We start from the raw sequence: 52065 nt of genomic DNA on the forward strand, positions 1-52065 counted from the left end.
GCAAAGTAGGGGATCTATCCCCCATATTCTTCCCCCCCCCCATAAATACGTCACTGCTGGATATTATATATTACTTCCTCAGATATTCTTATTGTTCTTTTTTGCAACAAATTGTAAAAAAAAATTCGTGATTTTTACGTATTTTGTCAATATTTAAACTTTAAATGTTAATTCATAAAAAATTTGACTGTTTTTAATTTTTTTTTAACTATTATTGTAATAATATATTATGAGCCTTGTATTAAATTTTGAAGCTTTTTACCGAATGAATAAAATTTTACTGTCATTTATAAAAAAAAAAACTAAAAATTTCAAATATTTTTAAATTACTTTCTCTGATTTTAAATATCTTTAAATTTTTTTCAAATATAGAAAATGTTGCATATTCAGCATTTATATTATATTATATTATACGTATACTGTTTATACTAACAATAATCATAAGTATCATATTACGATCGGTGGGGACTGTCCATCGGTTATTAACGAGTAGAACTATAATGTATGTCATTACGATTTATACTGTTAACAATAAATGTCTATATAATACGTTTATGTTATTATTTATATTAATAATACGTAACAGAAAAGGCATCATAAACATTCTGTGTAAATCTCATATTCTCATGTGTCTTCGGTAATTTGTTATAGTGTCAACAATATTAGAATTCGATTTTCTCAAAAATTGATTTTGCGTAAAAATTCCCGTTTTCCTTAATTTTTTTTTTTTTTTAATTTTTTCCGTTGATTTTTGAAAACTACTGGGAAATTCAAAATTTTACCAACTAGATTTACTTTTTAACCAGAAAATATAAATATTTTTTTTTCATTCAGTTGCAACAGTAATTTAAAAAAATGGATTTCTTTTAATAAATATGATGTACTGTTGTGGAATCCATGGTTTTGGGACCATATAATCAATTTTTTTCAGAAATCACTTTGACTGATTAATCAATGATTTACCTCCGTTGAATATATTATATTCAATTATTTACATTGAATGGTTAAGTTGGTTCATATTACTTCTTATTGTTTTATTAAAATAATAAAATGTGTATATTTCTAAAAAAAAAGCGGGTAAGTCGTGGATGTCGCTCTGCTGTACAGTACTACAATAGGTTACTGTAATGGATGGGATTAAATTTGAATGCAATGATAGGTATCATTGTATACGAAAAACGATTCTGAACGTAGATGATTTGTCAGTCTAGGATATATTATATTTAAATATTGTCATATATTCTATTTTGAAACAAATAAATTACTTTTCAATTAGGACGCATTTTGAATAAGGCATGGTTAATCAATTTTTCCAAAAACATTGCATGTAGTTATCATAATTCATAATACTTTATATTATCATAAATATACATATACCTGGTTTGAGGATAAATCGTTATCATTACGCGATTTCATAAAAATTTAAAACTCAAACGCTCAAAACATTTTTCCTATAATGACGCATCAAATTTTCTCTATAGCTATTTGAAGCAAAACTAATGGAAAACTTAGTGTTAAATTTTATAACCTTAGATTTAAATAAAAACAATATTATGAGTTTTGAACTACAAAATAATTTGCAAATATTCATGGTTTTGACGAATTTTTGTCAATATTTGAAATTCAAATGCTAATAAAAATTTAATTTGAATTTCCGGTGAACATTTTTTTTTGTGATAAAGATTGAAAAAATTTTTAAGGAATCTTGTATTAAATTTTCAAATCTTAGATTTAAAAAGAAAATTTTTTATGAATTTCTAGCTTAAACAATTTGCGAATTTTTGTGATTATTACCTACGTATTATGTCAAAATTCAAAATTTGAATGCTTATAAAAAAAATTGTGACTATGAATTTCTTTTAATTTTCAACTGCTATTGTAACAATGTATATTAAGAGCCTTGTATTAAATCCTCAATATTTTCTACCCAAAAAATAAATTTTTATCGATATTAATTTTAAAAAAAACTAATAATTATCGAAAATTGCATATAACTATGAATAGTACAACATAAGTCAAAAATGTTTGAAAATTTCATGGCGGATAGAATAGAATATAAGAAACTTTGTATTAAAATTTCAAGTATTTTGATTGATCCAAAAAAATATTATCGACACTTAAACTAAAAAATGTTCAGAAAAATTGAAAATTTCAGTTGTCTATAAATATCTCAAAAAAAGTCAAAATATTTTTAAAATTAAATCATATAAAGAAAATGCCAATCTAAATAACTGATAAAATTTTCAAGTATCTACGAGCTACGACTTATACTTTTTGAATAATTACAAATATTTAAAATCGTTTGAGGATAAATCGCTATCGTTGCACTATTTTGTAAAAATTTAAAATTCAAACACTCCTAAAATTTTTCGTATAATGATTCTTCGAGTTTTCTCTATAGCTACTTGAAGGAATACTTATGGAATACATAGTGTTGTATTTTTAATCCTTAGTTATACACACAAAAATTTTTATGATTTTTCAACTTCAAAATTACTTGCAAATTTTCGCGTTTTTGACAGATTTCGTAAAATTTTGAACTATAAACGCTTATTAAAAAAAATCGTGACCTACGATTTTTAATTTTTTTTAGCTACAATAAGAACAACTCATAAGGAACCTTGTATTAAATTTTCAAGTTTTTTTGGTCGTCCAACATTTTTTTACCGACACTTCAAAAAAAAATTCTCAAAAAAGTCGAACATTTCAGTGGTCTATAAATAACTCAAAAAAAGTCGAACATTTTTGAAAATTAAACTGTATTTAGATAGCACTACCATAAACATTTGGTGAAAATTTCAAGTATTTACAGTGATTAGTTTTTGAATTACAACCATATAAAAATATCGATTTGGTCGAAAACTGGTTTTGCGTAAAAATTCCCGTTTTTCTGTCATTTTTTTTTTGTTTTTCTCGATTTTTTTTAAAACTGTTGGAAAATGTTTACTTTTGACCTCAATAATGCACCAAGGAAATTCACTTTTACATCGGAAACCACCCTCAAAGTTTGAAATTGAAGCATTATTTCGACTACTTATGCTGTACACAGACACAAAAAAAAACATAAAAAAAAAAAAAAAAAACACATCATTGTAAAATCAATATATTCATCACTTCGTTCAGAATCTAAAAATAGTAAAAATGTAATTTATCATTTAAAGTTGATTAAATATTAAATTCGAATTTTTTATAATAGTACATAGTACATCATATAATTTATTTAATGAAATCCATGTTTGTAAATTACTGTTGCAACTGAATGAAAAAAATATTTATATTTTTAAATAACCATCAATTCCCTTTATAATATTTATATATAGTGAACTGTTGGTAAAACTGCGTAAATTTAAGTATTATTTATTAGTCCAAAATTCAAAAACCATTATAAAACACTCAATAATTCAACACAATAATATAGCAAATGCGATACAAAAATTTAAAAAACAATCTTTTATACCACTGTGACACCTGCGCAATTCGAATTGTTTGTTTGCAATGCGAAAGCAGTTCCCGGCGTTCCCGCGGCGTCATCGGTTCAAACAGAAAAAAAAAGAAGTTTTGATAGGCGCGTGACGTCATGCGCAGTTTTGAACCAAATTCGGATTTTCATCGGCCGTACCATTTTGTATAAAATTTTATGTGTTCATCGGTCGTATAGTTAAGGATACTATCTTGCGTGATAACAACAATTTCCGCTTCCACAATTCAAAATGTTGAATCTGTTGAGAGGCACCTTATTTTCTTATTTACCTACCTCCTATCTAATTTCAAATTAACAATAGTACACTATACACTTTTGTTTTATGCCTTATGGTAGTATTCACTATTCAGTACTCACTTGAACGGAACGTGCTGAGTGCTGACGACGAAGATAAACTTTGAACGCTCGTTTTAATGTCGTTTAATATAAATTCTTTTGATTTTGTAATTAATATCAATCACTAACTGGGTATTCTCTTTTTATTTGAAAATGTCTTTATTAAGAAGTACTTTCGTAGTTATTCAAATAATTACGATTGCCTCGTCACAAAAAATCAGTTCCAGAAATAAACAAGTAAGTGATCCAATTTTTTAGTGTGATTATTTTTATTTCATTATTATATTATATTGTAATAATTATATACCTATTAATATAATAAGCAGATTTGTTTTAATCGTATTTTAATAATAATGATATTGATATGCCATTATATTTTAATAAAACATTTGAATAATCTACTTTCTCTTATTCTCTTTATCTAACATGTAGTTATATACTGACTATTTTGATATGTTTGAGCATCAAGAATTATATGTAGGCAATCCTATTTAAACTATTTAAATAACAAATAAAAATATTGTTTCTCTTAATTTAACATAGAGTACTTATAGACTATTATAATATGTTTGAACATTGACAATTACCTATAATAATTTGTAGACAGTACTAAATATTTAGTTTTAATTATTTAAATTATTATTTAATTATTTTATAATTTATATATAGGTACTTAAAGGATTTTATTAGTAACTAATATTGGGAATATAAAAAATATTTGTATTTACAACTAAACAGTATGATTTTCAGAAAACTTTTTACTGTTTTAAATAAAATTAATCGTGATTTTTATTAAATTTATTAATCTACGCATGGTTATGAGATAAGTTTAATTATTGATTTGAATTCAATAAAATAATGAGAAAATATTTTATAGCATACCTATCACTCCATCATTCCGCTGTCCATTTTAACCAATATTAACTAAATAATATCCATATATAATGAGTACCTACATACATATTTTAAAAATATACATTTTATTTATGATTAAATTAACCAATAAAATAAATGGCAAGTAGATAGTTAAGGTATTTATTATTTAAAACACAACCGATAATTAAAATAAAAATACTGAAAAATACTCCTCAGTATGTGAATAAAACTACCTTTTTAAAATTTATTTAATAGATTGAACTTCCAAATCTTATCTGACAATTGATATAAATATATAAAATAAAAATAAATACACATTATACTATGAATAGACGCACCTATAAAATAGCATTAATTTTAGTTGGCATAGATTAATTTCAAAACAACAAATACTGATAAAGAATGGACATTTTGATTGAACATTTGGTTCTAACATTTAACTGATCAGTGATCAGATTTCCTAATAAATAGGTTACAATTCGAGAAAGCTCTTGTACCTATTATATTTAATAAAGATTTGAAATAGTTACTATATTTTTTTTTAATATATCAATATTGTAACAAAATTAATACACTTAATTAACACTATTAACATTAATTTAGTCTAGTGCCTTTTATTTCATCTCCGATTGTATGTTGTCTGGAAAATAATTATTTTCCATTTGATAACAGATTATCAACAATTAATATCCAAATGTTATAATAAATTACCTAAAATTTGATCTTTTAATTTTAAGAATGTTGTTCAAACCTGAAAAAATACCACATAATTATTATAATCAAACAATTAAATTAACCCATAAGTTATCTAAATACTGTTATATTATAAATTAAAAGAATATGATAGTTAATTTATTATGGTTTATTTTTACAAGTGCCTAAAATAATTAAAATTATCAAATATTATTTATAAAACATGATTTGTTGGTTACATAATGCCTTTCTAAAAACAACTTTTTTTGTAAAATAGTTTTATGTTCACATTATGGTATTTCGGTATTTATATAATTTATTGCATGATTATTATTTATAAAATTTTTATTATGTTATTACAATAGATTATATTATATACACTAATGTTGTTCGATGTTGATATATAATGTAATATTATGTGCTGAAATGTTGTTTTTTTATGATTGGGCAACTGCAGCAAAATGAGGTTAATACTTCATAATAAAAGCAAAGTGAAAATAAACCATTAATATTTCTACTTATATTTTAATTATTTTGTGCTATTTAAATCAAATAATTTTAGTGTAAAATACTGTACCAATTTGGTTTGGAATTAAATTGGAACATTTTATACTATTTGAAAATATTAATTATTGTTCTTAGTATACCTTTTATTAATACCTTAGTAGTCAGTTTGCAGTGTTGTGTTAGTTACTCTTGTAAAAAAATTATATTATTTAACTCAAAACTTAGGGATAAAAGGAACAAAGTTACTTTACTCGTTACTTAGGGATAAAAGTACTATTAGTGGTTTCTCAAATGAAACTGTAATGAAATTACCTTACTTTTCAACATACCTACTTACAACTGTAATAAGAAAAAAATAAACTTTTCAGTATGACAATATTTTTGTGGACAGTCTATAGTAAACTATATTACTATATTACTCTTATGAATTTATGATTTTTTTCCACAAGATTTTTAAACATCACAAAGATTTGAAAAACTGTCCCAATGGTTTATACCTAATAACTAGTTTTCTTTGAAGTATTTCATAATCTAATCATATAATCAATACATTTTATAAGCAGTTTTTTTCGTAAAAATATTACAAGTTCCAATTTAGTTAAAATTAGATATTTGAACAGAGAATAAATATTTAAGTTATTTTTTTTTTATAATTTAAAAATATAATTTGTTAGTACTTGAAACTTTTAAAGTATATTAAATGAAATGTTTTCAGCAAAAATTAATTGTACCTATTATACCTATTTTACTTGTATTAATATAAATAAATGCTTACTTTAATAGCATTAATATTATAAAATATACTTTTAGTATTTAAAGTTGGTTGTAATCTTAATCTTTTTTTGTATGCAATGATTGATTATTGAATTTAAATTAAAAATATACATTATAGTTACCCACTTATCACCTAAAATGTATAACAAAGCCGTACTTATTTCTATCCTTTTTTATTTTTACCAAAATATATTCATCAATATTTATTAATATTTTAGCTCATTCATTGCAGCATATGGCGTGAAAATAGGTAAGTTTTTTGTAGTTACTTGCCGGACGCCAAAATAGTCATTTCCTAAAAAAATATACAACTATGACCATAGATCTATATACTACAGGTGTTACATTCATATCTATTATGTAATACCAAATTATTTAATTGTAACCTTGCTATCTAAACTATATTGGTTATATTATATATTATATTATTGATAGATATACCGTATACATAATACGATACTGGTTTAGTTGACGCCCGCCACTTATATTTCTTGTATTTTCCATAAAATTAGGAACAAAGTATTTAAATAACTATAACACAATAAATACAAAAGTATGAAAAATTATATTAAATATTTTATCTATGAATCTATTTGAGGAAATACTGAAATATATCCGAATTTTGGCCACCTGCATAAGTTAATGTATTTTTAATTTTAACGATTATTTTATAATATTATCCATAGATAGAATATTTAATAAAATTTTTCATACTTTTGTGTTATAATTATAATTATTTCTAAATACCTACCTATAACTCCTAATTAAAGTAAATAATATAAAATACGAGAAATATTAGTGGCGTGCATCAAATAAACCAATACCCCTAATACATATCGATCAGTCTATTATTAAATTAAGATTTTGATCTTTCTGCTTTTATTATACCAAACACTAAAAATCTATTATGCTTTTTATTACTGTAAATTTTAATAAATTATAATCTAATAGCACTCAAATTTCTATAAAGCAAAATGTACATTAAAATTACGTTGTATATACTACCTATTTTTTTAAATATTATTAGATATGTACAATAATAACTATTATTCATTGACCAATGTTAACATTTCACAAATTTAAAACAAAATTCATCTAGGTACTACAAACTCCTTATATTATCACAATATCAATATATAAACGATCCATAAAAATTCATTTAAATTTAAACCTTATTTCCTATATGATTTTATGAATCTTATTTTAAAAAATAATTATAATCAATTTATCTAGAATCTAGATTGTTGTATGATTTCAAATTGGTTTCATATAGAATAGATTACTTTTTTCTATTTAAATATTTTATAGTGAAATATATTGTCATTTGACATTTGTAATCTAAGTTTTATTAGATAAATTTAATCATGTGTGTTCTTAAACAATTTAGAGCACTGCTGTTTCTCAAGATACTATTTATAAATTATGTCACATGGGGATTGAACAACATTTTAAGCCAATATTAGATGAAATGTTAATTCCAAGAGTAGTTGGAACGGATAATCACGAATTTATAAAAACGGTAAATTTTAAACAAATAAAAAATTAAAATTAATTATATTGTATTTATGTATTTAGTTTATATAAATAACCAGTTTTTTGATTCTACTAAATTATAGTATATTGCGGAGGAAATGAAAAATAATGGTTGGGTAGTGGAATTAGATGAGTTCAAAGCTTTCACACCAAAGGGCTTGTACAATATGACTAACGTTGTGGCTACTCTAAACCCCATGGCTGATCGGTATATAGTTATTGCTTGCCATTATGATTCAAAATTAATGGATTTTTATTTTGTCGGCGCTACTGATTCAGCAGTACCTTGTGCTATGATGTTATACATGGCAGAATCATTAAACCAACGACTTGAAGCCTTCAAAAATACTGTAAGTTAATATACAAAATAAAACTATTATAATTATTTCTAACTGACATTTTAACTTTTAAATCAATACCTAGGTTGCATGACCAATCACTAAATGTAATGAATCAAGGTGAGCTAATGATCCCTCAAACATGATTTGGTGGACCACGATTGGTTCATTAAATTTTTGTTGAATCATTCAATAAACACATTTTCATACAACCCTGCATAAGTTTAATAATTTAATAATAAAAAATTGTTACACATCTAATGATATAACTATTTCACTGTGGTTAATCTACAAAAATTTTATAAATTATAAAAACATTAAATCTAACTTTGGAAAACATACAAGAATCAATAAAAATAAGGAAATAGCGTTACTTCAAAAATTAATTTTATATTCTGCTGCTGTGATCAAATATTAAAAGAAACGAAAAAGTTGTGGCATAGATTTTTACCGAAAAAAAACAAACAATAATATTAATTATTATACTAGATTATATTCTTTTATAAGTAAAATTATATCTTTCTTTTAAGTAGTTTTGACTTTTAAATTTGGTTTTGTTTTTTTTAAAGGTTTAATTCATATTGTTTTGCGGGTCAAGTTTAATAGAAAAAAATTAGCTAACTAAGCACGCTGCTGGTTTGAAACAATTAAATTTAGCTGAAAGAATTAAATCAAACCAAACCAAAACTTGAAAAATTATGTTTATTGATTTTTCTGATTTGGTTGGCAATAAATTATTTAATTGATCACACAAAAAGAAATCCTTGTAAAAATGATAGGACTACACAACCTAACTAGCAAAAGCATTGTAACAGAAATATCCAACTTCTTTGGTATTTTCTATTTAGCATAAAATAAAGACTAAATTCAATTTATGTAGGATTCACCTATATTTTAAATACTTATGTTTATTTCAACATTTTCAACTCAATCCTTATAACATACTATAATTATATAATAATATATAATAATATTATAATAATACATAGTATTTAGAAGAGTTGAAGGGTAATTCCTTTCTATTTAAACTCAAAGCTTGTGGGAAGAATAAGGTTAATGAAAAAAAAAAGAAAAGAAGAACAATGGTTATTTTATTTATTTCAAAAAAAGAAACAAATAGATTCAAAGGTATATAATGTAAATTACAACATATTATTTATTGGAATTACTTAGATTGGTGTTTCATTCTCTATGAAGGTTTTCATAAACTTGTTCGAAAGTATCAAGTGTAGCCTCTTTTCTGAAAGGTAATGTTCTTGAGTTGGTACTTTAGAGAAGTCATTTTTTGATTTTTGAAATGGTACTCGAAATAAAAGCGGTTAAAGGAGAAAAATTTCAATTTCACAATTTTATAATATTAAATTAAACGATTATCACCATAGAAACGAATAAAATTAAATAAAAAAAGATTCCCTCGTCCGCTCAGAATCGTTTTTATCAAATGCAATCATTGCATTCAAATCGAATAAAGGAAAATTACACTATCCTATCTGAGGACCGAAGGGACAATAGATAAACATCCACCACCAAAATGCTGACTTACTTTATTTTTTAATTTGATAAATAAAAATATGCAAATGCATACAATTCCAGGTTTTATAATTAGTCACTAATATACAATACAATATATAAATTAAATTGACTATGAAGCTATTAAACACCTATGTTCATTACTATTTTTAAATTGTACTATTTTAAATATTAGCCAAAATTTGTATAATAATTGGTATATCCAGGGGCGGACTGGCCAGGTGTGCTAGTGTGCCGTAGCTCATGAACATCAATTGATAATATTAGTATATTAATAATAAATGTATTTTTAAATTTTAAATACCAAACAGTTTAAGACTACCTACTGCTTTCGGTTGCCGGCTTTTAAAACAATACAGTAATAACTAATAAGTTAATATTTCGTAGTCGAACCACAGAATATATTTAATCTATTCTGTGGTCGAACTATGTAGTTTATAATAATATAATGTACATTGTATCCAGGCTCTGATTTACGTATGTGCAGGCGGTGCACTAGCACAGAACTCCCAAATTTAAAGGGCCCCTTCCCATTCCATACTTTGCTACCATAAATAAAAGATATTTTTAATAAGTAATAACTAATAAAATGTCTATTAAAATTAAATAAATGGATTGTACTTTTTATTGTTAAATATGTGCCTATTATTTTTTTTATTTTTTTATTTATTTTTTTGTTTAAAAAGGACCCCAAAGTTTATAGTGAACCAATCCACCAAATATGCATTTAAATGCCAAATTAAAATGGTCTACGGATTCAATAAAGTCTGAATCGCCGACATTTCAAACCGTTTTATAAGTGCATGTACTTAGTATCACCATGCAAATGCATAAAATTCGTCTCTATTTATGACTCTAGCCCAGAGGTATTCAAACTTTTTCAGCGCGCAGCTCCTTTGGGTTTTCACAATATTTTTACGGCTACCAAATTATTATGAAAAAATTGAAACAACACACGGATACAATATGGGAAATATGTTATACAGGTGATAAGAAATAAGACTTCAAATGGTCGAATCGTAAGGTGTGTCGTTTTCATTTCCATTATGATTTCAAATAATATATTTTATAATAATTATACAAGACCTAGGTATGATGTTGGTTTTCGGTGCTTTGACATGGCTCCCTTTGCAAACTCTCGCGACGCCCTTGGGAGCCACGACGCACAGTTTGAATACCTCTGCTCTAGCCTATAATTAGGTACTAAACATGGATTTAGAAATTAGTGAAGCTTTCGAATCATAAATTAATTTCGTAGTGTGCATACAAGTTATCTTTTTGGTGTTTATGCACAATCCAGTACGGCAGTACCGCCTAATATATTTGATAAATAAATACCCGAAAAAGTATGTAGGTATTATAAGTATCTTATTCATAGAGGATGGTATAAACGGGTAGTGCCGGCCCCGACAGTAGAATACTGGGCTGTTCGACTCCCAGTCCGCCTCTGGGTATATCAATAAAAATGCCAACACACAAACACAAATTCTGTTCTTAGTTTTATATTTTATAACAGTTTGGTCAATTCAAAGTAATAATAAGTCTAGTTCAAAATTGTGGTTTTGTTGAACATGTACATTGTTTAGAGATAATGCTATTATTGGAAATCCCACTAAATTTTATTCTAGAAATAAATAAGGTATAATAATAAGTTGATATTTTAGTGTTTGTTATAACATACTGTTTTAAATAATTTAGCCTTTAAGCTTGATGATGGTGTTTTTCGATGGGGAAGAAGCTTTTGAGGAATGGTCAGATACAGATTCTCTGTATGGTTCCCGACATTTAGCTTCAAAGATGGAAAATACCAAATTTCTACACAATGGCCGACAGTTAAATCAACTATACAGAATTGTAAGTTATGAGTTCTTTTCATAACTTGATTAACAAACATGTAATCAAATATTTTATTACTCTTTTATTGTTTTTTTTTCTTAGGAATTTTTAATGCTACTTGATTTGTTAGGCACAAAGAACCCAAAATTCTATAACTATTTTTTAGAAACTTCTGATCTATATCGATCTTTAATAAGATCTGAAACATTCTTAAACAAGACTGGTTGTCTGAATGAACATACTGATACCTATTTTCGTCCAATGTCTGCATTTGTTAAAATTGATGATGACCATATTCCATTTTATCAAAGAGGTAAATACTAAAATTCAAATACATCTCTAAATTTGTATGTTATAATAAAAGTTTTGTTTTGCAGGAATTGAAGTAGTTCATTTGATTCCAAATCCATTTCCAAAAGTTTGGCATAAGGAAAGTGATAATAAAGATGCATTACACATGCCAACAATAATAAACTTAATAAAAATTGTTCAAGTATTTATAGTTAGTTATTTAGAAACACAGTGAGCAATGTTTTTTTCTTCCTATTATTTCATTTATAAATTTAAAAAAAAAAATTAGCTTAGCTAAGATTAAGATTTTTTTTTGATTTTTTTACTGTTGATTTTGTTTTTATTGATTTTTTTAAAATTTTACTTTTACAATACATGTATTTAATATATTTTACTTATCTGTATGATTGTTGGAAGTTTATATTTTATATTATAATATGTTATTTTAAAACTTTCTTTTAATTAAATATTTTATAAGCAACATTGAACCATTTATTTTGATCAAGCAACAGAAACGATGACCAATAGCTTTTTAAATTACAAATACTTGAATATATTAGATTTATTTTTCGGTGCTTCTGACAGAATATTGTGAATTCCTGCCTCTGGTCTCTCATTTTCTTTAATGTGGAATGAGGATTTCAGTTTTACCATAAGGGGTACTGCAACTAGTACAATAAGAGGTTATCTCTATTTATTAGGTGTTAGTAGGTTGGTTTATGGCTGTTTCTCGTTCAGTTGATGAAGGTTTCTTTTTCCACACGGTATCTGATAGGAGTGGATATATGCGAGTATGTGGTTTTTAATTTGGTGTAGTTTAGATGTTCCTTGGATACATTGCTGTTTCCACATATTATTATTACCCTGATGATTGTTTTAGCGCCAAACAAAGTAAACTCGGTTAAAATAATAGCCTTTGAGAATGCAATTGCATCATATGCTTTTTTGTTGCCTAAGATTTTACTATGGTTAGGTATCCATATCAACAAAATTGAGTATTCCAAGTCATGTAGTTGTTCTTGAATTTTCTTAGCCATCTGATATAGGAAAAAATTGTTGTCAATGTATGTAAGTATATTATTTAGTGAGTTTCTGAGGAAAACCACTATCCATGAGTCTTTTTTATAATGTTCAGAACATAAAAAATACTGGTTCTTCAGCTGTGCAAATAGTTCTAAAATTTGGTAGGCTCAAACTCTTAGTGTGGTTTTTTGTTACTAGAGTACTCCAGTACTGTTATTTATTTTTTATGCTTTAGTATATATTTTAGTGAAATTTGGGAGTTCAGATATGGTTAACGAAGATGTTAAATATATATATTATTGGTAGTTGTTTTTTATGGGGAATTTACTCCCTAAATGTTGTTGAAGTAGATAATGAACATCCACAAGGGCAAGAGTGGTTTTGTTTTAAATAATATTTAGATAAAAATATGGAATATTTCCTAAGCTTCACTATTTTGAGATTATTTTGAGTTGGTCTTGTGTTGAGAACATGATACATTAAGTTCTTCTGACATTAAGGGTGTGCCTAACTTACAATATTAAGGGCCTGTTGTACCGTCCCCAATTAAAGTTAACCGGAGTTTAATCGGCCAAATTTGCACGATTAAATATCTGTTATCAGACGAGTAAGCATAATCAAAGTTTAACCGTAGACGGTCAACTAGCCCTAAGAATACTGAAGAGATTGGGCTTTTTTTTTTTTGTAATTTCTGATTATTTTGAAAAGTATTGAAGATTTTTTATTCTTCACTTCTCAAAGTACAAACTAAATACAATTTGCTAACCTCCTTCAAAGTAGAAAATATATGCATTTTTTGAACAATAAAAATTGTGATAAAAATAAACAAAAACACATCAATTCTTTACTCAAAATCTAAAATGCATAACAAAAAATTATATCAAATTGACAGATTTATTGTGATAGTTGACATAATAGAGCAACACCTCTCATTATCCAGTGTTCTGGTTGCTTAATTGTCGGTATCCATAAAGCAATAACAAAGTTAGTTGAATGCCCCGTTGTAGATAATGTGCCTTTTCTTTCAGCCGTTTTGTACATTGGACATAAATAAACAGTGTCAAATTTCAAATCTTCTCTTTTTATGGGTATCATGTGGATTATTGGCATTTTGGAGAATAGTTGTTTTAACTTGCACTCTTTGAGACTTGATTTTTTATTACTCCACCTAGCTCCATCCAAAAATAGTCCATAAACATAAACACCATTTTCAGGGGCTGAATCTACTATCATTTTTCTGTCCATTATCTAAAAACATAATTGTATACATTAACATTGAATAGTAAAACCAATATTACCAGTACTTAAAAAATTAAAAAGGAGGAAGCATAATTCTTCACTCTATTGTTCCACAGTATATTTATTTGTTTTTATATAATATATACACATGACAAACCCAAACGTAGCTACAGGTTGTATGATTAAATCAACATTAAGAGGACGTCTCACCCGCATGTGCTGTCTCCGTCTTACAAGTACGTAACATTGCAAAAACTGTTTCGCGCGGGAAAGAACCGAGAAAGCTACAGTTATAACTAAGAAACGAAATGTTCACCACATAAAAAGGATAATTTTGTCTGTGCAATATCGTTTTTATTTTTTCGATTTAGAAAGCCCCGAACCCTGGTTATAACTGTATCTTTCTTGGTTCTTTCCCGCGCGAAACAGTTTTTGCAATGTTACGCACTTGTAAGACGGAGACAACAAATGTAACGTCCTCTTAAGGTTAAGAATAAGACTAATATGTATTAAACCTAATGACTAGAACCTAATTGGCTATTGAGATAGAAGTATAGAACTAGGTCACATATAAATTGCTAAATGATGAAATGGGAGTTCTGCATTTTTTTTTTTGTATTTTTTTATTATTGTCATAACAGGTAGAACTATGGATTGATGTTTAAAAGAGACTGAATAGTTTCAATGAAATTTACATCAGTTTAAAATACACTTACCAACTTCAGATTCTATACTTGTTAGGGAGTTATTGGTGTTAGATCTATGTATTTCATTTGTACTTTGTTATTGAGTTTTTTCCTAAAATATGTTTGTTAGTTTAAAAGTGTGCTGTTTACCTTATAATCAAATGTCAACAAATCTATAGGTATTTGAAACTTTCTTGAAAAGTTTTGTTGGGATCCGGTTAAAAATGCTTGTGTAAAATAAAAACCAGAAATCCAAAATGAATTTGGAGTACCATGAACGTACCATTTCTAAATATATATATATATATATTACATTTAAAGTAATAAATGATCATTGAATAAATATTTAATTTACTTACCTGTAAAAATGCCATTCGATGCAAGAAATCTTTAATATAACTTCCCAATGGTTTAAGTGATGGATATGAGCTGTTAGCCCAAACCACTGGAATTTTACTTACTAAGATACTGTGATAAACTTCTTCTAGTTCGTTAGACATTAAAATTAATCCTAGACGTTAAATGATAATCAAGTTTTATTATTAATCAAAATAAGAATTTGCTTTATAAAATAATAAAGCTAGTTATAATATTGATTTTTGATGTTATATTACTTAAAATAGTAAAAGAAAATACAATATTGTAATTGATAGGTACTCAATTTAATATTTTTGTATGTATTCTATAATCTACTGGATCATGTATAAAATGTATTATTTGTTGATAAAAATAACGGAGAAATATAAATAATGTATATAGGAGGTATCGTTAAATCGTTAGATGTATACATATATAAATTATTACAACATTTTCTAAAAAATATAAGTAAATAAAATTAAATAGTAACCTACCTAATGATACTTATCATCAGTACTTATTGTAATAATAACATGTTTTCAATACCTTTAACACTTCTCTGTAGGTTAGTCAGACTAAATTTAATGACGTCCAATAGTTTGTTAAACCGACCCATTTCTTGTACCAGAACTGTATTCATAGACTGATTATAAGTGGTAGGATATTTTTCAAGAGCGAGTGTAATGTCGAAATTGTCTGGCAATTTTTTAAGTATGTCTGTGGAAAATGTTAAAATCAGATCCTCGGACGATACTCCTGTGCCACCAGTAGTGTCCGAATCCTAAAATTCACAAAATTTGACTATGAACTTAAATAGGCATATAAGTTGTATGGATATTATTTCTATTGACTATTTGGGACTATCTCTATAAAGAGATACCTACGTTTTAAAAAATAGCAGTATATTCAAATTTAAAATTGAGCAACGGGTGCATGTAAACTCCACTAACATTTTGTGAATTCCTCTAAAAATTTTGTTATCGTATTCCACTAACGTAAATTCCCATAAAAACATTTTGTAACAATATTACACTTATTTTAATTCCCAAAAGTGAGCCAGCTAATGAAAATAATTAAGTTAAGTTAAGAATATCGGTAAATTAGGAATTAGCATTTACCAGTTAACAAAATATTTCCACAAACAATTTCCGAAATCAAAATAAAACAACTTTATTGAACTTTTATCGTAAATCGAAATGTACGGTGTATATACCTACTTATTTTACTTTACATGTTTATTAAATATTTAAACTGCATACAACTAATAATTTAACAGATATTAGTTTTTTATATCAAATAGTAATATAAGTTCATATTATAATATTATATTAATTATATCAAATCTAATCCTATTATTTAATTTAATCGTTATGCGCTTTTAGAACCTACTATGTACCACCACTTGTTGTTGTATACTAGACCATACCACTGAAGGTATAATAACAAATAATCAGTACTAAATTATTAAATATGATAAATATGAATATTCTAAACATAAACTCAATTATTTTGGAGGATAACTAATAGCACCGCCTTCACGTATAGTGTCCTCTAAGTTACGCTAAATGGTTCTAATTTTTTTTGTAAAATCTTTTTAGTGGAATTTACGTAAGTGTAATACGGTTGCAAAAAAAATATTTTAAGAGAATTTACTATGTCATTTTTTAGAAGAGTTTACATTTTCCCAGCATTACACATTATTCGCGAATTTATTATAGTTTATAATAAGAGGACGCTTCAGCTGCATGTGTTGTCTCCGTCTTACAAATGTACATTATTATAGCAAAAATAAGTTTGCGCGGGATAGAACTACACAGATTGTAATTTGTATTGTTAGCTAAGATGCTAAGACTCCAAATTTATATACAATACACATAGTTCAGAACATTATTTATGAATTAATGTCGTTTTAATTTTTTTGATATCGTTTATATAAAAAAAAAAATTTATTGTTTCAAAATCCATGATTTTTTTATTTTGAAACTTGAGCAAACTTGGATTTCTTCAGAATTCTAGATACATTTGTAGATCGTTTGATTTAAATCGAGATTACAGTGTTATAATTATTATTTTAGTACAATATTTATAGCCATATATTATTTTTATCGTATTATAACATTCATAACTAGAAAAATATTAATAAATAACCCCAAAAAATATATAATTCCTTAAAAAGTTTGTTGATAGCTAAGAGTGTATTTTAAACATTAAACATAAATGCATCTTAGGAAATCATTGAGTTTCTTTCTCTAATCTTTAAGAAATTATGTTGTTGATACTCACCTTATTAAATTGGCATTTTTCCCATAAATCCTATGGTATAATAGCAGCATAATAAAATAAAATTTACTAAGGTTACGAAAATATATATAGTGTAGATATAGTTAAATAGTTAATAATAATTATAACAGATGGTGAAAAATATTATCATCTATATTAGCTACTCTTAAAATGTCGTTAATTTAATTAATCTTGATATATAATATTCGTTATGAATACATAAATAATCTTACAGTTTGATAATTAATAATAATTATTTTACTTACAACACGGTCCTATAAGTGGCAATTAAAATCATTTTTAAATACAAAAATTATAAATAATTTCATATAAATGTAGATATGAACTATAATAATTAATTTATACTTGTGTCATAAGAACGGAATTAAGAATTATTTCTGTTTCTTGACGTTCTCTAATGAGATCAGCATTTTCATGCAAACCAAAAATCTCAGGTTTTGTGACCAATGGAAATCCTTGAATGTGTTCTAAGATTTGATCGTATTCTTTTAAATCAGGACAGCAATAAATTCCTAAAATAACACAAGTACACAGGTACCCACACGCATGACAATAGATATTTTTGTCTCATTCAAATGTGAATTTATTGACTTACCAGCCTTATCGAATTTGAAACTGTTCGTTTTAATAACCGATTTAGTGTAAAATTTGTGTAGGCATGTGGTCAAACAACGACGATCCCAATCGTCTGTTACACGTCCACCGTAGTTGCATTCACCGATAAGATAACGCAAGGCATCGAACTGGACATTTGGATATTCGTTCAGAAAATTCTGCAATTGTACTACACTGATTCTAAGGTCAGTTTCGTTGAACTCGTACAGTCTGTTCCATCCGATTGCACCGTAATTGCGACGTTCTTGAACCAATGCATGAAAGAAGCACAAACTGAAAATCAGTTTCTTAAAACGTACTCCCTGAACTTTACAACCCTCGAAAAATTCTTCATTTGAAATCGGATCACTAGTAAATGATCTGAAAATGCACGTTAAATAATAATTATATTATAACACAAATATTTAAAACATATAGGTACTTATCTAAATATATCTATAGTATTATACCTATGTATATTAGCCCGAAGTCCTTTTGGTGGTTCGTTGGTCATCTTAACGCTATTTTGAAGTACAGTTACGGAAAAATATTCCACGGGATAAGATGTTAACCAGAGTCTAAACTCAGGATTAGTATGTTCAACCGAAAAACTTTCACAAATCTAAATAAGTACTCAGGTATAAATATAAAATTAATAACTTTGGTTAAAATTATATGAACGATAACAGACCGACCGTTATACTATAATTATTATAATTAGAGCTGGGACATATTTTATTTAGGGCATTAAAATCACAGTACTACATTTACAATATTATGTATATCATAAAAATAATCATAATTCATAAGATATTTCAATATAACTTAAAATTGAAATAATACATTAATGATGAATTACATTTTTCGTTTAACAATTGACTAACCTTTTCAAGTTCAGGCATCCAACTTTTAGCTAAATGGCAATTTTGTAACAATACCCAATTGCCTGTTCTTGTTGCTTCTTCAATTAATCTAGTTGCTATGGGACCTTGACCCTGACCTAATGACAATGATGTTAAACGATAACCAAAGCCCTGAAAATAACAACCATTTAAATTCAATAATGACGTGCATACAATTAGAAATATTGTATTAATCAATTTAATATGAATTACTCATAATTATAGTTATGACAGTAAGTAGTTATGAGTTTTGATAATATTTTACTTATGAAAGCTACAATACTAGCAAAAAATATTTCAACTAAAATTCAGAACCAAATTTTTTTCAGTATAATTTTAGATTTTGAGGTATGCGTAGTTGGACCTATCAAACCTACAACGATGATTATTTCCTTTTAGTAGGTGCTTATTGTGTGATCAATGTGGCGTAGGTACTATATTCAATATTGTCCCTATTTTCTTACTTTTGAAAATAGTAAATGATTCAACCTTCAATTTATTTAATTTTTTTTTGTTAGGAATCTGAATGTAGTTAGGATTTTGAGAATCAAAAATAATAAAGTTCAAAAGAATTATGAAGGACAAAAAACGTGAATTTTTAAGCAAAATCAGTTTTCGAAAAAATAAATGTTGTTATTTTATTGTAATTTATAAACGGTAACGTCGGAAACCAAAATTTTTACTTGAAATTTTCGGCGAATTATATAATTGAATTTTCTATAGATGGCATATAATTTGAAAAATTATCAACAGAACCATTTTCTCCTGCACATCCATCATTATATCAAGGCCTAATCAAATGGGACGAATTTTCTGAAATTATGCAAACACAACTTACCTTAATATATATCTTAAAAATAAGAGATCTAGAAAGCGCTGCTCAAGATCTTGTAACGTCAATAGAATCTGTTATATTTAAATCCTCACATCCTAAAATCCAATCATGTAGACTCAACGCAAACAATCACTCTCTACTTGCAAATATTAATAATCTGATTTCTAAAAAACGGCGTGTGCCCTCATCTAGGTGACAAAAATATCATATTCATATTAAAAGATAATTTCGAATTTTTTGAAAATAAATACCAATCACTAAACCAAACAGATGGTTCTCTTTGGAAAATAACTAATAATTAACTTAGAATAAAAGAACAACTCCCACCCATAACTGACTTAGACAGCTCCTCGGCCATCTCCGATATTGAAAAATCCTATTTGTTTGATAAACACTTATCGAACATTTTTACACCACATGCCAATATAATACCAAACTGAACACTCTGAAACTGTTAAACAATTTAACAACAGCCCTCTTCCTATGTCATTACATGCCAAACATACCTAGCCAAATGAAATATTATTTTTAATTAAAAAATTAAACGACGTAAAATCTTTTGGTTATGACCAAATACCAATAAAGTCTTGAAAAATCTTCTTCGCAAACCTATTTTACTAATTACTTTTATCTTCAACGCTATGCTAAGACTTCTGACTTTTATATGGTTACTTCCAACTCTAGCTAAACTATTTGAAAAAATAATACTCAAAAGAAACAAACCTATAATGAGTAGGTATAATGCAAACTCAAAAAATTATCCCAAACTCTTAATTTGGTTTTAGAGCAAAACATTCCACCGTATACCAAATTCACAGGTTGACAGACAAACATCATCTTCCTTCGAAATGAAACAATGTTGTATTTGTGTTTTCCTGGACATAGCATAAGTATTTTACTGAGTGTGGCATAAAGGCCTACTATACAAACTCAAAATGTTTTGCCTGCGCCATACTTATATCTAATTATTCGCTTATATATCGAAAACCACTACTACATAATTCGATATGGAAGCTCATACTCGTCACAGTTCTGCATTCAAACTGGCGTACTCCAAGTTAGTGACCTCTCTCCTAATCTATTTAATATTTATAAATCCGACATACCAGTTACAACAAATACTATTATGGTAACTTACGCAGACGACACTGTGTTACTCTGTACTAGTAATACCCTGACGAAACATCCAATTGTCTACAAATACACTTAGATTCCATTGAACTCTGGGCAATCAACTATCAAGTGACGAATAAAAATAAATCCAGACAAATCTGTTTATGTACCATTCATTTTAAAAATAATTAAATTTCTACCCGTTTACTTTCAAAGTTTTCAAATTCAATCTTCTCCAAATATTAAATATCTCGGCATTACGCTTGATAAAATACTTGGGGCCCGCACCTTAAACTAAAAAGAAAACCCTTCAACACCTACTTCATCCGATTTCAAAATTATAACTCTCAACACGCACCAAGCTTATTATGTATAAATCTCTCTTGCGACCAATATAGGCATATGCAATCCAAATCTGGAGCTGTGCAAAACCATTCCAAATTCGTATACCATACAAGCATTCCAGTCCATTAATCTTCGTATGATAACGTCAGCACACTGGTTTGTATCCAACTCTACACTACACTCTGACCTAAAAATTGAGCCGATCGTTCAATTAGCCACAAAACACTACAGATCTTTTTATTCCAAACTATTTTTTCATACTAACCCATACATTCCATAGACTCAATAGAAAATATTGCAGAGATTTGTTAATCAAAAATAATTTCACGCTGGGTTCCAGTACTGGTTGTGGTCTCTCCCTCATATTATTCAAGTTAAATATTGTACATAAATTATCAAATTTACTTATTGCCAGGGGTGGACTAGCCCGAAGGGCGAGGGGGCGAACGCCCCCTGGACTGGTATGATTGCGGGCCGTCACAGGTATATTGGGACCATGTGTACAACTGTGTATATTCGTGGAATTTTTGGGCCTCTACCCATGATCGCCCGGGCTGATTTCTTACCCCAATTCGCCGCTACTTATTGTGCTGTCTAACACAGATTGTAAATATATTCTTCAAAAAATAAAATACATATATATTTTTTTGCTATTTTTTGAGTTATCCCCTTATAGGCAAAAAAAAGTTATATAATCTTTTAGTTTTTTTTTCTTTTGAAAATGATTTAATGTAACACAAAATACAAAATTCCTTATATCTACGATATTAAATTGAAATTTAAAAGAAAAAGATTTTATTATAATTTAATGTTAAAATCTCATTAATACAAAAAAAGAAAAAGTTGGGCAAAAATTTACAATATATTCAAGCGTTGACGAACTTGGATATTCATGCATAAAAATATACTTAATATTGACAGATCGTGTCTCCACTCAAAATTATTTTCGTATGCAATGATTTATCATTGAATCAAAACTTATCGATATCACATACATTATAAAACTATAGAAAGTAACTTAACCAATGACGACGAACCTTCTATATCTTTGTCATATATAACTGTATGACAGACTGAAGAGCGGTTACCTACCTTCCCGCTTTTGTGTTACTTTTATGCCGTCTAAGTGTAAGGAATAATGTTTGTTATAAAAATGTATAATCAGTTAAATTTACCATTTTATCAGCATATTTAATTAGCATTGATGTCGGATCAGCACCAGGAGTTAGTATGAATATTAAAGGAGTCACACAGTTAGAACTTTCAAAAGATGCAGCCATATCAAACGGCGGCGGTTCAACATATTTACTTTCCAAAATTGATTCATCTAAAAATAAGTGTAAAACACGTTTATATATTTTTTATAAATAAAATAAAGTTTCCATATAGGTTAGGTACTTGATATAAAGTATTGGATTGCAGGTAATATCTTGTCATATCTAATGATCCGTAATACGATACATTTTTGAAAATAATTTAAATCCTTGTTCCAAGGTTCCGGAAAATCCATCAAATGAGGTTCAGGTGAATCATAAATCTGTTTCCATTTATCTTCATTGCTCTCAAAGTCAACTCTTATATTCTTTAAATTCGTAAATTAAAATTGACTAAAATATTTAGAAAAGCCAAAATCTCTACAGTTAAAACTTAATACAAAACGCAATATGCATTTAATAAAAATGTTAGTCACTTATATGATTTTCTCTAAATCAATACTCCTCATTATTGGCCCAGTGTTTGAATTAGCCAAAGTATTTAATTAAAATTTATATAAACAAAAGTTAACATTTAATAATTAAATAACACTATTGAAATGTTGAGCGTTGAGCAAAGTTGAACCAATTTTATAATTTTTTTTTCAGTCAATAGAGAAATTATACTTACATTTTTTTAAAAATATTTTTATGAGCATTTTTAAATACCATATGCACCTAGTTAAATTTATATTTTTTGAAATTAAAATATTTCTAACATAAACTAGATCGTAATTTACTTAATACGAGAAAATTGATATTTAATTTTTTTTTTTTAAATCAGCTATTTGACTTTTTTACCATATTAAATTTTCTAAAAAATAAGTTTAACAAATTGGCTATATGGAATGTTTCGGAAATTTTTAAGTTTTTTATGTTCAGTATTATAAAATAAAAATTGATAAAAAAAATATTTGAAATATTTTTTTTAAATATAGATTAGAACAAAAATTATTTCATTTATCAGAATGTTAAATCTCCGTGGAATACTCTTTTAAAAAACAATTTTTAGACGAATCAAAATAATAATGAGGGAACATATATTATAAGAGAATGCCACACCGGGGGTTGTTTCCGTCTTACAAGGGCGTAATAATATATCAAATTTTACGCTCAGCAATTCCAATTGAGCTCCGTTAGCTTAAAATTTGGAATGAATTGAGCTCTTATAAAAATTGAAGGTGACATTATAATCTAGACAATCACTTGGGCTTTTTATTATATTTTAATTTTAAAGCGAGTTAATAGTTTTTAAGATATACAAATAATTTAAAATTTTAAAAATACTCATACCTGACTTTAAAATTAAAATGTAATAAAAACTAAAAAGGCATGTGATTGCCTAGAAAATAATGTAACCTTTAATTTTTATAAGATATTTATATTTATATTCACTCTAAATTTTAAGCTAACAGAGGTAAACGGGGAACTACTGTGCGTAAAATTTGATATGTTACGCACTTGCAAGATGGAGACAACACATGGGGGCGTGGCGTCCTCTTAAGATAATAAGATTTAAGTTATTATTTATCATTTTGACATTTTATCAGAATATTACTGTAATACTTTTGTATATCGCATTTACGGTGGACTTTCTATCATAGTAGTAGGTATAGTACATTAGTACCTATGTACGATTTATAGCCATATAAATAACAGGTAGACACTGACTGGTATATCATCTTAGAGTGATTTACTTAAATACGTACCGAATAGATTCAAACAATTGTTATCATTAGCTAGTAAGTTCCTAACTATTTAATTTATATACATTTTTTTATATTTGTAACGGTTTGTCTGTTTTGTTCTTAGTGTTAATTTGTTTGTATTCTTATTTCAGTATTTCACAGTGTCGAGTTATAAGTTTATGACTTTCCTACTATTCAGCACTAAAAAATAGAGTCTACACAGAGTTTAAAAGAATACACTTAAGACCAATAATGGCACACCATATACATATTTAAGTTTCTACCCTAATCATGTATTGATAAAGATAATTTTTAATTTATATTTTATATAATGAACTTTTAAATTAATTGACTTGAAAATATTACGATTATTGATTAAATAATAATATTGAAAAGTTAAGCATACATTAAATTTTGGTAAGTTGTCAAGCCTGCAAAGTTCATCCCATTTTATGTCTTGAAGCCAACTAATTTTATTTGTAATTTGATTATCCAAGTTTACACCTCCGGTCAAAAAAAAAAGCCATTCCTCTGGATTTATTTCTGACGATAGTCTAACAGCCATAATTAACGAAAATAGAAGTTTATCCTATAAAATAGAATAAATAAACAATTTTAAATAGTTTTATATATTTAAAATAATATTGAATAATTACTTTTTCGAATAAACTTCTACATATATTTACATACAAAGAATAAGTGAAATAATTTATCAGTGCTTTTGTACGTTCTTCAATTTTTTCATACTTAGGACTATTTTCTATACCCATCACAAATAAATTTATAAACCATGTTAATGAATATTGATACATTGGATCAATGTTAGTCAATGAGTCAATGATAAAAAACAGTGTTGTAGAATATGTAGCAACAGGTTTGTATTGATGTCTAGTTTTATCGATACTTCGTTCAGTAATTTTGGCTTTAGATTGTTTAACTTCGATTTCATTAGCTAGAGTCTTCGACGAACTTAATATATTTACAGCTTCTTCATCTTCTAAAATATTACCCTCAGAAGCACTTAAAACTTGCAAAATTTTATCTTCAATATCTTTTAATGATCTACAAATAATACAGACACAATGTTTATTTATTTATAACCATCAAAAATGAACAATATTAAAATTATTGTTTTAACTTGGCATTTTCAGCTCCTTGTATAATAAGTTGATTTTTTTCTGCTTCTAAATCAGGTCTATCTTTAGCAACGACAACACCTAATAACTGATCTTCAAATCCAATTGGAGTTATCACAAAGTTTAAAAGAACTACTTTAACTGATACATCTGGCAAGTAGTGAGGATTTCTAAGCTTTGTTGTAATGTAAAGCCTAAATGTAATAATTATAAAAAAAAATTATTTGTTACTAATATTATATTCTGTTCGGAGAGAGTACACGTCGATTTCGCGCATCCCCTCGTATCATACAGTTATTTAAACCGATTTTCCTATAACAGGGAATCTTGTGGGAATACGTATAAAACTCAATTTTTATCGGGCCGTTGCATGTACTTTTGCTGAACAAAGTATAATATTAATACTAATACTTATGTATTAAAATATACTTTTTTATACATAACATTGTAATTGGCAATGAAAAGTAAAAATTATAGGTTGGTACGTAGTATTACCTGAAACGATCATTGAACTCAACAATTGTTTCTCCTAATTTTAAACAGTATGTGCCTCCACATATAAATACTTGGGATAATAATACAGGGTCCAAAACGGGATCTAATTCTTCGTAAATGTTTTCCAACAATATCTGTAAATTTTTTATGGTATTATGATTGGCAAGTAATTATTTTAATTATTTTATTTTAATTTGTTTTTAATAATATCATTACAGGTGTTCCATTGGCTATAGCATGTTCTAATATTTTTGTATAATTCGGAGTAGTGAACCGTATAATATTTAATGAATTATCTGCCTCCATATTTTTTATCCATTTATTTGCTTGAGATTGAGGATCAATCATAAGTGGTGATCGTCTAGAATTTCTATTGAAAAATAATTCAGTTAATAATTTATTCTTATTTATCAATTATTAGTAAAAAATTAACCTACAAGACAATGATTCCATTTTCTGTTGAGAATGAGTCTGTAGGAAGTCCAGCTATGTTCCATGCTCTGATATCTACTGGGTTTCCCAGGACAGTACTTAGTTGATAATTTGTAGCACACACTAAATCATTATTAACTATATCTTGAAGCCATTGTTTTATTTGTTTATTTCGGAAATCCATTGTGAATGGACCCAAATATGCAATGATACCCGAACTTAATAATATATCTCCTAAAAAAATTTAATTTGAACTTTTCATCTTTAAAAAAAATTATATTTAAAAAATGATGTTAACCTGTAAGATTTAGGTATGACTTTCCAAGATCTATCGCCATTTGTGCCCATCGCTGTTTTTCACCACCTAAACCACCAATTAACTCTTCAGCTCGCTGAAGTTTTGTTTGACAATTATTAGCTTCATCCTGAAATGCTTTCATTTTACGTTCATTTTCTTCAAGATCATCTTGAACAGCTTTCATTTTTTTTTCCACTTCGGTAAGTTGTTCACGTTTACTATTTAGTGCGCTCATTGCGTTATTATATACTGCCTCAGCTTCTGCAAGAGCTATTTTTTTTGGTGCAACTTCTTTTGCTACGACATCATAAGTTGACATGGCTATTATCCATTTACACAATCCTTCTGCAGCTACCGAAGCATATTTTATTTTATTAGGATCAAATTCAGGATTATTTATATATCTTTCATTTATAACTTTCATTATTTTTGGCGGGATATTATCTTTATCAAAATTGATTAAATGCTCTAAAAATTTCATATCATTTAGCAGTTTTTTCGATGCTACCCAATAATCTTCTGATGTTTTTCCAGTAGTTGGATCTAGAATTTTGTCAGGTTTCACGTCTTTAATAATACAAACCGCTTCCATAGCTAATTTTACCGGCCTTGGTGGATTTTTCATAGATTTTACAAAAGTTATGTCATTAGGTGTCAAGGTATTTAGTGCTGCTAATGCATTATTTAATGCAGGTCTTGCAGCTTCCATGTGAAGATCACACTCGTCTTTGATCTTTTGTGCTCCCTCTGCTGTTTCCTGAGCTTCTTCTTCATCTTTTTTAATTATTTGTTTCACTTTGGAAATTTCTTGGTTTTCTTTTTCAACTTTTTGCATTATAACTTTAACCTCTTCAGCCGCAACCATAATTTTTGGCTGCAAGTCTTTTAATTCTTCTTGCATTATTGATATATCATCGGCAGCAGTTTGCAATTTTTCTAAACCTACTTCATATCGACGTTTTGCCATTAAAATTTCCCTAGTAAAAAATCATTTTTCAATAAAATAAACAATGTTCTGCTTAAAATGATGAGCTTACTGTCTTTTTTTCCCCAATAGATCTTTAAAAGTAGACATGAGTTCTAAATATAATGTAGGTGTAACATACGTTTTACGTTGTGATCTAACTTCAAATTCTATGGATAAATTTTGAGATGATAAATGAAACTTTTGACACATTGTAACGCAAACATTTCGTTCATGTTCGGTTAAATCAATTGCATCTAAGAAATTTGTTGCTACTGCCAACAAAGCATCTGATGGCCAGTTCTGTAAATAAACGTAATTTAGTAATTTAATCTTTCATTAGAGTAAAGTTTAATATGTGAAATAAAATAAAACAAATAATACAAATACAAATACACATACACATTTAAAAACAATTCACATGTATATTATGTACATAAGTCATACATATAATATACAAAAATATTAAAAGATCCTGACAAATATTAAATAATAATAGAGTAATAATACCTATTATTTTAAAATATTATCGTGATAAAACTTTTACCTGAAACCAATTAATTGTACAGCATTGAACTAATGATGGAAACTTTCTTATTCTTGTACGAAAATCGTTTCCAATTGGACTGAAAGCTAATACTACATGCAGTTGTTCTTTCACAATTTGTATAAAATAGTTAAATACAGCTGACATACTACCATCAGTCTAATAAAAACAATAATTCTCAGTATTTAAAATAAAATAAAAAAATATGAACATTATTAATTCAAACAGTAGGAGCTGCTATCCTGGTTTAAGTGTTTTCTACGGACATACTACATTGATTTATAAAGTTTCAGTTTTCAATAGTTAGTTCTGAATATTTTAGAATTATTTATGCTTAGCAGTTCTAAGGATGATGACTATATGGGTCTCTAGATATATTCTCATCAACACGTATTATTTTTAGAATAGCAGCGACTGAATTCTAAGATATATTAAAATATAGTTAATAGGTATAATACGAGTATAATACCTGTATAGATTTGTCACGCTGCTTGTCTATAACAAGAATTTTGTCGCACAGTTCTGTCTTTTCATCTGTTGTATATAAATTTGGAACTTCTCCTGAATTCAATAAGTTATTTATATCTTCTACCATACTTTCCATTTTGATCTGAACAAATTATAACCGAATTTTTAGAAAACCATAATTTTAAATACAAAATTAATTCTTGAACATGTGATTATTAATTTGTAGGTGTTAAATACTCATTATTTTATCGTTTGCCTGTTTATTTCTAAAACTACCTCCTTACTAATCACAAATATTCTCATAGCTATTGGCAAGGTCATTTAGTAAGTACTCTCAAGACTATTCTACTTTACACGATCACAGGGATAGCCACGGTAGAAAAGGCCTCACTATTCATTTTGTAACACAATACTTACTGAAAACAGTTTATCGGAAGACCATTTGATATTTTGTGAATAATATATCGTCACACCGGGACGGTAACGTATTAAAAAACGGAGAGCTAGGCCTTTGCCGCCGGACCGTATGTCCAGTCAGCTCAGTACTTATTCTCCCAACGCACCACAACCCATAGGACATAACCAAGTAATATGAGACCGTGAGAAAGTCAACTGAGTTGAGTTGTTCTTTCTCCTGTGATAGCGGTGGTTGAAAAAAGTGAGCATCGACAGTATACAGCAATGCTTATTGTACTTACTTGCAATTGCTATGAGCCGCGTCAAAATTCTAAAAATGTAAAACCCCTCTATTCTTCTCCTCCGATGAAGCTGATCTAAACTTCACTAGGTTCTTGTTAATAGATCAATTAATATTTTAAAATCTTTGTTGGAGGGTTTTAGTTCCCTATTACCTCACTATTCTCATTTGTAAGTTGTAACCCACCCTACAGAGGATGGGCAGAATTACCTATTGCTCGCTCATTAGCCTTAAATTCCTCATAATTATATATTGCTGTTCTTTAACCATTATTCCAATTACTTAATATTGTTATCATGTGTTTTATAAATTGTTTGCCTTCATATATACTTTACAGATAAATAAAATATTTAAATACAATTTACTTCGGAGTCGTTGAATAAAAATACAACATGCTGGTCTAAACTAGATACTGCTCGCCCAAGTATACTTTTCAAATCTTCTTGCCATTCATTAGTTCCATACGAACGTGTCATTTGTACCTAAATTTGGCCACATGTATTATTAAATTAAAAATATAATTGCAATTTTTAAACCTGAAACAAATCATATTCTGATATGTGAGCAGCAAGCCTTGTTAGTGACTGGCGGCCTGATCCCCCTAAACCAACTAGTAAAGCGTGTCCTCGAGGTTGCTTAAGAATTCGACAAATCCTTGAAAGATGTTCAATAGCAAATCTAAATAAAACTAGATGCATGGGTTTCTTGCTCATATTATTAAATTCATTTAAGTATCCTTCAACAATTAATCGAAGATTATTTAAATTATGTACTTCCATATAATTTCTAGTGTCAGCTTTGGGATTGGAAAAATCACAATAAATTAACTGTCGTAATTCATTTTGACCGACCTATAATTTGATAATATATTGTAGTTATATATTTTAATTCATTCATTAATTTGATATTCAATTTACAGTTTCATTTGGCCCATTAATTAAATTACTGAATATATCATTTATATTTTCATTTAAAATCTCTTTACAGACTGAACTTAAGTTTTCAAAAAACCATGAACAGTCAGAGTCGTCTACCAATCGATCATAATATACTCTTAAAATTTCGTGAACCCAAAGTCGTTTCATAGCAATGGCATCTTCAATAGTTTCAGGAACAGAAAACATAACTCCCTTAAAATAATATTCATGTTATTCATAACTATACTATTAATAACTATAACTATATTATTTATTTTATTTATTTATAGTTAAGTTTTGAACCTGTATGACTTTTGAAAAATCTCTCAAATTGAATAGATAATGTGATTTAGAAGGCGTTGGAAGTAGATGAACAATGCTTTTCTTATGAAGATCTAATGTTGAATTAACTAATTGATGCATGCACAAATCAAACTCTCTGCTAAAACCTCTAAATATAAACAAATTATCGTATGAAACATTTATATTTTATAGATTCTTCAAATTTCCAAACCTTGTATCTAAATGCCATAATAATATTTTACTAAATATCGATACCATGGTTAAATCATCAAACTCATTAATAGCAATAATATTAAAATGTCGACTAAACCTTGGAGAGACTGAATTTCCTGTCGATGGTGGACCCATAGCACAAATTAATAATATATCTTGAAGAGCCATAGGTACAAGCTCTTTACGATCATACCACGGAAATTTATCTAAGAACTGCCTTAAAAGTTCAATGGGTGGCTGAGCACCATAATATTCTTTTTGAGGCATGCTAATGTCATCAATAAATATAATACACTTTGTACCGACTGGAGGACCAAATATCCCTCGTCTTCTCTTAATCAGCTTATTCATAATTATATCTTGTGTTAAATTAGCAGATGTATGCGCTGAGAAATTAATAAATGATGATTGATATAAAGCTTTGTCAATTTTTTTGAATAAGTAATTCTGAAATAATAAAACAAATAAACATGATATTGATATAATATATAATATCTAAAACTATAATATATCTGTTAAAATATACATATTTTTTTTTAATACATTTATTACCATGGTGTATGTTGATTTTCCAGTTCCAGTTTTTCCTACCGTCATCATTGGTAAATGATGTGTAATCAACATTGACATAATCACTTGATGTCTAATTACATCAACTGTTGGCACTAAAATATCATTGAAAGGTATTCCTTGAGGTATAGATGGTGCTTCTGCTACATAATCTGACCACAACTTCCACTCTCCTTTACCTTGACCTTCTAGAATATATCTATAATCGAAGACTGAATATTCTTTAGGAGGAAAATTTGTGTAAGCTTTTTTCGGAGAAGAACATAATTCAATTGGTAATTTAAAAGATCGGGAGACTTTATTAGGAAATTTGTTTTCCAACAATGCCCGAAACAAAATATTAAATTTGGCTCGACTTTGTGCATCAAGAGTTGCTCCCATTGACCAAATACACGAAAAGAAAAATATACCCTAAAAAGTTTAATTTAATTTATATTTAACTAAACAATTATTCTTCATGTAATTTTAAATTACTTCAAGCTGAGCTCTAAGATCAGATTGTGAAACTGTCTTCATGTGTTCTTCATTACCATATAAATCCATAAATGTTTCACAAATATTTGTTAATGATCTAATAAGATTTGAATCGTTGGACGGAAAAACTTCCTAAATAAAAAAACATAATAAAAAGTACAAATAATAATTATTTTTTTAAATACCTATTAGTTATTACCGTAATGTTGCATCGTCTTAAGAAATATAAAATCGGATAGCTAAATCTCAAAATAAGTGATTGCAACATTTGTTTGTAATGAGAAGTTATGTTTGGTGATAACTGTTTAATCCACGATTGCAATAGACATTCCCAACCTAATGCAGTTGGTTCCATTAAAATCATTCCACATCTAGATACCTATTAGAAAAATTATTTCAACACTATTTTTAGAAAACAGTTGAAACTGGTCACAAATTTTGGTTTGTTACAAAAAAAATGTTTACCGTTGCAGGGGATGCTACATCTAAATCCATTGGTTCAAATATCAAATTGGTTGTGTTAGCCAGTTGAATGATTTCACCAGATATTAAGCAAAGTTTTTTGTTGTCATCCAGTACGGTATTCATACTTTCAATCCATATTGCATCAACTGGACCATCAAACAATAACCATTTTCTATTCAAGTTTTCAGATGAAGCAAATTGTCGGAATCCAACAGCTATGATACCATCAAACCACTCGTGTGATACCATATCAAATTGACCATATAACTGACCCAAAGTTATTGACTTTGGATTAATAACCATAATTTCAACTTTATGTTCATCCATTAATTTCTAATAAAACGAACTAAATCATTAATCTAATACATGCAGTGCATTATTAAAAGATATTCAGTATATAAGCAATGATATTTATCAAAGAAGTTTTTATCTATATGTAAACCAATATTTCTATAATAAGTATAAGTTATACTAAAATAGTAAAATATAATATTATTGTGGCTTAAAAGATTTAAAAAACATAGAACTTATGTATTTTATTTAAATTCTACATAATTGATGTATAATATATACCTTTTCTTCAATAATAGCTAATGCACCAGCGAGCACTCTATATGCAGATGTTTTACCACTAAATGGCAATCCTACTATCATAAAACCATGTCTAACAATCATCATTTCATAAATTTGTTGTACTTTCTCTAAGAAGTAGGGTGTACACTGAAGATTTAATTTTCCACATGATTCTTCTATACACATATTCAATATTTCATAATCTGGTTTTGGTAGTACAATACCAGGAAATAAATCAGATACTAATCCCTGAAAACAATACAGGTAATTCAGAATGATTATTTTTATCACATTAAACTTTACTTTTATTTAAGCTTTTAACATCATATTATACTAATCTATATAATTTAATATACCTAAGTAAAACAACTATTTAGGTATATTTTAAATATTCAGGGAAACTAATAATAAGTGTACACATTCTGTTCATTAATGTAAAGCATCAATTAATTCAAAAACTATTAACAGATTTGAACTTAGAAGACAATTGATTTGTATAAATTTAAGTCATTATTCAATAAAATGTTAAAAGTAAAAAAAGTTCAGTTTTTACATTTTTGAATCACGATAATATACAAATTTTTATTTTTATTTTCGAAGCAATCTAATATATGGAGTTTTTGTATGAATAAAAATCGAAATTCGGAAGAGTAGTAAATTATTTAGAGGGGTGGAGTGACATTTGTCTGTAATCAATTCCCCTCATCTATATGGTACAATAACTCTTAAACTTCTCAGCATCAATGTACTCCGAAATATGTTTTTATTAGAAATATAAAATTAAAACTATATGTTGTAGATGTATTTTATTTATATAAATATTTATAAATTGTGTAAAAAGATATTTTCAACAATATTTATAATTTAGGAAATAATAAGTGGTGTTCAATAAAAAGAATCACTTAATAAATTAAACTAAATAGTCAATGATAAAATAATCAACCTGTACACCCAATAAAATATTTTTTACTTTAAAAAGAGGAATATCATGTCCAAGAAATTTTGGTAAGTTGACATCATTGATAGAACGCAGGATAAGTATATTTTCGTCTTCATCTGGATACTTTAATTTTAAATTACCAGCTGCTGTTAAAACTGTTTTTACAGCTCTCATTCCTAGAATTATATTTATTTTTAAATAATTATGGTTCGTAATCCATCGTTTTTACTAACCATAGTCATAATGATTCTGTGATGAGAGTTGTTCGGAACACAGTTTATAGGTCACCACTATTTTTACAGATAACGACCGCGCTGAATTAAATCCTTGAGAGTACAAAACTATTTCAGATATGAGTGCATAATCTGGTACCATCATTGCGACTGGACGAAATAATGCCTATGTAAAATAATTGCATGTAAGCAAAAATAAGGTATCTAGAGAATAAGACTAAAACATTATGCAATTCATATAAATAGGCACCTACTTTTAAATTATCAGGCAATTCTGATCGTCCGGCATACCCAGGGTTCATGGTAATAAATACAGCACACGTTTTATCTAATATTAATGAAGAACCTTCAAAATGTATTCTAGTTAGATCAGCCTGTATACCGCGTTGAATAGTTAATATTTGTTGAGCAACAACCGATAATACTTCTAACTCAATACGATTGAATTCGTCAAAACACGCCCAGGCACCGCAAGACAATAAACCCTTAACGAAATATAAATCATAAAATTTGTTGATAAACCATCTCCTTCGTCTTACTTTAAAAAACTTTCCTAAGCCAATGTAATCCATGCTATCTGAACAATTAAATACGACACACTGTTTGGATACTGCTTTTGCTAAATCTTTAGTAGTCTCTGTTTTTCCAGTACCAGCCGGTCCTTCTGGCGCACCACCCAAATTTAGTTGTAAAGCACAAAATAAAGTACGATAGCAACGATCGGTTAGTGGTGTAATTACTAATCTTGGAGAATTACCAAGATATTCATAACCATATCTTAAAGAAGCATTAATCATAAATGCGTCCAAATTGTCCCCCTAATATATTTATTATTATTTATTTATATATTGTTTATTAAAATAATATACTCTTACTATCCAATAATATCGCAGTTGACAAAGCCAATTAAAATCATTTGTCTTATGAACATTTTTTCTAGTCATATCTTCCACAACATCTTTTGCGTGAACATCCATTACAACTAAAGCTCCTGTAATTAAAATAGAATAAATATCTAATTTATTCACTTATTGACTTTTTTATTTAATTTAAAATCTAACCTAAAGTTAAACGAGTTTGTTGTGATAAGACGCCTCGAACTAATTTGACTATTTTGTCTATTTGATCATTGCACTTCATTAAATATCGAGGTAAACCTCGAGGATAACGTAAGATGGCTTGTGCAACTTCGGATGTCCAATATGTACAAGAAACAGCTAGGACAGCTTGTCCAGGCCACTGCATGACCCATTCTTGTCTTGGAGTATTCTTATATGCGACTAACGATTTTTCAATCACTTCACGTACAGTCAATTTCATGGATATTTCTAAATCAACGAGCCATTTTTCAACTTGACCTCTAGCTCTTGCAGTGTCCACAACCATTGATAAGTGTACAATTTCTTCTTCGCTAGATATAATACTGATTACATCTTGTTCAATGGTAAACTTTAACTTGGCAATTCCTTCAAAACACTTTTTTAAATGTGGTTGCACTCTCGTTGGATCTTTAGTTTCAGATAGAATTTCAAGAAGTTCATCATTGGATAAGAAAAAAAATCTTGGAAAGTACAAACGTTTCTTTTCTAAATAATCATTAAGACCTTTTTGAATCAACTCCAATAAGCTATTGCTTTTCTTTAATTTGTCTAAAAGCTTATCAATATTTATACACAATATAACTTTTTTTATTTTTTGTGCTTCTTTAATCATATCTCTCCAAACCTAAAAACAGAATATTTTTTAATTCATCAAATATTTTTGATGTCTACAAAAGTAAATACTTTATCGACGACATTAAATCTTCTGGATTCTTCAGGCATTTGAGTTTGTATGTCTGGGGAAGAAAATATTGGCTCTAAATACATCCAAGTGATTTGGACTTTAATCCAGTAATCTAATATATCATTTAAGAGATGCAATTTTGCTTCCCAATTTCTAATTAAAATGTAAATATTTTTGTTAAATTATTATTTCATTAATATTTATAAAAATTATTTACTTGATATTCTCTTCAAACGGTTTTATGAATGGTGAATTTTTCATGGTTGTAGTTTTTAGTATATGATCATCAAGCAACAGTTGCACATCTTCTACACCAGATAATATATAAGTACCCGAATCTCTAGAAAATGTAGTATCTTAGTAATATTTGTTGAATGAAACTAAAATATATATCAAATGAATTAACCTATGTGGTAATAGAGTAAAGTTTAAATCTTTCCATTCATCTTCCATTGCTTGTAATTTTTTTTCTAAAGCTGTTTCTTTGGATGCGCCATCACTGACTACTTCAAATTTTGGTACAAATTCATCCAAGTTATAATCCATAATTTTTGACAATGAAAGATTTTGATTAGGATGCAAGGGAAACCCAATTATTTCAGATATTTTTTCCCAATGGCGATCTTTTAAACCTAGATTTCCCAACGTTAGAATTACAGCCATATGTTCTTTGAATGCTTCAATAGATTGTTTAACCTAGTATTAATTTAATTTTAACTGTATAAACTTAGTGGAAATTGTACTTAAAAAATACAGAAAATACTATTAATAATTACCGCTATAGCAATCGCTAAAGGTGCAGGACAATCTATAAAAGTACGTTCTAATTTTACAATGTTACGGTAATACACGGTTACGTCTTGTTCAATTTGTTCTGGGTCGTAAGTACATATTTTAGCATTCATCCATTTATCATAATTCTCTAAAAATTCTGAGCAATTATCATATAGTTTTTTATATGGAGCTAAGGCCTCTGCCACCTTAATTAACAAATTCCATTAAGTAACTACAAACAAACAAACATTTAAGTAACTTAACTGTTTTTCTTAAAGGATATGAACTTTCTTTCCATCCAAAATGTTTTTCTTCTTCGTTAAATCCATCTATAGTACTTAAAGCACTATTTAATTTATCATCTAGACTATTTGCCTTCTCCAAGTACACAGATAACAACTCTACGTTTCCAAATTGTTTAAACTCAGCAACTTGATTCTGATAATTTTCCAGTTCAATTTTAAATTTATAAATACGATTTAATAAGAAGTCTTGTAATTGTTTTGTTTTCTGTTCAATCATTTTTGTATTTTCCGCAAAAACAAAATTTATTAGTTCTACCCACTGAAAAGTCTTTCCATTTTGTTTTAATTCAACACCCGTCAATAGAGTGTAATCTGATAAAAATAATTCATAAGATAACACCACTTTAGCTCGTTCTTCCATCTCGGGAATTATATTATTTTTTACATCAGTTATATATTTTTTTAAATTCACAAGCTCTCTAGTATTTCTGGGCGGAGTAAGGGCAACAGTTTGTAAAGTTGCATATTCTTCATTTAATCTAAAACAATGAAAACATTTATAACTCGATAATTATAAAAGCTATTTTATATTAATTTTAAAATAATGATAAACCTTTACATAATATAATCATTAATTGTTTAAGGATAAATCATCATCGTACTCAAAAACGATTCCAAGTTAAAAGGAAACTACCGTGACAGTAAAAAAATTCCAAATTTATAAAACTAAGTATTCTCAATTTTAAAGCTTCATTGCAAAATGAAATACCTACATTATTTTATGTGCTTAGGATTGAAATGAAATATACCTCCGTAGACATCACGAAACTCACTTTTTTCCTATTGATAAATAAGTGCTTGTCATTCGACTGACTATCATAGTTTTTAATTTTTCCGCTTGCTTACATAACGCCTTTATCGTATCATGACGATGTACTTCAAATATTCCAACTTCTATTTCAGGACTAACATTAACTGGTATATCTAAAGAAATTGTGTGATAATTAATCACATATTTTTTATACTCTTCGATAGTGTTTTCGGTAGATAGAAATTTATCAATTTCATTTTGAGCTTGTCCATTTATTAAATAAAGATGTTCATCTAAATCATGTATAACTAATTCTGGCAATACCCAATAATCATCCAATACCAAAGTTAATTTTTTTCTCTGTTTGTTTACTATATTCATATCTATATTAACCTATATATTAAGAAACATAATATGGTTAGAAACAAGTGTTCACTGTTCAGTGTATTTTTGTATTAAAAATGTACTTCTAGAATTTTGCTGGTATAAGGATAATCTTTGTACAATCTATGCTCTAGGCGTTCCAAGTTCATAACCATTTCTCTGATTTGATCATAAATAGACATAATAAAATCACGAATTTTTCGGAAAGTAGGATAAAATTGTAGTATCGTATTTCTATATATTAAATCTGTTACAAATCCAGGATTAGTCTAAATAAAAAATTATTGAAATAGTTAACCACAAACTTAAAGAAAATTGATTTATACTTTAGGGTTACACATAACATCAGTAAATTCATGCATTATTTTGTACACATACTCTTCATATTTTACTTTCATAATATACGCAACACAATTATAAAATGAAGTTTGTTTCTTTAAATTATCTTTCTTTGGTATGAAACGACTAAGTTTGGTCTACAACAAAAACAATTAATATTATTATAATATTTTTCAACTGAGCAGGCAAATCTACTCTCACTCTTCCCCTGCCACATAAAAATATACAGCTTTTCAGTTATTTGGGATCGAAGCCCCCCCCCCCCTCATATCTGTGTTAAAAATATTAACTACCTCTGACATTACGTTTAAATAACTAATTTAATCCAAATTTTATAACTTCAACCACTCATAAAAAATATGTGTTGAAAAAATCAACGAAATAATCGAAATACCTATATATAGGTACATATATTATAGGTATAACCTAAATATAAATTATTTATAAATTATATTATAAGCATTGGAATCTTAAACTATAAACACACCGTTTAAATTACATGGATTCAACACGAATCAAACTAAGCAATAAACAATCATTTATTATTTTAATATTAATTAGATACCCACCTTTTTTTAAATTTAAATGCAGCGTAGACATACTGCAGGTTAAATTTTAATATGAATATTTTAATACGGTAGTTATTTATTTTAAAAGTTAAATATTACTTGTTGGAATAATTGTTGTACACTTTCGAACCATTTAATCCTCATAAAAACACTGGCATCAGCAATGCATTTCCGTACATAGATCATATATTCTGGTAAAGTGTATTTCGAAATACCTCTGGACGCCATTTCTGCATAATCAAATACTTGGGTTGGCCTGTTAATGAATGATTAATGTACCTATATATTTAATATTTATCTATAATATTCATTCTAAATTAACTTTCATTTTATATCTAAACGTATCTATTTGTATTTTTTTTTTTTTTTTTTTTTTTAAATGGTAATTCTTCTCCTTTATTTAATAATTTATATTATCAGTTGATACTGAAAATCCTATTGCGCCATAAAATAATTGTTTTGATTATTAACAGTTAAATGAGATACTTACAATAGCGATTTTTCAATAATCAGTAATCACGCTAAACAACAGCTATACTTTTATGAACGCTTTAAACCTCAAGGCTTAAGTCGTTATATATTAATATATTTTATATAGACGTACTCGAAATTCCTGTGCCAAATTTTGATCATTTCTGCTATCAAAGGATTGGCTTGGTGCAAGTTATCTCGAAGAAACGAAGCAGCTCGCACCATTGACTTCTTCCATAACGCACTATCCTTTCGAAGTTCTTTTCGCAATGGAGTGTCTAGTATCGGTAATTTATTATGTATTGCGTACACATCATTCAATGAATATGCTACAACAGCCTCTTTCATTGCTTTTAAATAACATTCCTGTGTACAACTAATATTTGTGAGAAATTATTTCTATTAAGACATTATTTTTTTTTTAGATTTTGAGTGGAGTGGATGGACACTAATATAAATTTACATTAATAGGTAAAGTTTCAATCATCAACTTTAAGTTTGGTTTCTGGTAGTGAATGCCAAATTGAATCTATAGTCAGAGAGCCTAGGTAAATATTCCTAGGTATTTTTCAAAAGTAAAAGAAAATTACCGGAAAACGTGAATATATTTTACTCAATATCCTAGTTTTACCTGTAGATACTTTTCACCGGGCGTCACCGGTTTCCGCCAAATTAAAAAAATCGTCATTCCTTTTTCCGCCAATTATAAATTATAGGATTTTAAAGTTTGAGAACCCCTTAAAGTAAGTATTTAATAATATTCTTTTACCAATTAAAAAAATAACCAAGACAAAACATAATTAAAAATATAATATAATTAAACATTATTATAAAATTACTGAAAATCGAACAAATTGCAGTACTCTATCAGATTAGATATTCTCATCGTAGATAAAGACGTGGGTAAAAACTCCTAAAATAAATAGGTAGGTAATATAAAATATAAAATCTTTGCCCGTGACAATATCGCAACCGTGTTTTTTCCCGATAACTATAATATATAAATAATTGTATTACAATTACAATACCTAGCTATAATTTCGGCACCGGTAGCCGCGATGCCGACACGTATAGTTTAGGTACTGGGCTGAATCTCGTTACGGCGATTTATTATTTATTAAAATTATTAGTAATTATTAGTATTGAGTATAGTGCAGTGTAAGTACAAAATTTTTTAAAATCGGCTCATTTTGTTAATAATAATAATAAATAATAATATAATATGTTTTGTCTCGGTTATTTTTTTAATTGGTTAATATTTAAATACTTACTTTAAGGGGTTCTCAAACTTTAAAATCCTATAATTTATAATTGGCGGAAAAAAGAATGACGTATTTTTAATAATAACGGAAAGCTCATTTTTGGCGGAAACCGGTAACGCCCTTTTCACCAAATTTTTATTTTATAATTTTTTGTACATAATTTAATGCTAAAAATATTTTTACTCTTTATTTAAGTTTTTTTATTATACATTTGAAATTTGATTTTTGACCATTGTGTATAATATGTTTAATGTTAATATGTACCTACATTTATTTTAAGTAACGTTGTTAAAATGTTATTCTTTATTTGTGTACAAATTTGTGAAAATACAACATTTCCTAGTCACACTGTTGATAATATTGTTAATTATAAAATGTTCTTATAAATAGAGGCTAAATCGCTCAGGATTACATGATTTGTGCGCATTTCATCATTCAATTTAAATGTATCACGCATCCATTACAGTGATAAGCTGGGTGAAAATCAGGAACGGCGCTAGGATTTGCGGGGCCCCGGGCAATAGTTACATATTATCCAAACTAACTAATCTCTGAACAGTATAAAGTATCATGTAAGAACTGCGGGGCCTTGATTATAATTTCAAAATCGCGGGGCCCGGGGCAACTGTCCCGATTGTCACCCCCTCCCCCCCTTCACCCCCCTGGTGAAAACAATAATAAGCCGGTGATACCTAAGTAGCTCAATGACGATATTGTACACTTGAAAGTTGAAAGCTAGGTACTATATACGCCTAAAAAGAAGACACTAGACAGACTTTTAAAGTTTCTTTAATTTTTTAAATATTCAATGAATCATAATAAATTTAGCATTTCTGCAACAGCAAATTTAAGGTAAAATGAGATAACTATTTTCAACGCGTTGATATTGTTCTTCTAATCTATTTCTAAAGAATTAATATTAGTATTCACTATTCAGTAGGTACCGATATAATATAATAGCTTACGTTAAGTATTTCATTTTTAAATTCTGGTAAAAATGGTGAATTTTGGTATTCGACTGACAATCTGCCAATTATGCCATTTACTATTCGTGGATCGATGGGAGCCAAATAATTAGTATCAGCTTCAGCACCTTGGGTAATGAAAAAATAGTATTTCAAAAATGTGCTCTCGTCCGATACCGCATTGTCTTCCGGATCTAGATATTTTGAGTACTCGTCAACTAAATTTGTGCGAAACAACTCACGACATTCACGGTCTTTCTTCGCTTCTTTCTAATAAATAAACAAAATATACAATTTCTGTATAAGCTCTAATGAAGGCCACCCCCTAATAGGTAATATCAATATGTAATACCTGGCCCATATTTAACACATATTTTATAAAACAAAGTTGCATAAAAATGTATGCAAATGTACTAATATATAGCCAATATAGATAGGTACTTACTACCAGATACATAGGTTAAAATAATAGGCAATGCTTTAGGGCCTTAGGGGCTAATTCCTCCAAACATAACCTTTATTTTTTTTAAGCCTATTCAATAATATTATAGTAGTGCTTCAACCTTCAGGCTTCAACTGTTCAACTCCCTAATATCAAATTCTTTTTGCAGGACCGGATTAACACTATCGTAGGCCATAGCGGCCCCCCTTTTTTATTTTATTAACTTCACTTCTGTGCGTACTTTTATATACATCGAACATTATATTATTACTTAAATTCTAGTATAATGTACACATAAAAAATTATTATTTATATGAGTTATATCAGTATTGAAGTGTACCTATAAATTATATAACTTTACAAATAAAAATGATAATAATTTAATACTATAGTAGTCAGTATAGAGTAGATAATAGTACTTGAACCAAAAACACGCAGGGTAGTTTAGTTATGTAAAATATTCTACAAGTGAATCCAACATTTTTTTTTCCATTTTATTATTTTAATTATATTTTTGATTCTTAATTGCATTAAGATCATTATTTCCTAAATTCTATTATTAATTAATATTTATAATACTTAATTTCTTAAGAATAATTTCTCAAATTTACCAATAATATTATGTATAATAATATTATAACATACACGATAGATTCAAATTTAAAATATCTATTAAAAAATGTTTCCGTTTAAATTTAACAATTCTGAATTGACTACTTACGATTGACGAAAAAAAAATATTTTACTAAGTTCGGAAAATTGAGAAGGATTAATAATGATGAAATGTAAAATATCAAAATAATAATTTAAATTTTAAACCATAAAGACTATATTATAATCTATGATTTGATTTCAATCAGATTGGTAGGATAAAATACGTATCATGTTCAGCAGTGGCGTAAACTGGGGGTTGCAAAGATATTGGTATTGCGACCCCAGAAATTTCTGAAATATTATAATTATAAATTAAAAGTTTTTTGATGTACAAATTAGTTACAATTTATAATTTGGTTTCAGTTAAAATTATTTAAGATGAACTCGTATTTTGAGAACCCATGAGAACAGTATTTTACGTATTCGAATAATCAGATTTCACATCACCATAGCCGGCATATTATTGTCTATTTTTAGTTATTCTCAAATCTCAATAATATTATTACGTTATGTATTTTGTTTTTTAAATTATTTATAACTTGAATAGTTTATTGACTGCAGTTCTACCATATTCACTACTCTTTAGGCCTTACCATATCCCACCATGTAGATATGTTACAAAAAAGTTTTGTCCATACTTGATGCATTTCTTGGATTTTTTAAAACATATTATACAAATGGAAAAACACTTTCAGAGCTGATAAAATTAGAGGTCGACGATTCAATCTTTGAATGTATTTAATATATTATATTGTAGTTCATAAATAAAATATACATTTTTTTGTTCGATATATTATATTTAATTAATTTAAGTAAATAGTCTGCAAATTGGTAAAAATGTTGGTGGTTTTAAGGGAGAGGGCATAACATCTCACGGATCTGAGATATTTTGAGAACTTTTGCAACCCCCAAAATTTGGCACAATTTACACCACTGATGTTCAAAAATACTCTCTTAATAGAAATCGGAGTTTTATTCTCCATATGGTCGTATGCCCGGCCGTTTATCCAATCTAATTTCTTAGAGATAATTACTAGGTAATTATATTCACCAATAGCCAATTGTTAACGAACATTGCGGTAAATATACGAGTAATATTATTATTATTATTTTGCCTATACATTTTTGCATACAATATACATAATATTTTTAACTGTACCACATAAATACAGATTGTATATTATTAACTTATAGTAATAATAAACATAAAATATTGCAAAATCCATAGTGACACATGTTCAACATGCTCATAGAAACCCTAATCATAACAACTATGATCCTATGCGCTAATATAACAATTATTTTGCATAATTTTTGTTGAAGCTGTGCAGCTTATTATGCCCTATATAGCCATATGGGCTATGGATAAAGTAGTAATATTAATATACAATATTATAAATATAAAGGATCAACCATACACAACCGAATCATTGCGATGGTGATTAGGTTAAGCAATAAAACATGTTTAGTGTTTAGGATAAGTAAGATAAACATGATCGTTACCATTTTTCTCGATTTCTCAGTAAACCCGTGATGGAAGTTTGTTTTTTTTGTCGTTTTATTCTGAATTTTGTTTGGGTTTGCTGAAAATGCAAAACAGTCCTCATCAGTTAGGCGTACTTTTTTAGACATGATAAATTATTATTAGCTGAACGTTTAACTAAAATGATTAAATCCGTGATTTATATATGGCATTAAATATATTTTCTGCCTATGATATGTTTAGATTAACACACAACATAGTTCCTTAATAACCAAAATACATTGCTAACAATACTAACAGTAATGATTTAAGTGTATAGAATATTCCAAAATGTATATTTTGTGTAGTTTGTTTGATCGATATTATTTTATAATTTATAAAATCAAAAAAGCGTAACTAATGGATACCTATATACAAGTCTATAACTCTTATAATACATGATAATATTACAATAATATAATTCTATAGTTCTGTATTTATATCTACATTATTATAAGGCGTATGCCATATTGAGTTGAAAGGCCAGTAGTAGTGGACGAGGGTATATAGTAAGACCTTTTATCTGTTGAAACATATTTCACAATCGGCTATAAGGTTGTGGGTGAGTTGTGGCCTGCCATGTCGTTTCCGGTGTCGCGTGTCGGAGACCGGTGATTTCGGGACCTATAATATTTTAGCTGTATAGATTAATTGCGATCCGACAATATTTTAATTGTAGTTGGCAGTTCCTGCCCGGGTAAATATTTATTTATATCAATTAGTAACAGATATCAAAACTTTTATAAAGTAGGTATTTAAAAAACCATATTCAGATAAAAAACTTATTAAGTGCGTATATCTAGTAATATGAAAAAAAAAAAGAAAAAATCGGGTAAGTGTGTAACGCTCTGCTGTACATTAGGGGGTAGGGTGTACCTCTGACTAGGGTAGGTTAAATTTGAATGCAATGATTTATGATAGGTATCATTGTATACGAAAAACGATTCTGAACGGAGATGATTTTTCAGTCTAGAATATATAATATTTAAATATTGTCATATATTATATTTTGAAACAAATATTTTATTTTTCAATTAGGACGCATTTTGCATAAGGCATGGTTAATTAATTTTTCCAAAAACATTGCATGTAGTTATCATAATTCATAATACCTTATATTATCATCATAGGCGTGTCCAGACCTCATTCGCAGGTCATGCACAACAGTGGCATATCTAGGGGATGGGGAAACTGCCAATCCTCCCCCCTCAAAAAAAATTAAAAAATAAAAATTTCTGTTAGGGTTTGGGGATATATGACCTTGAATTATACACATGGTGAAAAACAAAAAATTTAATATGAAAATAGAAATTGAGAAAAAAGTTTCATATTATGCATCAAAATGTACTATGTAAGCAGTTTGATCAAATTTGCAGGTTATGCCTGTGCATGACAGGCATGACCCGTGGACACGCCTATGATTATCATAGATATACATATATCTGTTTTGAGGATAAATCGTATCGTTACGCAATTCATAAAAATTTAAAACTCAAACGCTCAAAACATTTTTCCTATAATAGATGAGCTTCCAATTTTCTCTATAGCTATTTGAAGAAAAACTTATGGAAAACTAAGTGTTGAATTTTTTAACCTTAGATATAAATACAAACAATTTTATGAATTTTGAACTACAAAATAATTTGCAAATATTCATGGTTTTGACGAATTTTTGTCAATATTTGAACTAATATTTTTCAACTGCTATTGTTACAATGTGTTAAGAGCCTTGTATTTAATTTTCAAATCCTACATCTAAAAAGAAAAACTTTTATGAATTGCTATTTAAGATAATTTGAACATTGCCGTAATTTATATGCAATAAGTCAATATTAGAACTTAAAATGCGAATAAAAAAAAATTGTGCCTATGTATTCTTATAATTTTTTAATCACTATAAGAATAACTTATGAGGAACTTTGTATTAAATACTCAATACTCAAGTATTTTGATAGGGCCAAAAAAATTAAATCGACACTTCAAAAAAAAATTTTCAGAAAAATTGAAAATTTCAGTTGTCTATAAATATCTCGAAAAAAGTCAAAATCTTTTGGAAATTAAATCATGTAAAGAAAATACCAATCTAAATAACTGGAAAAATTTTCAAGTATCTACGACTTATACTTTTTTAATAATAACAAATATTTAAAATCGTTTAAGGATAAATCGTTATCGTTACGCTATTTTGTAAAAATTTAAAATTCAAAAGCACTTAAAATTTTTCCTATAATGATGCTTTGAGTTTTCTCTATGGGTACTTGAAGGAAAACTTACGGAAAACTTAGTGTTATATTTTTAATCCTTAGTTTTAAACACAAACAATTTTATGATTTCTCAACTTCGAAATTACTTGCAAATTTTCGCGTTTTTGAAAGATTTCAGTAAATTTTTATAATGATATTGTATTGATGTGTATTTACTAAATAATCTAAATAAATACTTGTAATAGTCAAACAATGGCCTCAATTCGTACGTACATCTCATAAACCCATCCACAACCATAAGCGTGCGCACGGGGGAGGCAGGGGAGGCGGTTGCCTCCCCTGCGAGATTTTCCTCTACACCAAAATATTATATTATATCTACCAATTGGTGAAAATCGGGTGGGGGGATTGGAGTCTGGACCTCCTTAGCTAAAGTATTGCCTCCCCTGCCAAGAATACCTACGCACGCTTATGTCCACAACTCTTACGTTATTTGAGGATTTGGCTGAAACTCACTAACACCTGCTTACATATAGTTACCGGTGCATCCAAATTGCATGCCAAAAAAACATATAAATTGGAATGTTCAAACTGCATGCCTATAAATTTGAGATACTTAAAATACTTAAGTGAAAGTAGATAATTTGGGCAAAAAAATTTATAAAAATATAAAAATATTTCAGTCTAGAAACTTATCAGTTGTAACAATCATAAAAGAGCACTTCTATACACTATACATGCAAACATGCATTTCTTTCTTTTTTAGATTCTGAACGAAGTAATGAATGTATTGATTTTATAATGATGTGTATTTAAGATTCTGAACGAAGTGATGAATATATTGATTTTACAATGATGTGTGTGTTTTTTTTTTATGTTTGTTTTTGTGTCTGTGTACAGCATAACTAGTCGAAATAATGCTTCAATTTCAAACTTTGGGGGTGGTTTCCGATGTAAAAGTGAATATCCTTGGTGCATTATAGAGGTGAAAAGTAAACATTTTCCAACAGTTTTCAAAAAAAAATCGAGAAAAACAAAAAAAAAAAATGACAGAAAAACGGGAAAAATGACTAAATACGTAAAAATTACGGCAATGTTCAAATTATCTTAGATAGAAATTCATAAAAGTTTTTATTTTTAATTTTAAGATTTGAGAATTTAATACAAGGCTCATAATATATTTTTACAATAGCAGTTGAAAAATCAAAGAAATGCATAGTCACATTTTTTTTTAAAAGCATTCAAAGTTTGAGTTTTGACAACATATTATGTAAAAATCACGAAAATTCACAAATTATTTTAAGCTAGAAATTCATAAAAAATTTTCTTTTTAAATCTAGGATTTGAAAATTTTTAATAATCTATATTCTAGACAGATAAACCGTCTCCGTTCAGAATCGTTTTTCGTATACCTACAATGATACCTATATCATTACATTCAAATTTAACCTACCTTAGTCCACCCCACCCCCAATGTACAGCAGAGCGATACCCACTTACCCGCTTTTCTTACATTAAGTCCAAAAAAAGTTGATGTTGTGCACATTATAAGCACCTGATAAACAAACATGACGGATCACGGCGTGTAATTCAGATAGAACCCTTCAAGAGACGGCATGCAATTTTGACATTTTTTTGACATGCAATTCAGATGCAGCCATATAGTTACATATCCATATTATTGACTATATAACGAATTAATAATTCTCTCTCTAACATTTAAAATTTTAGTTCTGCTTTCAGCATGTTTTAAAATATTGTATTCGATAATGTCATGGAATTAAAAATTTAAAAATCGATGAAAAATTCTAAGAGGATTGAGGGCTATAAACGCACTTACGCACTTATTTTTTTTTTTTTTAATGTAGGAACACGACTGTGCACGTATGGAATGATTAATTTTATGTGCTAAGGTTTTTAAAATCAAAATTAACTGAAATGTATACATCATTTTAGACTACAATCAAGAATTTATGTTTAGAACTTCTGGGTCAAAGTTTATTAGTTAAATTTCTTTAGTTGAATATTTGAATTTTGAATATATCAACTCATATACCGGTCAAAAATATTTTCCACACATCGTCAACTAATTGGATGCCGATTTCTCTTACACTAAAGTTGTTTCGTAAAATATACAAAGCAGCTAATATTTTTTGAGACATTGCACCGAGAACAGATGACAGAGGTTTGGCTTCAACGACAGAGTTCTGAATTTATACAATGTACCTAGGTACTTATTTTGTCAAATATTAGAAGATTCACAATTTCCATCACTTATATTTTGGCTGAGGAGCCATTTTCATTCCAAAGAACAACTAATGGCCTAAAATATTTCCATTCATATTATCAACAACATCCAAGTAATTCAAATGTTATAAACGTATGTACATTTAAACGGAGATCAATTTAAAAATTGAAAGAAAAATAATAAGTAATTACTAATTAAGTAAAAAATAAAACAGGGTTACGTTTTGCGGCAAAATAAATAAATTAATAGAGAAGACCATTACAATACACAATAATACTATTAAATAATTAATCAACAATATACAAAATTTAAATTAAGAGTTTTAAAAAAAATCTTAAAATATTTTTGGAAGACGATTGAGTCAATCTCCAAGCCATGTCTTCTGTGTACCTAACGGTAATAGAATTTAGATTAGTCAGATTTAATATAATATTCTAATGCATGCAAATTAAATATATGTACCAAAACACGCTATTATATGAAGTGAAATTCTACGCCCAAACGTTAGATTTACTCCTCAAAGTTTTCTGTTTTAAGTAAATTTCGGCATTTCTGGCAACAGAACAGCAAACAAATTCGCATACGAAACTACACTCACAATGGCCTATCCCTCACAATGCCCAAAAACTAAACCTAACCACAACCTCAGAGTCACTCGTCACCATCAACCTCAAAATTCTATACACATGGCAGAAGAACAGGACCAACGTTCCCCTATCAAATAAACAGGAACTTTCACCAAAAAATGGAATTTTCCCTCTAGCTTTAAACGTAGAGACGAGGTCATTATTATAAATTTATAACTCGAGCCAGAATAGACCGCACACACCTCGCCCATAAGAAACCTGTTACAATAAGCAACAAATGCAACGTGAATTTAATAATCAACCCCATTATTGTTACGAAATGCCCGAATACACCGAAGCACAGAAAATCTTCGAAAACTCATCATCCCTCCGTCTTGCTCTCAACGAAAATTACATATACCTAAATCGAAGCAATCTACAAATTTTTCCATTAATTTATACCACAAACAGCACTAACTTTAATAAAGTACTTGTAAATATTTCATTCCCATTCTCAATCGTTACTACCCATGTACACTGTCTGCAGTGGTGTGCACCGTGCACCTAACCAGTTGGCGTATACAAGTTTACAACATAATATGTATATTTTATTTAATGAATAATATATTATGATTTATAAGGTAGAAGTACCTACGTATACATAAGCACAGTGACGCAAACAGGCAAACAAGAGGGGTTTGGAAGTTGTAACCCCCCCCCCCCCCCCCGCGATGTTTTTAAAAGTCTAATATTTCAAATACCTTTTTGTTTTGTGAAATAATTTTTTATATGAATAACCTCTCCCGAAAATAGATCCTAGTTGCACCGCTGCGTAAGCATAACCACCATACCTATATAAGAGCCCGTACCTACGTAGATAAGCAACCTATAATTTTAGTTTTTATTTTTTGATACTCTAGGTCAGTGGTTCTCAACGGGGGCAATATCGCCCCCCAGGGGGCGGTCAAGTGTCACCGAGGGGCAATGAACTAGTTTTGGGTGGTAGGGGGGCGGTGAACTAATTTTGGGTGGTAGAGGGGCGGCAAACGGTTCACGCAAAAACGTTGTAGATGGTGTCGGTGTGACCTAAAAATAATTCATACTTGATAATCCATATAATAACTATCAGTCACTACTCAATCTATGCAATACACAATAACTTACCATAATACTAGAACTATAAATAAAAAATATATCAAATATAAAAAATAAATAAAAACATGAGTTATTAGATAATTTCAATTTTTTCTTTTAAATTTTCCAAATACCCTTAACCTAACCCTTATTATAGAATTCTCACATTGTAGGGGCCGTTAAAAAAACTTTTGACACTCAAGGGGGCGGTAACTTAAAAAAGGTTGAGAAACACTGCTCTAGGTCCTACACCCTAGGACCTGACAATAACATGCTACAAGCATAATGGCAATTGGAGTTTAAATTGTTGGTATACTTACTGATAAATGATTATCATCATATATGAGTTATGATTACATACGTTGATGAGTTCATTTTTTGAAAATTGATTTCCATTCGCTGTTTACATGAATCTTACAACAGTAGGTTGAATATAAACGTTTTCTGAGAAATCAATGAAATAGTAGATTAACAAGACTTGCTTTTTGATGACTGTTATCTACGAACACTTCTCAAATTGGACGAAATAATGTACACATACGTTGTGTCGTTGCAAGTACGAGGCATGTTTCATCATTATTAATTACTACCCATATTGGCATCTATGCCCTGTGGCCACGGATATTTAATAGAAACAAATCGTAAGCATTAAGTCATTAAATGTCTATACATACCTATACTAGAAAAACTCAAAATTCGTCGAAATATTTTTAAAATGTCATCAAGTAGCCAGTAGGTGCCGAACCAGAACATGCTAATATAAAATTAAAAACATTTGGAGAAGAAAATATGAATTGTTAAGCATCTATTCGGAAATTTGAATTTGTGTTACTCTGAAAAAACAAAATCGATTTTGTAAAAAAATGCACAAAATGTATACATTCATTGATCCATATTCCATTCAATATCTAAAATAATGATTTGTAAATTTTAAAAACCAAATAAATATTTGGTATGGACAACTGGAGTACTGAACAAGTATGAGTCGTATAAATCAGGTGTCATGAGAGTCATAGAGCAATGGAACATAGCCTCAATGCCTCATAAGAATGTGAGGTGACAAATTAATTTTATGCCAACCGAGCATTTCCAAACTGCGCACAATTGTCAGGCGTACCTACCCTTAAGTTCATGATGCGACAATTGATTATGGGCAGATTCAATGTCTTAATATCTAATTGACAATTGTGTATTATTTTAGAATTTAGAATGATCAGATAGGAATAAAACAATTATAATCAAACTGTTATTTTGATATTTAATTTCAGATGGATTCCATCATATTACCTCTTAAGAAACTTTGTCACTGATGGATTATGATTTTAGTGTATCTTAAAGATTCCAGTATTCCACAGAGTTATACTGAAACATTTGCTGTATGGGTCAATGGTCATAGGTTATATATTACTGCAAACATTACTCATTTGCAATGAA

At 28.1% G+C, this 52065-nt stretch overlaps 2 protein-coding genes across 4 annotated transcripts; one reads left to right on the plus strand and one right to left on the minus strand.

Annotated features, from left to right (window-relative positions):
- The first annotated feature begins 3567 nt into the window (after nt 1-3567).
- LOC107166742 (glutaminyl-peptide cyclotransferase-like) lies at nt 3568-12647 on the plus strand. 2 transcript variants are annotated; one of them, XM_089219035.1, is made up of 7 exons: nt 3574-4054; nt 6886-6917; nt 8055-8186; nt 8284-8550; nt 11767-11922; nt 12007-12217; nt 12282-12647. In XM_089219035.1, the coding sequence occupies exons 3-7, from the start codon at nt 8097-8099 to the stop codon at nt 12428-12430; spliced, it is 873 nt and encodes a 290-aa protein (XP_089075161.1). In that variant the 5' UTR covers nt 3574-4054; nt 6886-6917; nt 8055-8096; the 3' UTR covers nt 12431-12647. The 2 variants fall into 2 exon arrangements, with proteins under 2 accessions (XP_089075160.1, XP_089075161.1); XM_089219034.1 differs by lacking the exon at nt 6886-6917 and having other exon boundaries at nt 3568-4054.
- Nucleotides 12648-14040: 1393 nt separating this feature from the next.
- LOC107166608 (dynein axonemal heavy chain 7-like) lies at nt 14041-44697 on the minus strand. 2 transcript variants are annotated; one of them, XM_089219033.1, is made up of 50 exons: nt 44461-44697; nt 41862-42131; nt 39768-40000; nt 39263-39419; nt 38582-38731; nt 38339-38524; nt 37894-38264; nt 37080-37599; nt 36818-37021; nt 36448-36737; nt 36259-36381; nt 36041-36194; nt 35318-35981; nt 35132-35247; nt 34796-35074; nt 34511-34741; nt 34257-34422; nt 34054-34199; nt 33084-33332; nt 32511-32843; nt 32245-32424; nt 32046-32177; nt 31554-31982; nt 31000-31448; nt 30789-30936; nt 30486-30698; nt 30105-30419; nt 29934-30050; nt 28873-29013; nt 28404-28562; nt 27930-28159; nt 26893-27869; nt 26600-26828; nt 26379-26532; nt 26163-26296; nt 25670-25861; nt 25188-25593; nt 24938-25120; nt 22989-23172; nt 22766-22917; nt 19280-19429; nt 18866-19017; nt 18397-18776; nt 18147-18313; nt 18047-18055; nt 17784-17813; nt 16047-16281; nt 15503-15654; nt 15294-15431; nt 14041-14466 (listed from the first exon to the last, which is right to left on the minus strand). In XM_089219033.1, the coding sequence occupies exons 1-50, from the start codon at nt 44587-44589 to the stop codon at nt 14113-14115; spliced, it is 11862 nt and encodes a 3953-aa protein (XP_089075159.1). In that variant the 5' UTR covers nt 44590-44697; the 3' UTR covers nt 14041-14112. The 2 variants fall into 2 exon arrangements, with proteins under 2 accessions (XP_089075159.1, XP_089075158.1); XM_089219032.1 differs by lacking the exons at nt 17784-17813; nt 18047-18055.
- Between the last annotated feature and the right edge of the window lie 7368 nt (nt 44698-52065).

Source organism: Diuraphis noxia, unplaced genomic scaffold (assembly GCF_037042655.1).
Source record: "Diuraphis noxia isolate RWA-SAM2 unplaced genomic scaffold, SU_Dnox_SAM2 contig0002, whole genome shotgun sequence".
NCBI lineage: Eukaryota > Metazoa > Arthropoda > Insecta > Hemiptera > Aphididae > Diuraphis > Diuraphis noxia.

Excerpts from the sequence above, each read along its gene's own strand:
- LOC107166742 (XM_089219034.1), top strand. The coding sequence starts at position 3,971 with ATGTCTTTATTAAGAAGTACTTTCGTAGTTATTCAAATAATTACGATT. Across the intron at positions 8,551-11,766 it reads TTGAAGCCTTCAAAAATACT|CCTTTAAGCTTGATGATGGT; the intron begins GTAAGTTAATAT and ends TAAATAATTTAG. Across the intron at positions 11,923-12,006 it reads TAAATCAACTATACAGAATT|GAATTTTTAATGCTACTTGA; the intron begins GTAAGTTATGAG and ends TTTTTTTCTTAG.
- LOC107166608 (XM_089219033.1), bottom strand. The coding sequence starts at position 44,589 with ATGTCTAAAAAAGTACGCCTAACTGATGAGGACTGTTTTGCATTTTCA. Across the intron at positions 26,829-26,892 it reads GTCATACCTAAATCTTACAG|GAGATATATTATTAAGTTCG; the intron begins GTTAACATCATT and ends AAATTTTTTTAG. Across the intron at positions 16,282-17,783 it reads AAAAATGCCAATTTAATAAG|GATTCGGACACTACTGGTGG; the intron begins GTGAGTATCAAC and ends TGTGAATTTTAG.